The 60,409-nt window shown below is 41.8% G+C and overlaps 1 protein-coding gene and 1 non-coding gene across 3 annotated transcripts; both read right to left on the bottom strand.

Annotated features, from left to right (window-relative positions):
* Window positions 1–30,796: 30,796 nt before the first annotated feature.
* MACC1 (MET transcriptional regulator MACC1) lies at window positions 30,797–58,192 on the bottom strand. 2 transcript variants are annotated; one of them, XM_061586870.1, is made up of 5 exons: window positions 58,129–58,192; window positions 43,736–43,843; window positions 40,673–42,723; window positions 34,737–34,925; window positions 30,797–32,475 (listed from the first exon to the last, which is right to left on the bottom strand). In XM_061586870.1, the coding sequence occupies exons 2-5, from the start codon at window positions 43,833–43,835 to the stop codon at window positions 32,263–32,265; spliced, it is 2,553 nt and encodes an 850-aa protein (XP_061442854.1). In that variant the 5' UTR covers window positions 43,836–43,843; window positions 58,129–58,192; the 3' UTR covers window positions 30,797–32,262. The 2 variants fall into 2 exon arrangements, with proteins under 2 accessions (XP_061442854.1, XP_061442852.1); XM_061586868.1 differs by lacking the exon at window positions 58,129–58,192 and adding an exon at window positions 58,006–58,118.
* On the bottom strand, window positions 36,172–36,246 carry TRNAA-CGC (transfer RNA alanine (anticodon CGC)). Its single transcript has one exon. It is a non-coding gene; the product is annotated as a tRNA-Ala (tRNA).
* Window positions 58,193–60,409: the final 2,217 nt, after the last annotated feature.

The raw sequence follows: 60,409 nt of genomic DNA, 5'->3' as shown, positions 1-60,409 counted from the left end.
TATTTTCACCTTTGTTTTCTATTTGCACAGTCCACAGTAAGGGCTCAATGCCAGCTGCAAACACGTTGTTTTCTATTCACATTGAGGGGAAGGATCAATCACGCAATTTCCTAATGACCACACCCTCTAATTTAACATTTCCACTCCCTCTGGTTCCTTGGCAACAGGGCATGCTCAGTTTGTTCTATCAGTAAGTTTCATTTAAAAAAGCAACAACCCAGAAATGTGATTATTTGTATTTTCACTGGTACAATACACCTGAAATACACATCTTTGTTTGACCAATGTTATGCTTTTGGGCACAAGTTAGGGGGGAAAATCCCATCAGACTCTTATTATATGACTATGGCTATGACAGCAAGATTATTATGGAATACTGATAATGGAAGATTGGACACTGAAATTACTGGACTTAACAGGACTATTGAAGATGGAAGATGGAATTAATATGGATAATGGAATAATGGCTATTGAAATTATTGGACCTAACAGATTTTGATGAGATGGATTAATCGATATGTTTATTTGGACTATGGTTATGACAATAAGATTATTATTATTATTAACGAGATGGATTAATCGACATGTTTATTTGGAGAAAAATTGATAGATATATTTCTTAAAGAATTGAAACCTCTCTTTGACTTTTTGTGGAAAGAATAAAGTAATGTTTATGAGATTTGATGATTAATTAAGATAACTACTGGAGGAAAGTGATTTTATAATATAATTTAAGAGACAGGATTGTTATATATTGTAGACCTATAACTGATTTGATCTGCGACAAATGGGAAGTCAACATTTTATTTTTTTGTTTAATCATTTTTGTTTTGTTTTGTTTTTTGTCTTTGAATGTTTTATGATTTTGTTTTGTATGTTTTATGAAAATTTGAATAAAAATTATTGTAAAAAAAAAACAAGTTAGGGGGGAAAATAAAATAAAGGGAGTGTTTGCAGCAACATAAAAATGCTAGCAGATCAGAGGACACCAGCAGGAAGTTGCTTCTCAGTCTTCAGGAAACTAAATGAATGAAGGGAGGAGGACAGAGTGGGTGTGGAGAGGAGAACAATTGACACACCCACCTAAAAGCATTGGAGCACAGCATCTGCAAGCACTAGAGACATGGAGTGAAGGCTTTTTTCCTTCCTTTTTTGTATTATCAGAGGATTGAGTTAGTACGGCTTTACAGGGGGGAAATTGTGTGACGGCTTCTGTTTGCCATCGTGTGAACCATTCTAATTAAAAGGGGATGTGAGCAGCACCAAACACACACTAAACCACTGTGTAGATGAGCCCTTTGTCTCATGCATTTCCCACAACAGGCTGTTCTACAGGTGTGAATCTGACACAAGACAGTGAAATATACAGGGCCACCTTAGCAAATACATGGCTGAGCTGGCATGATTTAACCCATATCCCTTAGTTCAAATCTAGCAACATGTTATGTGCATCCAAATTTTCTGAGAGGTAAGAGGTTCCAAAGGTATTTGCCCAGGTAATGGGTGCTATCCAGCTAAATACACATGCTAGTGCAAGAATTTCTATTTGTGCCGTAGAACTTCCCTTCCTTCTCCAATCCCCACAGGCCCCTCCCACTCCTCATATCTGCTCCGGAGGGTTGGGGGAAACCTAAGAACAAATTTAGGGGGGGACAGGGAGAGGAAGTTCCTTTGTGAAGTCAAACAGCCTTGCATTAGCAGTTCTGTTTGGCTGAATGCTTCCCTTTGTTTCCTTTTGAAGCCTCAGGAGGGGAGAGTGTTCTTGCACTCAGGTCCTGCTTGTGGGCTTCCCCCAGGCATCTGGTTGGCCACTGTGAGAACAGGATGCTGGACTAGATGAGCTACTGGCCTGATACAGCAGGCTCTTCTTATGTTCTTATAGGGTCGCCATAAGTCAAGATCGACTTGAAGGCAGTCCATTTCCATTTCAGGTTAGCACCAGCACCTTGATTTTAGCGTGAAAGCAAACAGGAAGGCAATGTCAAAGTACACAGCTGAGAACATTTCAACAGACTACCAAAGTCAACTGCTCCCACTTCAAATCTCTAGTAAGACTTGTATCAAGCACCCCCAAAGACTCTTCCAGGGCCCAAAGCTCAACACCCAAACTGCGGCCTATTCTTCACACTGGCTAGGAAGTAAGGACTGCGTGTTTCCTCTTCAGAAAATTCTCAAAATGACCTTGTATGAAGAAACAAATGGCTATCTATTTGCTTTTCATGGCATCATATCATTAAAATAATTTAACAAGTCCTAAGAGGCTGGCCAGGTATTGCCTCAGGCAGACTGCATGGATAGCCCTGCTCAGAGATCTGCTAGGACAGCCCATAACAATATCAGTTGAACTTGATAGGTATTCCAAAGATTCAAAAATGACCTATATTCAGAGGAGTGTCCCCCACATGTCTCTGCCCACGCCAGTCTTCTGGATGTGGGTTTGCGTAAATCACAGACTGGGCAGAATTACCATCCCCAAGCAGGGGTAAGTTAGAAAGAGGGGATGGGCCAAATAGCTCAGTGGCAGAGCACATGCTTTGTATGTAGAACGTTCCAGGTTCAGTCCCCAGCATCACAGTAAAAAAGGTAAGGTGGCAGGAGATGAGCAACCTCTGCCTGGAACCTTGGGGAGCCACTGCTAGTCCAGAGTAGCCCGTATCGTGCCAAGCAGACAGTAGCCTGATTCCAAATAAGGCAGGTTCATATGTTCATCATATTACTGACGACTAAAGCTGTCAATTATGTAACAGCTGACACTTTTATTCTGGCTCTTTGACAGTTATATCCAGCACTACATTCTCCATTTAGTATCAAAAAGGCAAGTGAGTGTCACCCAGACCCTGCCCAGCCACAATCCAGTTCATGTTCATGTGCAGATTTCAATTGAAGTTAAGTGTTCTTAATTATATGCTGGGGTGGACTTGGCCGGCACCTGGTTTGGGGTGCACTCTCCAAATATATAAAACAGCCCATCAGATCTTATAGGGTGCTGCTGGCAACTTATTGTTCAACTATTTAATTTATTCCCCTCTCCTTGCTGTCTTTTCCCCATGTGAAGTTGGCTTTGTGCCTCATAAACGATGTTTACAAAGTGATGGAGACACCATCTTGCGAGGAGTCAGTTTTGTTTGTTTGTTTGTATATATCTCTATATAGATATATATCTATATGGATATAGATATATATCCTGCCCTTCTTCCCAGTAGGAGCCCAGAAATGAGTAGCAGAAGTGAGAAACAAAATGGATGAAGCATCGGAGGAGATGCTGCATTGGAATAGATGGGGGCAGATTCCCACATGACCATTGTAAACAAGAATTAGAAGTAGTGTACGCTTGAGGGTCACATCTTAAAGTGTGCTCTTAAGAATCACATATGAAAAATATTCTAGAAGGTTTTGTGACTTACCCTGTGTATGTCTGTAGTTCAGTCAAACTCTACTAATTATAGTTTTTGAGGTGCTTAGGGAAAGGCAAGCCTAGTGTCGGCACCGGACATCCCATGGCATTTGCTGGGGCCTCATTGCCTAAGCAGGCACACCAGCACAGACACCTGCCCAAGGCCCTCCATGCTGGTTGGCTGGGCCTGCGAGCCTCCATTTTAATTTTCCACAATGCCCTGGAGTCAGGTGCTCCAGAGCATTGTAAACAATTAAAAAGGCAGCTCCTGGCCACTCTTTGCCCCCATTTGTAACAGTCCCTGGAGGCCCAAATCTCATATACCCAGTAGAGGGATAATGTCATCGAACTGTGCTAACTGCTAACCATTTCTGCCACTATTACATTTTGTTGGGAATTTTAGCATAAAACATCTGGCATGCACCAGGTTGTCGAAGGCTGTTATACAGTATATTTTTAACTGCATTCTGGTTTTGATAGGAGGATATGTCCACCCTGAACAGTCAAAACACTTTGGGACTTTCCTGTCCAAGGTAACTAGAGGGCAGTTATATGTGTTGGTTGGTTGCACTGCCTTCAAATAGATCCCGACTTATGGCGACCCTATGAATAGGGTTTTCATGGTAAGCGGTATTCAGAGGGGTTTACCATTGCCTTCCTCTGAGGCTGAGAGGCAGTGACTGGCCCAAGGTCACCCAGTGAGCTTCATGGCTGTGTGAGGATTCAAACCCTGGTTCCCCAGGTCATAGTCCAACACCTTAACCACTACACTGCACTGGCTGTCCAGTTATATGTGTATCTACTCAGAAATAAATCCCATGGTGTTCAGTGGGGTTTACTCCTGAGTAAGTGGATATAGGCTAAAAAGCAGAAAGTAGAACAGAAAATCAACAATAGCCCAGGAAATGGCCTTGGGCAAAACTTGGCCCTGTCAGTGGAGCTGTTTTTACATTCCATCAAGAGACACTGATTTGGCACGCTAAATCCTAGTTCCACACACACACAAAGAAAAGAAATAAAAATGAGCTTCTGTGGAAGAATGGGTCTGTGGCACCTCAGCATTGCTTAATTTTTTTCAAAAAAAAGGCACAGTCCCTCCCATTCTTTCGTGACCTTTCAGAAATCTGGTTTATGGGTATAATAGTCCCACATGACTGGGAAAGTTAATATGTTTTAGATTAGAGTCAAGTTATAAATAGTATCACAAAAAGCCTCTGTTTAAAAGTGGAAACAATCCTAGGCATTCCAGACAAGATGCCAATTTCACAAGATTTTTTTTGTTTTAATGCAGGTGAAACATCCAGTTTAAGCAGGGGTCACCAACCTTTCTGGGCCAGTGGACACGTATGGAAGGTTAAGAAAGGGCTATGGGCACCAATTACAAAATGGCTGCTGTGAGGGATGTAGCACAACACAAAATGCTGTGGAAGTCTGGCATAACAGAAAATGGCTTCTACAGCTAAAAGAGTAGAAAAAGAGACAGGACCACTAAAGGTGAAAGCAAGTGCCCCATCATCCCCACACCACTCAATGGGAAAAAAGGCAGGTACTGTACATCAGCCACCACTGCACCCTTCACTGAGAAGCTCTATATACCTCTTCTCTCTTCAGAGTGGAAGCGGGTGTCCAGTCCTGACATCTTATTAAATGTGGGCATGTCTGAAGGGGCATGTTCTGTGGATGAGAGGCCAAGCCAATGCAAACAGGAGCTGAGCAGGAAGAGCAAACTGTCAGCCATGCATTGCGGATTTTTGAAGGGATATATACTGAGATCTTTTGTGGGTGCCATAGGAGGTACTGGTGGGCACACCGATGACTCTGGACACCACATTGGCAGCACCATGTTACAGACAATTGTATGGTTCTTAAACAGAACTCTGTTTTTGATACAATAACCTGAAACATTTGTATAGTGACATGATTCACATGTAGCACTAAGCCAAGCCATGGCTTAGCATGAATAAGCAAGTGTGCAGGTTTCCAGAAGAAAGACTGCAGCCACTGCACTCCTCTTCCAGTCCTGCTGCTGTTGCACTATCCAAAGCTAAGCCATCGTCTAGTTTAGAGATGTCAAAACTAAGACAAATCACAAGGCAGGGTTTGGATATAATGCTCAGTCTACCCACGGCCTAGTCCCAGATAGAATAACAGTAGCAGGACTGATGGAGGAACATAGTGGTCATAATCTTTGCTCTGAGAAGCCAAACATTTGATCATTTGTGCTAACCCATAGTTTGGCTTAGCATTACATGAAAACTGAGCCAGCATGAGATACACTGCCTGCTTCATGCTGCTTCCACATACAAAGATGATCATGTGCTGGCATTTAACATGGCCAGCTGGTTCAAATGTGTAGAAGCTTGCTATTTGGAATAAACCCAGTTTTATTTTCTCCATGCCGATGTCACCAGTTTGTCCACACTCCATGTCACTAAAGTGATTGTCAGAAAAGATACTAGTAGCCAATGTTTTCTAAACTTCTGATAGCTGAGGCACATTATCTAGGATTCCTTCTTCCCATATAAGCATGACTGAGAATTCCATTCCATTATGGAGGCTTTCTTCTTCCATGTTCCCTTGCCATCTGTAGTGTGGTGGGCAGGCCTGAAAGAGGAAGTCTCCTCAGTAGTGCTCAGACTATTGAACAGCTAACCTAAAGAGGTGCACCTGAACCTTTCACTACCTGCTTTCATTCATCTGGATGCTTTTACTATCTATATTTTATTGTTACATTTTATTGTTTCCACTTGGTTGCCTGTATCTCACTATGGATTCCTTCCACATAAGTGGGTGATGCCATAAATTAGCTAGAGAATGAAGATGGAAACTGACATGCCAAGTTCTGACTGGAGCCAAACTGGTAGTCCCAAAACTGAAATTGAGCAGATTTGTTTATGGATCAGGTTCCAAAGATATCAATGTGGACCACATTTCTTTGGGCAGCAATAGCCTGGATTTAGCAGGCCACCCAGAACCTGGACTGATTCTGCTGAACATCACTCTACTCCATTGACAATATCCAGAATCCTACAGCTCAAAATGTTATGGTGCTGAGATATGTTCTAGGCTAAAGTGTGCATCCATAGGAATTGGCAAGATCTCTGACATTTTGTGCTGAGTTTTTTCCACTGTGATGGGAAATAATTTGAAAGGACAGGTTTTCCATTATCAGCTTCAGTGCACATTGAAAACGACAGAAAGGGCATGTGCTTGCCTTTCAGAAGTAAATCCAAGGAAATGGCACATAAGACTCCAGCCCTAAGTGCTCATCACAAAACAGTGAGAGGTGAGATATATGATCTCTGCTATGTCAGATGTGCTTGGTGTGCAGTCAGTAACCAGCACCAGCTAAGACAGAGCAATACTTTCCACCACATGCCATTAATGAGTCAGTAATAAAGATGACAAATCAGGAAACAGGAGCATCCATGGAACAGAAGCTTGTATGCCAAGGGCCATCTTCACAGTCCTATGATTGAATCATGTTCTCTGTGTCACCAAGCAACATAATACAAATAAAGGACAAACTGAAGAACACCACCACCACTATGAGATCATTGTGGCTTCAAGGTTGTCGCTATTATATCATAACAACAATAGTAATGGGTAAAATAGTCTCCCCCAATTGCTGGTAGTGAATATTAATCACTGATGACATTGAATGTTCAGGTATCTCCAGATGCATCAACGAAAGGTCTAGGAGCCACTGGGAGGCTAGAGCTACTGTCTCCCAATAAGAACACCACCATGTGAAAATCAGCCTAGCCCCATCCATTAGCTAGAGAAGGAGTAGCTGCAGGGAACCTGCTTCATCTCTCTTCCTCTCTCCCATCCCCATCCCATGACAGAATTTTTTTTCTGGAAACGGCCAGTTGCCCTGGGGGTTCAGAACTGAGGAAAAACACACTCTGTGGACCCTTCCATCAGTGAGAAGACTGCTGGGCTTTGTATGCTTGCACACGTGTGTGTACAACTTAGGGATGAGTGACTATTTGTTTCTCATTTTTCCATTCAGCCTTCCACTTCAGTTTTCAATTATTATTAGTTTTTTAAAAAATCCTCCTGAAAATTCATCAACATTTTAGTGCGAATTTCTCCTAATTTATAAGTTTTTGTATGCAGTTTTGTTTAAAAAGTGATAGCAGTGTTTCACACAGATAGCAAAACAAGATTACTTTTAAACTACACGTCAAATCTGAGCCTCCAGAAAGACTTTGAAAGCCTAAAATTCAGGGGTAGCCAACATGGTGTCCTCCAGATATTGTTGGACTCCAACTCCCCTCAGCTCCAGCCAGCATGGCCTATGGCCAGGGATGATGGGAGATATAGTCCTGCAACATATGGAGGACCCGCATTAATTTTCTCTGCTTTGTTGCCTCATCCCTTGGGTGCTTATAGATACTGCTGTCTTTTAATTTGCTTTTGTATTATGTTTGACTGGCTTAGACGTCACTTTGGAGCTCCTTTGGGAGAAGATGGATTCACTCTTCCTTCAAAGTATTCCCAGGAGTCCCTAGGAACATGTAGGTAAACTTCTTGGTTGGAAGTGGAGGTGCCCGCTTGGGAGAGGCAGGAGTGGCAGTGGCGGTGGAGACAGGGGTCTTTCCTTTTCCCAAAAGCATCGGTGGTGGTGGATGGTATAGGGCGGCAGGCGGGGCGGCATCTGCGGTGGTATTGGTGGCGGGGGAAGGCACCCCAGACACTGCTCCCGAGAGCACAGCCAGAGCCGCCTCGGCACATGTTGAGCCCCAGCTCTCCCAAGGGGATCAGGGAGGGGAGTCAGCTGAGCCACAGCCTCCTCAGATACAGCAGGGGGAAGAATCAGAGGTAGATGAGACTTTCAAGGACAATGAAGGATTAGTAGTAGTTGACAGCCTGCCAGTTCCCACAGACAGTTCTACTGCCGAAACAGACTTCGCTCCACCTACAGACGCCTCAACAAAGCCATTGGGGGATGACCAGGTGGGCGCGCCAACTCCACCTGCCCAGGATTCCCCGCCTGGCACTTCAAATGCTTTCCCGCCTCCTGAGGCATCTATCGAGCCTGTTCTGTCAGATGAGCCGGCGGAGGCTCGCCCCCCTTTGCCCCACACAAGACGGCGCGAGAAGGTGGGACTTTGAAGGAGTCAGAGATTGCTGGTGAAGACTTCCCTACTTAAGGCGTCGCCCCCCTGACCTGGTTGCTGAGTCAACTTTCTTCACACGCTGCAGAGTATGCCTAAGTAGCTTAGTAAGGGACTGTAGTGAGTTAGCATAACTAAGTCTATGAAACGCATCGCCTTTGATGTTACTCTAATAAAACAGGAATTAATTCTAGTCTCGCCTCCGTTTCGTGACTCGCACTCTGGGCAGGACAGCACAGTTTGATCGACAGCTGAGGAGGTCCTGCATCACTTTGGCGTGCAGGAGAGCTGCAGCCTCAGCATGGAGCAAGTGCAGCGGCTCCGGGAGAAGTACGGAGCCAACGGAAATGATCACCTGCAAAAGCCGCATTGAAGCAAGCGTCTCTTCTCCACCCCCACACCTTTAACAGTGGTATTAAAAAGGGTGTTGAGGTTGCAATTTTATCAACATGGGAAGTTCTCTGGAAGATGATGGGACTTGTCTGAGCTACCGTGCATAGAATCATGAACGCGGTGTTTCCAGCTACCCCACTACCTCCGGCCTTTGGAGGGCTTGCAAGAAGTGGCTGCAGGAGTGAGACTGCGAGTAACATCATGGGTGGGGTGTTTCTAGGAGCAAAGCTGAAACAGTCTTAATTTCCTTTTATTTTTGCCATATTGCCAAGAGGTGTAATGTGGCCTGCTAAAGAATGTAATGTTATACTTATAGTATTGAAAAGGGGTTTGTGTTTGCTGTGACATTTGTTATTGTTTTATTACTGCTGTTGTATTATTTTATTATGAAATTTATTATTTATTATGAAATTGTTTTTGTAATTGTTTGCTTTTTTTGTAAGCAACTTTGAGCACAATTTTTGTAAGTCGCTTTGAGTTCCGTTTTGGAAAAAAGCGACTAATATAGGGGTCCCTGTGAGAGAGGTGACCCTGGAAGGGGTCCCTGTGAGAGAGGAGACCCCGGAGATTGGAACAAACGTGGAACAGGAAAAAGATTTGGAGTCTATGGACTTTAGAAACAAAATCTATTGTTTGGAGACACAGGAGATTAAAGGGGTCCCTGTGAGAGAGGAGACCCTGGAGACTGGAACAGGGGTCCCTGTGAGAGAGGAGATCCCGGAGATTGGAACAAACGTGGAACAGGAACAAGATTTGGAGTCTATGGACTTTAGAAATAAAATCAATTGTTTGGAACTCAATGTTATCTCTGAAGAAATTAATGAAGATTCTAGAGATAAAGTTATCAATGGCATGGATAATCTTCTGGACTGGAATGATGTGATGGAGCCCAATATAGAGAAAATCTATGGAATTAACTGCAGCCATGTGACAATGGAAAAACTTTCAAGAGATGACCCAGTGTATTTTGAAAAAAAGAACAGAGATATGATTTTACAGCAGTATTTCAGCAACCTATTCAGAATGGATGGCAAGAAAATATTTGGGATAGAGGTAATTCCCATCAGACTCTTACTATATGACTATGGCTTTGACAGCAAGATTATTATGGAATACTGATAATGGAAGATTGGATACTGAAATTACTGGACTTAACAAGACTACTGAAGATGGAAGATGGAAAATGGAACTAATAGGGATAATAGAACAATGGCTACTGAAATTACTGAACCTAACAGATTCTGATGTGATGGATTAATTGAAATGTTTATTTTGACTATGGTTATGACAATAAGATTATCATAATTAGTAATGAGATGGATTAATCGATATGCTTATCTGGAAAAAAAAATTGATAGATATATTTCTTAAAGAATTGAAACCTCTCTTTGACTTTTTGTGGAAAGAATAAAGTAATGTTTATGAGATTTGATGATTGAGTAAGATAACTACTGGAGGAAAGTGATTTTATAATATGACTTAAGAGACAGGATTGTTATATATTATAGACTTATAACTGATTTGATCTTTGACAAATGGGAAGTCAATATTTTACTCTTTATTTTTTATTTTTGTTTTTTTTTTCTTTTTTTCTTTTTGTTTAACTATTTTTGATTTTGTTTTTTGTCTTTGAATGTTTTATGATTTCGTCTTGTATGTTTTATGAAAATCTGAATAAAAATTATTGAAAAAGAAAAAGAAAAAAGCGACTAATAAACATCATAAATAAAAAAATAAATAATAAGTGGAAGAGCAGGGAGGAGGGGATTCAAGTTGGGAGGAATTGCTGGCTTTGAGTGAAAGGAGAGACCTGCAAGGAGTGTCATCTGATCGAGGGGATCTTTAAAACATCCCTTAACAAAAGCAACTGTAAAATAGGCAAAATATTTCAAACCTTTTTATCATGATCAGCTGCTCATCAAATTCCCAAGCCTTATACTCCTCTCCTTATTTTGGAGTATTTTACAACTGGAATCTCCCATTATTATAACCTGGGGGAGCTATGGACTCTCTCAGTAAACCAATGCGTTCAAGATAGTTATCTTCATTTTTTAAGTGGTATCGTCTTAAAAATAAAAAAAAATCTGCTTCAAGAATCAACCTGGTTGAGAGACTGCCTCTCCTCTGCTGCCTGAAACATGGAGAAAAGAAAGGAAAGGATATCAGCAAGATACCATTCCTAAGAAATGGGAACTGCTTCCAGGCCAATGGGAGAGGGGTCCAATTGATATCTCCAAATTAACTGGCAGAGCGTTGCCATCTGGATTGTTTAACATGGACTGAGACAGACCATCAGTATTTACAGTGACTGGTAGTGGCTTTCATACCAGGATTCTCTCCCAGCTCTACTTGGAGATGCTGGAGATTGAATTTGGGACTATCTACAAGCAAAATATGTGCCCTAACACTTTCCCCTTAAGATCCCATTGACGTTATTCTGTGCTTCATTTCAGAGAAGAGCTAAAGGAACCTTTAGAACACTTTCACCTTGCACAGGGCTGGCTGCGGGTTTGAGAAGGCCTGGGCAAAGTATCCTCGGGTGGGTCCCCTTCTCTGACAGTGGGGCCTAGGGTTGCCATGTCTCCGGTTTTCTGCTGGAGTCTCCGGCAAAAGGGGGCCGTCTCCGGCCTCCGGCAATACTTTGTTTAAACTGGATGATCTCCGGCTTTTCATTGGCCCCCTCAGCCACGCATGCGTGATTGACACACATGTGTGACAGGTGTGGCTGGCCGCCTTCCCGCCCTTTGTCATTGAGGCAGGGAGAGCTGGTGCCGCCGGGGCCGGGCTCTGTCTTCTCGGGCGGCGAGGCCAAGACACTCTGCATGCACCCAGAGACGCCCTGCAGCTGAGGCCAGAGGTGCAGCCTGTCTTGGGCAGGGGTGGGTGGGAGTGGCAATGAGGGGCTGGCCCCGGGCGCACAAGGCGGGTGCTGCTTAAAATGCCGGTCAGGCAAGCACGGTGCTGTCATTCTCCCTCCTGCTGTGGGCGCCGCTGGGCGGGAGTGGCCGCGATGGAGCTCGGCAGTGGCGGCTGCGGTGGCGGCTGCAGCGTCTCTGGCTGGGGGGGCCATCGTGGCTGCTGCCGTCCAGCGGCGCCCATAGCAGGAGGGGTAAAGCGGCCGGGTGTCCTCAGGGCTAAGAAGGAGCTGGCCCCGTCCGGCGTCCAATGCTGCTGTGGGTGGCAGGCTGGAGAGAGAGAGAGAAAGAAAGAGAGGCTAGAGAGAGAGAGAGAGAGAGAGAGAGAGATGCTGGAGAAAGAGAGAGATGCTGAAGAGAGAGAGAGAAAGAGAGAGATGCTGGAGAAAGAGAGAGAGAGAGATGCTGGAGAAAGAGAGAGATGCTGGAGAAAGAGAGAGATGCTGGAGAGAGAGAGAGAAAGAGAGAGATGCTGGAGAAAGAGAGAGTAAGAGAGAGTAAGAGAGAGCCTGGAGAGAGCCAAGCGCCCTCCCCCCTTCTGGAGCCTCCCAGTATGGGAAGAAAGAAATGCCCAGAAAGAGTGGGTCACACTTTAGGTAAAAGGGGGGTTGATAGCAAGCCCAGCTGAATGCATGAGCCTGAGGTTGGATGGTGTCCTGGCTAGGGTTTTTTGAAAGACTGGTTTTACGAAGGATATTTCCCTGTGATCCAAAAGACACATTTGAAAGTTGCAAGGGCAGGTGATCCTTCATTGCCACCCACCCACTCTCTTCTTTCTAAAAACCACACACCCTTCCAAAGCCCACAAAGTGGGCACCAGGACAGCTCCTTAAACCCAGAGCCAGAATTTGGGCAGATAAAGAGAGAGAGAGTATGGAGAGCTCTGAGTAAGAGTGCCTGTGACTTGGTTACTCTAACAATTTAGACATATTTGTTTGCAGCTAAATGAAGCCTTTCTGCTATGGGGGGAGGAAGGGAGCCCGAATCCCACGCCGTATACCCCATTCAGCCTTTTGCACAACACTGTGTGTATGAATTAAATTGATTTTTGTTTGACTCTCTGTGTGTGTGAGAGAGAGAGTGAGTGAGTGACTCTTGTCATGCTGAGGTGCCGCCCTGTGCCCCTTTCTGATGGGTGACCAAGAGCTGCTTTGCACCCCCAACTGTAAAGCTAACACATAATAGTTCTCCTGTTTTCTTCATTCACTTCCATTTCATTGCAAAATCTTCCTGGATAGCTCACCCCGCACCAGAGGCACATGCCAGCACAGAAGGAAGACGTGCGTGTGTCCCAGTTTAAAGGTGGCTCCTTTTGGAGGAAGGGTGGGATATAATATCAATCAAAATAAAGTGCTGTCCCCCATTGGATTTGTCAGGGGAGAAGGCAGGAAGATCAACAGTAGATGGACCCAGAGCCCCGGCAGGCAGAGGTGTCTCCTGTTTGGTTGTAAGTAAGGGGGCAGGCAGGGAGGCTGAGGGAGGAGGGCCCCCTTTGGCCTCATGGACCAGCTGCCACACCATATGGAAATGGACATGGACTACCTTCAAGTTGCTCCTGACTTAATGGCTACCCTGTGAATTGGGTGTTCATGGTAAGCGGCATTCATAGGGGTTTTCCACCCCTATGAGGCTCCCTCTGAGGCTGAGAGGCAGTGACTGGCCCAAGGTCACCCAGAGAGCTTTGTGGCTGTGTGAGAATTTGAACCCTGGTCTCCCAGGTTGTAGCCCAACACCTTAACCACTACACCACACTGGCTCTGTACACCACACCATATACTTACCCAAAATTAACTCCCATCAGCTCCAGTTGTAGTTCAGTGACATCTGGAGGGCTCCCACAGGTTTGCCTCTCCATCAGAGTCCCTGCTCCTTGAGCCCCTGCCAAGTGACGTGAGGCAGGGAGTGGCCTTCTTAATGGTGGCACCCCTGTTTTGGAATAGCCTCCCCAGAGAGGCCCACCCAGGCTTTTTAAATAACTCTCATTGTTTGTTATGTGTTTGTATAATATTCTGTCATCTGAGCTGCAAGTAGTTTTTGTTTTCCTCTATTAGGAAGGGAAATGTATGGTGCATTTTATTGTTTGTTGTACTTTTAACTATTGTGTTGCCATATTTTTAACTTTTGCATTTTATTCTTTATTCTGTGAGTCACTCAGTTGTTGTTATGTTCAAGTCGATTTCAACTTATGGCGACCCTATGAATCAGCGACCTCCAAGAGCGTCATGAGCCACCCTGTTCAGATCTTTCAAGTTCAGGTGTGTGGCTTCCTTTATGGAATTAATCCATCTCTTGTTTGGCCTTCCTCTTTTTCTACTCCCTTCTGTTTTTCCCAGCATTATTGTCTTTTCTAGTGAATCACGTCTTCTCATGATGTGTCCAAAGTATGATAACCTCAGTTTCATTATTTTAGCTTCTAGTGATAGTTCTGGTTTAATTTGTTCTGACACCCAATTATTTGTCTGTTTTGCCTAGAATGCCCTCCCTTGTCCTTAACACGGCTGCAACCATATCTACTCAGAAGTAACTCCTATTGAGTTCTATGGGGCTTAGTTCCTTAATAAGCATGTTTAGAGTTGCTGCCTTCAGGGTCATCCATCTGTGCTCCCATCTAACATCTCTGCAACACTGAGCTCCTTTCTTCCAATAATGGCCTGGCCTGAGGGCATGTAAACCCTTCTTGCCAGAAGCAAGTAAGCTATATTAAATGTTCCCTAAATGTGTTGAACTGTGACCTGGCAGACCAGGGTTTGAATCCCCACACAGCCATGAAGCTCACTGGGTGACCTTGGGCCAGTCACTGCCTCTCAGACTCAGAGGAAGGCAATAGTAAACCACCTCTGTCTGAATACTGCTTACCATGAAGACCCTATCTGGGATCAACTTGAAGGCAGTCCATTTCCATTTTGCATCACCCTAAGCTTGTGAGAAAGAATGACCTTGTCACTTCAGATGGACCTAGGAACACCCTATTTTAGGTAAGATTTCTATTTTAATCTCCAGAGAATTTTTTTTGAATGGTATGCTCCAAGCAACTGTGGTTGATACAATGTACCACATTTAATGACCTCACTAGGGCCCACCCCATGATGTCACTAGGGCCCGCCCCATGACATCACTAGGGCCCGCCCCCATTTTCTCAGGTTTTTGAATGGTTCCGACCTGGCAACCCTAGTGGGGCCTGGCCTGGTGGACTTTTACCTGGCTGTCTTGGCAACATTCCAAGCATTAAATAAATTAAATAAATACATTAATAAATTAAGTTTATTAAATAAATGCACGCTAAAAGTAACTTCCATTTAAAAAAAAAACTGGGCCTAGCCACCCTTTACATTTACTCACAATTCCTCAGAGTGACACTGGTTGGGGGCATTGTGAGAAATTATAAAGGGTGCTAGAGACTCAAGTGCCTTGAAGCTGCTCAGAGTGCCAGGCAAGAATTTAAAAAAATTAGGAGGCAAGCATCAACAGAGGGCCCTGCCAGATGCACAAAGGTACCAGGTACTGACACTGGCCCCAAGCTGGAAAGTGAGAGTCCTGTCTGGGATGGGGGGAAAGATTCTACTAAACCTCTGCTGCCACCTATACCTCTCCTGTTTGTGCAAACCCCAATTTGCTAAATGTACACACACACACACACACACACACACAGAGGTCTGTGAACAGAGTGGCAGTAGAATGTTGGTGCCCCAAGATTCTTGACAAGAGAGTTCAAATTCAGAAGTTGACAATTTAACCTATGTACAGATTTTTCATTGCCTCTAATAAAAACGAGAAGCTCATATGAAATAAAAATGCAAAAACTTGATAATTCATATTTTATTTTATTTTATTTACAAAAACATCAATACACAAGAGAGAGTGCACTTAGTGTGTGGCAGTGTCCGTCGCTGGGTAATAACCACCAGAGAGATTTGATCACGGGATGAGAAAATGGGGTTTCCATTTCTGTGAGTGAAACATGGGTATGAGGAGAACTTTTTCCTGGAGAGAGATTTAGCCCATAGATGCAAAATAGCCATCAAGACAGAGGTTGAATCACTCTGTACATGATGCTAATGACAGCAAGCAAAAAACACAGGAAGGTGTCTTATGCAGAGTCAGAACATTGGTCCATCCTTCTCTTACACTGACAGGCAGTGGCCCTCCAGGGTTTCAGGCTGGGAACATTTACTGTCTTACCTGGAGAAGCTGGGGATTGAACCTGGGACCTTTTGCTTCACCACTGAGCTGTGGCCCTTCATGCAAGCCCAGAAGTTTGAAATGCACCGGGCACAGTGCAGACATATATAGCATGATGACAGTGCAGAGTCACTTTCTCCACACTCTATTCTAGGCTGAGAAAGCCTTGGAGACTCTGCCACTGCTACAGAAAGTGCAGGATCAATCCTCTGGCCCATAAAGTTCAGGAAGAAGAGTTCCATCGCCAGTCTCTAATTGAGAGACTCAGTGCCTTGACTTATGGAGCCAGCACTTCAGCTGAGGAGATGCCCAAGGGTAGGATCAAAGGAATTGTTGAGAGGGCACAGAGATAGTTTGGCTAATTGGTCAGGATGAAGACATGTCTGGAGGTCCAGCTCTTTGATTCAAGAAGCCTTCAAATACCAATTTGTCCTTGCATTTTCAGTTATGTCTTTTCCCACTATTTCATCAACAAAACTGCATTCTTCCAGACAACTGCCGTCACTTCAGTCACAGAGGGATATTTCACTGGATGTTAAAACCATCACAGAGATTATGGAACAAACTAAAGCTGGAAATAAGATACATCTATCACTTTCTCTCTGTTCTTGAAGTGACATCCCTTTTACCCTGAACCTCTCCAGTACAGTCCAGGGCAATTTGCATCACTCTTGTTTGCCTACAGGATTCCAGAATGCATAATTTTGAGCCCATCGCTGCTCAAGTTCCATAATCTCTCAATATCCCAACAGATCTCACATGGGGCAACATGGAGGTTTTACTTGTCCCCAAAAAGGTTTATTGTGAGGTTGGCTTCAATTGCTTAGGGCTTCTCTCAGGAGTGTGGAGCTTTCTGAGAATTTTCAGAACATAAGTTCCTCTGATAAGAACATCAGTTTTCAGAACAAATGAGGAGCATTAAAAGGCCAACCCTAAAGACGGGCACTCCTCCATTCCATAGCCCCCCTCCTGCTGTGCTCCCTGTGTCTCTGAACCCGTGAAGTGTGGTAGGAGGCATCTAGTTCCTCAGGCTCAAGGGAAAACATCTATGAGGATCCATGCTCTGGCCCTACTGGCCTTGGTGGTTCAGGTGGGCCTTCTGGGAGTTCTTGTCTGGCAGCCTCAGGTCGAGTGATCTCCTCTGCAGCCTCTGACTCTGTGTCTGGATTGATGCTGGATTCAGGGTCCTGACATCCTACTTCAGCTATCAACCAGATGCCTATGAGAAGCCCATGTGGAAAGCAGGGTGAGACCCCAATTGCACTGTCATGTTTTCAAGCCACCAATGTGTAATGGAGATAAAATACATTATTTATTTATTTGATTTCTAACCTGCCCTTTCTCACAGTAGGAGTCCAGGGCGGCAATATAGCCACCATAAGCCACTGATAGGCTCCACAAGTCCATATGTTCTCCCCAAGAGCTCCAACTTCAGGCACTGCAATCTTGCTTCATCCACCTGGTATCTGAAATGCTGCCTTGGGCTCCTACTGGGAGAAAGGCCAGGAGGAGGAGGATGCCCATTATCCCCTTGGTTAGGTGGGAGTTAACTCTGATCCCCAAATCCTGGTTTGCCCTCAAAACCAGAATCAAACTGTTGTGCCACCACCTACAGGGATGCACCCGACATACCCAGTTGTGGCTCCTGGTTAACAAACCAACCCCCAGCATTGATGTATCCTCATAAAACTTTGGCCAAAGTTTGCTGCTTTCTCAGATTTAAGGGCCCAATATGTTACAGTCGGGTTCTTGTGCTGGGTGATGCCGTTCATTGCCAGTAAGGTTCAGGGCTCTATTCCAGCAGTGCGACTCTTACACTGAGTCCTGGATCTCCTTGGTAGCTATATTGTGAACAGCTGGGGGCGAGGGGGCATCTGGAAGAAGGCGGTGGTGCTAAATATTCATATTAATGCTACTTTCTTTTTATATAGGGGAAAGGTCACAGTTCAGTGGTAGAGCCTCTCCTTTGCCTGCAGAAGGTCCCAGGTTTAATCCCTAGAATCTCTAGGTAGGGCTGGAAGGGAACCTTGCCTGAAATCTGGAGAGCTGCTACCAGCCACTATAGGCAATGGTGAGCTAGATGGACCAACAGCATGACTCAGTATGAAGCAGCTTTCTATGTTTCAGTATACCCAGGCTGTGAAAAAGAAGAAATGGAAGCGGCTCTACTGTATAGCTTTTAACAGTGTACAACAAAGAGATGTACCAGAAGTGGTTAACTGTTCTTTTGCTAGCATCGATGTGAAAAAGATTCAGGAGAGACAAAAGAAAGTGCTTCTTTACCCAGTGCATATGGAATCCACTCCCACAAGAGTTAGTGATGGCTATCAGCTTGGATTGCTTTAAAGATTAGAGAAATCCATATAGGAGAAGGCTCTCAGTGGCTCCTAGCCATGATGCCTATGTTCTTCTACCTCCCCAGTATGCCTCTTCCATGGAACTTAAGGCAGGTAAAGTGTGGTTCCAGGTGATTTCCTATCCCAACACCAGTCAGATGTGCAAAGCTTCAGCAAGATTACTGCATCCTGTGTCTGGATCTATATTCTTGTTCACTATTGTTGTGGAAGGTTTAGAGGGAGTTGTTTCCCCCGAACGAGAACAGAACAGGAACAGGCAACTCCTGACTCTGCCCAGATACAATTAAGTCTAGTGCTACCTAGTGAATCAACAATGTAATTACACTATCCACTGAATGATGCAATTGCTGCACTGTTACACAAGCAACCAAGTAAATAGTTAAGGCAGCTTTCTGACAGCTTCACGCTCTTTGAGAAGAGTTCCAATGTTTGAGCATATGATTAATTTCACTAACACTGAAAAGTCATTTAAATGTATTTTTTTCTCCAGATATCTCTATTGTTTTAACAGAAGTTGGGCTTGGGAATATTCCTTAGGGCTCCTCTATTCTAGCTGTCTAGTACTATGAAGCTCAACCTATTCTCAGTTTTATGAAGTTCAGCTAATTATGGCAAGCCTGCTGAGAAGCTTCTGGCATTTTGTGGAAAATGTCAGCAATCATTCTGAAAAGCTGAGATGTGTAATAACCCTGCCGGTATACTATTTATATAATGCTTCACTTTCATCAATATTAAATCAGTCCAATTCCTATTTTAAAGCTATTTGGAAGCTGAGGAACAATGTGCTCTATCATACTGGTAATCTCATTTTCCTCCTTTGTATAGACATGAAGTATACTTAGATTCCATAAATACTGAACATTCATGGAGCGAGGGGGAAATAATTTTTTTTTGCAAATGTGCAGCTGAGTCAAAAACTTCTTAATGCCATTAGAAACAGTGTTAGAAACCGTCCTTCACACATACTAGCTTTAATATCTGCAGAGAGTGCTGAATCATGCCATCATTCACTTGCATTCTGAAATGGTCTGCACCATGTGATTTCTCTAAATGTACAGATTGACTATTAGCTGTGAATTGAAGGGTAAAGGTAGGGATGGAAGGGTCACCCTTATTCAGCTCCATGCAACTTTCGCATGCATTCAGTTGTAAGGCACATTTGCTGTGGATTTGTTGTTGTTTGTAAGTAAAAATTCTGCATTTATATTATATGCCTATTATAGCTAATATGTGTGTTTTGGGGCACTGCCTCCTAAAATATGACTCTGCTGCCCAAAGGCTGTTGCTGCAAATTTGCCCCACTGGATGAGCCAGTCCTAGTTACTTGTTCATATTGAGCTGTTTTGGGGGTACACTGTTCCAATCTTCTTAGGGAAGAACTAGATATAAATGATTTTAAATCATCATCATCTGACCGCAAAGGGGAGCAGAAAGCTAGACCAGATGGAACTTTGGTCTTAGCTACACACTCAAAAAAGCTAGCCAACAGCCCACCATAATTACATGATGGAGATGACAAGATATAGGAATCATAGAATAGTAGAGTTGGAAGGGTCCTATAAGGCCATCAAGTCCAGCCCCCTGCTCAATGCAGGAATCCAACTTTGGAGGTGGAGAGTAGGTTCCCTGCAGGTCAGCGGTGGGCAAAGAAAAGGAAGTACTTCCTAACTGTTAGAGCAATACACCAATGGAACCAATGACCTGGGAAAATGGTGGACTCTCCAACACTGGAGGCATTCAAGAGGCAGCTGGACAGCCACCTGTCAGGTATGCTTTAACTTGGATTCCTGCATTCAGCAGGGGGTTGGACTTGATGGTTTTATAGGCCCCTTCCAACTCTACTATGCTATGATTCTAGCCCATAATTAAACTATGGGATTTACTGCCGCAAGATGGCCACCAATTTGGACAGCTTTAAAAGGGGGTAAGACAAATTTGCAAGAAAAGACTGTCCATGGCTACTAGTCATGATGGCTACATTGCCTTGAGTATTAGAGACAGCATGCCTCTGAATACCAGTTGCTAGGATCACGAGCAGGAAAGTGTTCTTGTACTGCTTGTGAGTTTCCTATATGCAAATGGTAAGTCAATGTGTGAACAGAAGCTGGACTAGATAGACTTTTGGTCTGACCCACCAGGATTTGTCTTATGCAGAAAGGTGCTTAAAAAACAACTAACATAAGACAACTTTTTAAAGTGAGCCAAGGCATCTGCTATAGGGTGTAGAATACACTAAACATTGGGGTGGGGGAGAGAGAGAGAATCTTATTGTATATTTGTATTCAGTAGTTTTAAAAGCCTCTTAGAACCATGAACAATAAATAGTCCCTGCAATATTCTGGCTTTCTTCTGGATAATATCTGCAGGGTGCACAGAACCCTCCCCACATTCTGAATTAGGAGATAACTGTTAATTAGGCCTGGAGGGATACCTGCAATTCACCCTCACGTAGCCCTTTTTTACTTCAAGATCTTTTCATTTCTCCTTAATAATAAACTTTGTGTTAAGCCTTGTTTGCCATCATCTTCCTTAGGTATTAAATACAATTCAGGGAAAATATATAGAGTATAGGGATAGAAAGTGAAGGACTGAAAGAGCCCAGCTGTGAACTTCACTCCTTTGGCAGTGAGTAAGAGACTGGTTAATGGCTCTTCTCAACACACCCTTACGAAAATAAAGCTGACACCTTAAGATGAACAGTGCCTGGCACAAAGAGAAATAGGGGGTTATTGGCAAAGAAAATAATCTTGGCGATGCATGAAAGCTCAACAGGCTACCTAAGAGAATACTATTTGAACGCATGATTGGTAACGATTTTGTGCCACTCAGGCCTATCATGCCAAATGGAAGAGTTGGCACTCAGCTGGTGACATGAAACAAGAGGGTTTTTTGCAGCCCAAAGCCTCGCCTGTGTCAATGCTGTTTTGTGTTCCAAGGCTGTCTAACCACGCAAAAATTAAGTTAGCAAAACCAACAAGCCATATATAATGGGGCAATGAATACCTGCTGGCTTCTGTAATCAAGTCCCAGTCCCAGTCCCAGCCTCCAAGGCGGCAGCGCTGCTACAGAGAGCCAGATCATTCTCTTCATGTGCTGATTACAATATAAGCACAAACTGGGCTAATGTTTATTAAAGACAGAATATGTATGCTTTCTTTCCATAAAAGTATGCAAAAAAAGAGAGAGTAGTAAGTAATATTTTAAACTATAAATAACATGTCTGGTCAGTTATATAACTTTGTGTCTTGCCTCTTGATTAACTGGGACCCAGGCACTCTCGTCTCCAATGACGTCAACACCCTTAAGGCCATTTACACCTGCTCAGGATTTCACCTGGTGTTTCTCTAAAGCTCTGGGAAGTAGCATAGTGAAAATGTTGTGCTAAGAAGTACCATTTTTTAAAGCGATTTCTGGTCTAGACTTAGCCTAAATATAATTCCAGCTTCAGAACTAAGCTCTGAGTTAGTTCCAAACTCTTATTTATTTGGCATATGCAGAGTTCTACTATGCAAAAAAGCTTGCCTAGGGCACAGATGGAGCTGCCCCTAATACAACACTGAATGAAGAACTCTTAAAGTGTCTTTAGTTCTCTATTTCTGGAAAGATTGACAGTGTGGGACATATTTGCAATCTGTGCTCCTTGTGAAAGATGTAGATAGCTGTCACAATAACCTGATATGGCACATCATCCTCAATGGATCCTAGAGATCATGGTGAGACAGAAGTCAGTAATTATACTGTTAACTTACATTTTGTAGTACTAATAATTTAAATAACAAAAAGAACAATTAAGAATATAAAGCAGGGGTGGGAAGCCTTAGACCTGGAAGGTCAAATGTGGCCCTCCAAACCTCTCTATTTGGCCCCCGGGACCCTCCTGAGTGTCCTAAAGGAAAAATGTGTATTCATTTCTTTCACCACTTTTGCCTCTGGCTCCATCCACCCACCACTGGCATGGGGCTCTTGGAAGGGTGCCCAAAAGGAAATCTGGCTCTTGGGCTGAAAAATGTTCCCCACCCCTGAGATAAGAAGTCTTTGCATTGTAGGCCTTTCCAGTCCCAGTGTAAAGACAAGGGGCAAGTTTTAAGGGTAAAGCCATAGAAAAATAGCTTTCGTTTTTATTGGCCTTAGTTAGGGTTCTGCTGAAATCTAATCTTTTGGGCTACCAATCTAGAAGACAACTAGAATTGTTGTAACAAAATAATTACGGCAAACCCAAGAAAGAAGTCTCTTGTCTGTTCATAGATGGATGGGTGTTGGAACATGAGAAATGCAGTGAGCTCATTTTCCAATTATTTGATTTTATATCAGCATAGAATCATAGAATAGTAGTTGGAAGGGGCCTATAAGGCTATCAAGTCCAACCCCCTGCTCAATACAGGAATCCAAATCAAAGCATTCCCGACAGATGGCTGTCCAGCTGCCTCTTGAATGCCTCCAGTGTCGGACAGCCCACTACCTCTCTAGGTAATTAATTCCATTGTCGTATGGCTCTAACAGTTAGGAAGTTTTTCCTGATGTCCAGTTGAAATCTGGCTTCCTGCAACTTGAGCCCACTATTCCATGTCCTGCACTCTGGGATGACTGAGAAGAGATTGCGGCCCTCCTCTGTGTGACAACCTTTCATGTACTTGAAGAGTGCTATCATATCTCCCCTCAGTCTTCTCTTCGCAAAAGTAAAATAAGCTGTACCAATATTTAAATTGTGCCTCAGGCAGCCTAAGAGCATTTAGAGTGATTGGTTCTTGCTGCCCCTATAGTCACATTATCTACAGAATCATGTGGACTAGCAAAAATGTTTCAAATGAAATCTGAGGTTCTGTAGCACGGCTCTGTGGTAAAACATGAATTCTCTGTATATGGAGCTCTGGCCACCATCCTTCCCTCCTATGTCAGGAAGAGATTAGCAAGTTTAGGGGGGATAATCCTTTGGTGGTGAGATCAACCTGGTTCTGTGACACTGGAGAGTTTTCCAGAGAGAGAAAAAACTTGCCAGATTGTCAGTCAACTGAAGCTGCATGAGGCATGCCAGAAACCTCAACTCCGCAGACTCAGGATCAGGTAGCTGTTGCAGTGCGTAGACGCCAAATGACAGGTCTCATAGACATGACCAAATATTTAGTGGGTTATGGAAGACAACTGCTGGCCTGCATTTTTTTTAACCTTTTGTATTCCAGCAAAACTTAAGCCCATGTTAAGCATCTCAGTACAGAAACATGAATTTCTCATCTGATTTCTTATCTGAGGGGGATAAAACATTATTATTATTAATTACATTTGTATACCGCCCCATAGCCAAAGCTCTCTAAAACATTGCAAGTATCCAGATAAAGTGACCTCCATACTACGTTTGTCTAGTACAGAAAGCTGTATATTTCTGCTGGCTTGGTGAGTCAGTACAACCTTGGGTGGGCAGAGAATGAACCCATATGCCACTTATCTCAGCACTTGTTCATACTAAAAATGCAGGCACCAAACATTCTTATTAAGGAAAAGCTAAAATGCAGGCAGCGTTTCAGTAGTTATTCGCTTGTTATGTGTCCAGGAGCTTCAAGGAAGCCTTAATTAAATTTCAAGACTAAACACATTTATTTCAGTGGTACTTACTTCCACTTGATGTTCAGGATGAAAAACAGTGTATTAATAGCTTCACTGCCTCACTTAGATTCACATAAGTGAGCCAAGGCATATGCTGTCAGGGAAAGTACACATTGAAAATTCTGAAAAATCTAAGATCTTATTGCATATTTGTAGTCAGTGGTATTCAAAACCTACCAATGCCATTAACCACAGCTATTTCTTAAAGTGTTCTGACCTATATTCTCTGGCTTGCTAGCTTTAGTATCTTACGGAGCACTGATCCCTCACCTGCATGCTCAAATAGATGGTAGCTACTGCTAATTAGACCTAGAGGGAAATCTGTGATTCACCAATCACATAGACACCCTCTCCCTTCATTTCTGGAATTCTCCTAATGTAGATTCACATGAAGCATTGGTGACTGAGAAGGAAACTCAAGACAATTTCTAGATCCATATGAAGGAAACTCAATATTTCACTATCCAAGTGTCTGCAGATTCAACCCCATTTACCTTTCACATAAAATCAGAGAGTTGGAAGGGACCTCAAAAGGGTCCAAGCCCACTAGTACAGAATCAGTAAGTGACCACCCAATCACTGCTTTAAAATAAAATAAAACTTCAAATTCAAATCTCATTCAGTTTGGATAGTGCTATTTGTCCCCTGCTGCCAAATTTTCTTGCTGTGCTGCTGGTAAACAATCTAGTGGTTTAGGGGGGAAATGCAAACTCTCTTCTACCTTTAAACCCATGGGTGCAGTTCAACTCACCTCATTAATAAATCTTAATTTCACGATGACAGAATTTATGAAATACTTTGTTGCATCATTAACAGTGCAACTTTATGCATGTTGTTTACTTAGAACACTATGTTCAATAAGAACTGCTTTCAATTAAGTGTGCACAGGATTGCAACTTTATATTTTAGCACTAACACAAGCTTAAAATAAGTACTGCAAGTGTCAAGTAAGGTCCAGTAGCAGTGATTATATCAGTATGCCCAGAATCAGAATTAGATGAGTCAGTTTAATCAAAATACACAATGTGTTTTTTTAAAAAGTATTAAAGCAAGGTATCAAAACTACATTAAAACATCAGTTCGAAAAATAGCACTTTTAACATGAATACAATGTGGGATGGAGGTCAGTCAAAGCTGCCTTCACAGAGGATTGCTCATCCCTCCTTTCCCGGCTTAAGGGTGTCACTGACTAGACCAAATCGACCAAGAATCTGGAACATTACAGTTGGAATCCCTTCCACAGAAGCAAAATGTTGACATTTGACTTTCTAATACACATTTGAACTACCATTATAGGACTTTCACAGTTGGAACAAACTGTTTAACAAGCTGGATAAGTCTGACAATTTTGTTCCCAGATTGATAAATAATGATTAATTTCCCAAACTCATGGTCTTTCCTAACATGATTTTCTCTTTAAGAGTCCAGTCATTATCCTAAATATTAATATTAGGTGTGTGCATCAGATCAAGATGAAACCCAAATCCAGAACCAAAAAGGCCCAGTTTAGACAGATTTTAATCTTTCTGAGCCAAGGTAAGATCTCCCTAAAGGACCCTAAACTTAAATGAGGGTCTCTGAAGTGATTTGGGGAAATTCAGAGATTTAGACATTTACAAATTGTGTACATAGTTTGTCTGCAAAAATTGAAACATGTTTTCCCCAAATATACCATATAAGGAAAAAACCTGGGTGGGGAGAGTGGGAGAGCTCTTTTGTGACTGACAGGTCTAGCTTTTAAATCAGAGGAAATGATTTTACCAGAGTTCTCCAAAGAATGTTGAAGTAACACACTCATTGCTCTTCTCTGCTCTTCGCTAGTCTTGGTAGCTTGTAGCAACTCTATTGGTATGCCATCTATTCCTGGTGATTTGTTTCTTCCAAGTATTTTAAGAGCAGCTTTCACCTTGCATTCTAAAATTTCTGGTTCTTCATCATACGGTTCCTCCGTGAATGAATCTGTCATCCTGGCATCTCTTTTATAGAGTTCTTCAGTGTATTGCTTCCATCTTCCTTTTATTTCATCTTGGTTAGTCAGTGTGTTCCCCTGTTGATTATTCAACATCCCTACTCTTGGTTTAAATTTCCCTTTCATTTCTCTAATCTTTGGAATAGGACTCTTGTTCTTCCCTCTTTGTTGTCCTCTTCTATTTCTATACAGTAACTATAGTAATAGTTCTTTGTCCCTACGTACTAGTCGCTGTATTGTTGCATTTAAGGTTCTAACCGTGTTTCTATCTCCTTTTGCTTTTGCTTTCCTTCTCTCTTTAACCATTTGAAGAGTTTCTTCAGTCACCATTGAGGTCTTTCTCTCTTTTTAACTAGAGGTATTTGTCTTTTTGCATTCTTCCCTGATAACGTCTCTGACTTCAATCCATAGTTCTTCTGGTTTTCTGTCAACTAAGTTTAAAGCCTCAAACCTGTTCCTTATTTGATCGTTATACGCTTCTGGGATGTTATTTAAATTGTATTTTGGCATTATGATTGCTTTGTTGTTGTTCTTTAGCTTTACGCTGATTTTTGATATGACCAGTTCATGATCTGTACCACAGTCTGCTCCTGGTCTTGTTTTTGCAGAAAGTATGGAACTTCTCGGGACTTCCGGGAAGGGTGACTTAGCCTGTGCCTGCTTTTGAGACGGGCTCCTGCCTCAAAAGAAGCTTATTCAGATATATCAGTCAGTTTTTTCTTTTTTTTTGACTGATTAAACTTCTCCCGGGTAGGGAGAAACGAAGAGATTAACCTCAAAGCCTATTTTTGTTGGGACGACCAGATCTCATTAATTTATGGGACGAGGTCCAGCCGACGAAGGTGGGACGGATTTTTAACAGCAAGCTCTATCTGATAAAGCGAACGTTCACCTTATCTTCTAAGAGAGAACGCACTAACAGGCAAGCACCCTTCTTTCTATATTTTTCTTTTACTTGACTTAAATTGTTGCTGTTTAAAAGAGATTTGCCAGATTGATCAGTTTTTGACATCTCACTGGGGAGCCGTAACTTCTCTCTGCTACGCACTAATTAATAGCTTATCTCTGTTTTTGTTGCAAAAAGCGGTCCTGGATTTGCATTCTAAAGATATACACAGAAGAGGGATTTCTATTCCAGATTTTTATTTTGAAAAATATTATACTGTTTTGAGACTACTCTCTTTTTGGTCTATTTTATTTTGACGAATCTGTTTCTTGACGATTGCCATTAATTGTTTCGATCCTGGGAACTGCATTTTGTTTACTTAACTATTGGAGAGATAAGGCTGTCTGCTCTGTTTATACTGTGATGTCACCAAGTTTGGAGTATTAACCCAATTGTTGCTGAAATAAGAAGTGGTTTTCCTATATTTTTCTTTTAAAATGGCAATTAAGAAAGTGGTTGAAAATCTGGAAATAACTATGTTTCAGAAAATAATGGATGAGATTGAGATAATGAAAATTGAATTGAGTAAAATGAAGCAGGAGATTAAAGATATAAGGGTCCCTGTGAGAGAGGTGACCCTGGAAGGGGTCCCTGTGAGAGAGGAGACCCCGGAGATTGGAACAGGGGTCCCTGTGAGAGAGGTGACCCTGGAGACTGGAATAGGGGTCCCTGTGAGAGAGGAGATCCCGGAGATTGGAACCAACGTGGAACAGGAACAAGATTTGGAGTCTATGGACTTTAGAAATAAAATCTATTGTTTGGAACTCAATGTTATCTCTGAAGAAATGAATGAAGATTCTAGAGATAAAGTTATCAATGGCATGGATAATCTTCTGGACTGGAATGATGTGATGGAGCCCAATATAGAGAAAATCTATGGAATTAACTGCAGCCATGTGACAATGGAAAAACTTTTAAGAGATGACCCAGTGTATTTTGAAAAAAAGAACAGAGATATGATTTTACAGCAGTATTTCAGCAACCTATTCAGAATGGATGGCAAGAAAATATTTGGGATAGAGGTAATCCCCATCAGACTCTTACTATATGACTATGGCTTTGACAGCAAGATTATTATGGAATACTGATAATGGAAGATTGGATATTGAAATTACTGGACTTAACAAGACTACTGAAGATGGAAGATGGAAAATGGAACTAATAGAGATAATAGAACAATGGCTACTGAAATTATTGAACCTAACAGATTCTGATGTGATGGATTAATTGAAATGTTTATTTTGACTATGGTTATGACAATAAGATTATCATAATTAGTAATGAGATGGATTAATCGATATGCTTATCTGGAAAAAAAAATTGATAGATATATTTCTTAAAGAATTGAAACCTCTCTTTGACTTTTTGTGGAAAGAATAAAGTAATGTTTATGAGATTTGATGATTAAGTAAGATAACTACTGGAGGAAAGTGATTTTATAATATGACTTAAGAGACAGGATTGTTATATATTATAGACTTATAACTGATTTGATCTTTGACAAATGGGAAGTCAATATTTTACTCTTTATTTTTTATTTTTGTTTTTTTTTTTTTTTTCTTTTTGTTTAACTATTTTTGATTTTGTTTTTTGTCTTTGAATGTTTTATGATTTTGTCTTGTATGTTTTATGAAAATCTGAATAAAAATTATTGAAAAAAAAAAAAGAAAGTATGGAACTTCTCCATCTTCTGCTACCAATTATATAATCAATTTGATTCCTATATTGACCATTTGGTGATGTCCATGTGTACAGTCGTCTTTTCGGTTGCTCAAAAAATGTGTTCGCAAGGAACAAATAATTGGCTTCACAGAATTCAATAAGTCTTTCTCCTGCTTCATTTCTGTCTCCTAGGCCCCATTTCCCCACAATTCCTAATTCTTCTCTGTTCCCTATTTTTGCATTCCAGTCCCCCATGATTATCAGCACATCTTGTTTTGGTGTGTGATCAATTTCTTCCTTTACTTCTGCACAAAATCTCTCCAATTCCTCTTCTTCTGTTTGCCGTTGGAGCATACACTTGGATGATGGTTATATGTTGATAGGTTTCCCGTTTAATCTCATTGATATAGCTCGCGAAGACCTTGCGTTGTAGCTCCTAATTGCTCTTGCTACATCACTTCTCACTATTAAAGCAACCCCATTTCTTCTTAATTTCACTATTCCTGCATAAAATATTTTGTAGTTGCCTGATTGAATATGTCCCATTCCCGTCCATTTTAGTTCGCTCACACCAAGTATTGTAATGTTGATGCGTTTCATTTCTTGCTTGAAATTTCTAACTTTACCTGGTTCATGCTTCTCACATTCCATGTTCCTATTGTGTGCGTCGTACAACTCCAGACTAGCCTGTCTTTAGTGAAAATGAAACTCAGCCCCTTTTAGGATAATGATTATTGCCAAACTCTGTCCAGATTAAGATTGCAAGCCTATGTAGTTTACTTGGGAGTAAGACCAACTGTGTACATATACAGGAATGCATAGTAAATGCAGACGGAAGGTGAAAATAATCATCCTATTTTGCTTCCAAACTCCTCCTCCTATTCCTCAAGATGTTTGCTAGAAGTAGGTTGGAACAATAGCCTGTATTAAGTTTTTGCCAAGGCATAACCTTTTCTTCTGGCATTACCAAGTCCATTTCCAATGTCAGTTTAAGATACAAGAAAGTGTCACTTATGTCCAACTTCACAGATGGTCAAATTCATACATTGCCTCTCCTTTGTAGGAAATATACCTGCACCCTAAATGGAGATTAGTCTTCCACACAGAAATCTACTAACATGTGAGGGAGCCCACGTAAGATGCCCAGCCACAAACCTACACCTATTTTATTGTCAAGAACCTAGCTATCTAGATTCTGAGAGCTTCATGAATGCGAGACACTGGATTTAAGTAACTGTGAATATAATCATACTCAATTCACACTAACCGTCTTCTTAATGGCTGAATTGTTCAGTTCCATGACCAAGTTCTGACATAACAACCTTGGGCGTATAATCATGGCTTATCAGCCTAAGAATGAGTAATAAGCCTATGCAATCCCTCATAGCCTCTTCATGCTCCTGTCTTTGGCATGGAAATCATTGCTTATTTAAACCACAGTTTCCAGTTATATCTGAACCAGGAAAATGTAGCTTAATCCCAGTTTACTAACCATGATAAAGCAGAGATTAAACCAGTATCTCCAGAATCAGATGCAGTTGGAAACTGTGGTTTAAACAAGCTGTGATCTTAGTGCCAAAGCCAAGAAAACAACAGGAAGGGAAATTCAAACGGCAACCACACAGGCACATTCTCATCCATGGGCTGATAAACCATGATTTATTGCCCTGAGATTGTTAGGTGAGAACTGGACCTATCCAGAGTTGGTTCTCCCCTACTCCCAATGAACTCTTGACACTACTTTTCTTTGTCTGTGCAGTTCTGAGTGTGACATATTAGAAATATTAGGTACACTTATTGCCACATTTCTTGCAACATTAATTCTTACAGATTTCTGTTGAGGGCATGGTAAGACTGTCAAGGCACAACTGGCACTTAGGTTTAGATCTTATTTATTTTTTTCAAGTCTCTTTTTATAGAAGTCAACAGATAGTAGGGCAAGTAATGACTGGCGATGGCATATTATACATACATTATCTCCAAACATAATTTTCCCAAACGCTCTCTCAGTGGTTCCCAAATTTTTCCCCCATGGACCATTTGAAAATTGCTGAGGCTCTTTGCAAACGACTTAATGTTTTTTTCTGCCTGTGATAGCTAATGTAATATGCTGTACTAGGTGCTGTATGATTTTTAATGGTATTTGTATTGCTTCTTTTATTTCTTATATATTGTATTTTATTGTTTTACCATTTGAATTCCATAGAATTCAATTTGTAATTCAATAAAATACAACATAAGAAATAAAAGAAGCAATAAAATACCATTAAAATCAGTATGAATATTTAATTTGATGCATGTGCCATCTTCTGTCTTCAACCACAAATCTATAGACACGTCACGGACCATCTGAATAAAGCTCACAAACCACTGATGGTCCACGAACCACAGTTTGGGAATCCCTGCTGTAACTACAGTGAAAGAGAAAGTTGAGCAGATATTTTTTTAAAATGCTATAGTTAAAAGTAGCAGATACATTTGGTCTCTAATGCCCTCCTGTGTATCTCTTGAATAATGACCCAAAGATGAGATAGTGGCTAACATTGCAGCCATTGATCCAGTAGCTGACAATGACCCTTATAAGCTGGGACAGCTTGACTTAGAGCCCTCACAAATAAAACACAGCAGGTAGAAAACACAGGAGCAAATTGTATCTGTACATTAAAATTGACACATGCAACGGTGCAAAAATGATATCCAGATGACAAGTTTATCAGTGTCTTTTGTCATCGCTGTTTTAAGGGAAATCAAGCAGAACTAGACAGTAGAAAATGGATCCTGGAGACACCATGCTATGGATACAAGTTCTGAAACTAGGATGGTAGCAGAGCCCATTGTACTGTGGGCAGCTTTCATAACAATCTTGCACCCACCATGTGTTTTACTTCGCATGAGGAGCAGAGGAAGAGTACAGCGCAGGCTCCAGGAACGTGTCACCACTATCACAGAAGGTCAGTCCTGGACCTGCACTATAGCCAAACAAGTAGGTAAGGCAGCCACAGTGAGATGGAGGCAGAACTCCAATAAGCTGGGAATTAGGGATGAATCTCATCCATGAGCTTATTGCTGGGGTAATGAGCATCACCAAATGACCAGAAAGGAGACAGCCCATCTTTTCATGAAGAAACATGGGCCAATAATAAAGATAGCTGACAGAGAGGCTTTCAGACAGGCTATTTCTGTTAGAATCCAAATACCCAGTGGCTACTACATTCATCAAGGATATATCTATCTTACACATGTAGTGAAGTAGCATTTCCAATTATTCTAGACTAGAGCAGCCATGAATACACATGAGTGCATGAAGTTTTCCTAACTGATTCTCTTATAAATGACAGTAGCAGCTGTATGCAACAATTTCTAGGGAAAATATCTGAATAAGTAGTGTAACTTTGCTGCCCAACTCATACTCCACCAGTGGTACAGTTCCAAAATACAATTGTGCAGTCCATCACAAGACTATTCAAATCGCAACTGCTGTGCATGAACACCTTTTGAGATATGCTGTTGTAGGTACATAAGTATAACAGAAAGTGGGGCAAAATTGGTCCTTCTTGAAAAATAAATGACTCCATTTTCTAAAAAAGGTTAAGTCCATAAAAGACATCTGCAATAAGCATAATTTTCACAGAGGAGCCAAATAGTCCTTGATAAAAATGCTTCCATTTAACTGCTTTGTGTTTCAGGAAGATAATTTCTGCAGCACCTTTCCAAATTAAATGACTCCTATTCTTCACCCGTCTTAGAGAAAGCATTCACCTGGAGAACCTCCATGCAGTTGACCAGAATCAGAGCTCCAGTTAATTCACGCCACTGTTTGGTCACAGGGTTTTTCATTTTATCCAGTGCAGATTGCAGATCTTGCAGCATATCTCTGTAACTATCTCCATAGTGAGCTCCCCAGGTGTACAGAAAATCGTATGCCGGTTTCCACATCATCTGCAATTGAAGACATATCAGGGATCAATGATTGATTGATTTATTATTTATTTAGAAGAGAGGGATGGGAAATCTCAAACCTGGGACCCACATGTGGCCCTCCATATCTCTTCCTAGGCCATGTCCCTCATTGACCATGCTCTGTGCCTTTCTAGTGCTTTTGCCTGACTGAAATGTGTCCCTTGCTCTTGGTTGCTTGGGTGGAGAGTTGTGGGTGAGTGCAGAAACCTCTGACCTTTGCATGGCTGGAATGTAGCTATAGGACAAAAGTAAAAGTCATAGCCATTGATCTGCCCAGTTTTGCCTCTACCCCTGGCATGTGGTCCCTTGAAGGTATCCGATGACAGAATTCAGCCCTCTGGCTGAAAAAGATTCCTTACATTTGCTTGCTTGCTTTATTTATTTATTTGTTATTTGATTTATATCCCACCCATCCTCCCAGCAGGAGCCCAGGGCGGCAAACAAAAGCACTAAAAACACTTTAAAACATCATAAAAACAGACTTTAACATACATTAAAACAACACAACTTTAAAAAAAAATTTTAAAACCTTTCAAGACATCTTAAAAAAGGTTAAAATTGTTTTTTAAAAAGGTTTAAAAACATATTAAAAAGCCATTCCAACACAGGCACAGACTGGGATAAGATCTCAACTTAAAAGGCTTGTTGAAAGAAGAAGGTCTTCAACAGGCGCCGAAAAGATAACAGAGATGGTGCCTGTCTAATATTTAAGGATAGGGAGTTCCACAGGATAGGTGCCGCCACACTAAAGGTCCACTTCCTATGTTGTGCAGAACGGACCTCCTGATAAGATGGTATCTGCAGGAGGCCCTCACCTGCAGAGTGCAGTGATCGACCGGGTATATAAGGGACAAGACAGTCTTTCAGGTATCCTGGTCTCAAGCTGTATATCTGATTTAAAGAGATTGATACTCCACTGTTGGGGGAAATCCTCCACAAGGGGGCTTACAATATTTTTAAATTTAAATCCTCTTCATAAAATCTTAACGCACATAGGCAGCAACAATAGCATTGAAATTATCAGCATAAAATAGTAATAGCTGAGCCATACCCCATTTAACTATCCTCATTCATACCCTCATGCAAGAATACTTGTTATTGTTGTAAATCTAAACATATCGTCAGATGTGCAATCATGTTTAGATTCATAACAATCCGATTTGAAACTTTGTAAAACGTTGTTTGTTGCTTTTGAAACACGCTGAAAGATTCCCATGGATTGACTTTTACCAAAATGATTAATGAAATCAGTAACCACAAGAAAAGAGGACTGCACAGACATGAATAGTTTCAAGAAATACAGGGAAGGATCTGGAATAAATTAGTCACAGCTAAGTGAAATCTCTCACTGATTTCAAGGGAAGCCAATAATGCAATCCTATCCACATTTACTCAGAAGTAAAACCCACTGTCTTCAATTGGATTTTCTCTCATATCAGCATGCTAAAGACTGCAATTTTAGTTCAACGAAGGTATGTACAGTGTTCTTAGTAATGCATATTGCAAGTTAAAATGTTATTTAATGGACCCACCATAAAAGTTTGAATCTCCAATATGATGTAACTTTAGATTTGGACAGAACAGGATTAGTAAATTATAAGAATGTATACAGATTTAGAAGAGTGTAAGAAAAAAAGAATGTGTAAACCAGCCTCAAGAACAACATTAAGGGGAAGGGAAATCAATCTCAAGAGTAGCCCGAGATTCCTTTGGGAAAGGTGCAGATTCCTGGACATAAAGAGTTATTTTTAAAGGAACTCGGTTGGTTGGATCAGGAAAGATAAAGGTGTTCCTGTGGCTTAGAGTTGGCCAACAACACTAACATCAACTTGATGAGCCATGTCTGCTTGGATGGGCTTTGAGCAATGGCTTTAATCAAGTTCAGAGCAATGTTATTTAAAGGCATACGCATAAGCAATCCCTGATTACAAGAACTATTAGAGATGAAAGTTTGGAAACAGAACACTAGGGTGGGAGGAGGTGCTATAGACTTTTTAAAAATAGACGTTTAAGACTGAAGACACTTTGAAAAAAGGTTACTACCCAGTGTGAACACTGATCCCACTTTCACAATATTTGACAAGTTTCATATCATTCCAAACACACAAATTGTGTGACCAGAGGCAACGGGGGACAAAATAAATGTGTGCATGCACATCCCATTGAAAACGATTCCCTTGTCTCCAGCCTAAACCATTTGTAGCAAAAGGAATACACAATGAAAGAGAGCACAGTCTCACCTCTGGAGAAACATCTCCATTTCTACCTCGGTGGGGAGTTTCATATGCTTCAATCTGTTGCTTTGTGAGTCGTGCTAATTTTTCTGCCAGCTCTCTCCAGCCTTTTCCAAGCTTTACAGCCGAAGTAAAAATGACAGTGTCCTGTGTGAGGCGTGCTAGTAATCCTTGACAGTCAAGCTTCAGCAGGGCCTGGAACCACAAGTTTGATGGTTACGTTCTCAAGCAACTTTAAGTAGCAATTAATTATAGCTGTCTAGTGTGACTATTTGAAAAATTAATAGTAAGGTAGAAAGTTACTATTTCTTCACATACTTGCTTTTCTGTGTAAGAATCTTTTTTTTTCCTACAGAAGAGCTATCTTAGAGATTAAACAATTAATTTAGCACGCTGGTGGCTGGCAGCTCCATGTCAGTGGAATCCACTCCGGGTTTTAGTCAAGCAGCTGTCCAAGGTAAAACCAGCCACTACTGATTTAGCAACACATTGCTTCACTAATTCAAATCTCGGTTAGGTCAGGTTTTGTTTCCTAGAAGGAAAAAATATTTTTCCAAGATTTGGGTCTTCAAATTTTGCTTTTAAAATATCCCATGAATTAAGAGAAATGAATGAATCAACATTACTATGTCATTGTTATATAGAGACAAAGAAAATTTCCATTGTAAATAGTTAGCAAATAGTCTGCTGCACCATAAAAATGTGATATTCTTTTAAAATAAGTTTACAACATTTTCAAATTCCAGAAGATTGCTATTTCTGTATTTTCCTATGTTATTAAGACTGCAGTCCTGTGCACATTTACCTGGAAGTAAGTTCTACTGAACATAGTGGGACTTACTTCTGAGAAGACATGCACAGGACACGCAAATAGAGATTACATTTATTTGTCACTTTCCTTTTCATAGCCCCTGGATGAATGCTGATAACCATGTAGCACATCATAACTTAATTCAGTATGCATGAAACAGTAGGACAATGCAGACAACCAAATTAAGTCTTGAAGAATATTGTATAACCCACCCCCTCTATTGATTTACTGTGATTTGGCAGCCAATAAGTAAACATCAAGTTTGCAGACATTTTCTTTAATTTTTGTAGAAGAATGTCACTAATGTGACATTTTAAACAATATATGCAGGAGAGGCCACACAAATCTTTAAAAGGCGATTCTGCAACCTCTTAGGTGTGGCAAGGCACATATAAGTTGGTTGTCATGTTTCTCTGCTCCTATCACATGTTGCTGAGCACTATGCAGAAATTATTTGGCAAAAATATTAATTCTGAAACTCACGTTTGATCTGTACATATAAGGAATGTAGGATCATAGGAAGCTACCTTATGATGAGTCAGACCAATGGTCAATCTAGCTCAGTATTGTCTACATTGACTGGCAGCAGCTCTCGAAGGTTTTAGACAGGGAGTCTCTCCCAGCCCTACCTGGAGATGCCAGGGATTGAACCTGGGACCTTCTGCATGCGAGGCAGACGCTCTACCACTGAGCTACAGGCCTTCCCCAATTCTTTTTTATTGATATGACTAATAAAAAGATAAGGAAACCAAAACATCATTAAACAGCCACAGCAAGTGAAAACTATTTTATTTCCTTACGCTTTGGCTTAAGTGACATTGTTTTTGCTTACTTGCTATGTTGTTTTTGATTATGTTCTATTTTTATATGGTGAATTTAATTATGATCTTATAATTCATTTGAACTTCTTCACTGAAATCTGGCTGGAGCAGCTTGGTGGAAAGAGATTGTAAGACAGGGGCACATGCATTTTAAAAATGTTACCTACGTTTTTCCAACCAATTTTTTCCCATTAGGTCTTTAACAGATCACTGGCTACCAGTTACAGCTCACTTTTTAGAGAAGAGTCCCAGGAATTGGGTTGTACTGATTTTGTCAAAAGGTAAGACCCAATGAAGTCAGTGGACTAAAGTTAGTCATGATTAACTTTAAGTCCATTGATTTCAGTGGGTCTTACTTTGAGTATGACTTAGACAGATACAGCCCTATAAATATATTTGTTTTATTTATTTAAATATTTATAAAACGCACTTTCACAGAAAATATAACAAGGCAGGATACAACATAAAACATAGCATTACAACAACAGTAAAAACAACGTATCAATAAAAACTGGCTGATAAATAATTCACACTCCAAAGACTTGTCAGAACAATGTAGTGTTTACAAAAACATCTAAAAGAAAGCAGGAATGACTCCTGCTAAATTTCTATTGTTCCACAGGACACGGCTTTACCACACTAAAGGCTTGGTCCCTGGTAAAGGCCAACTGAACCTGAGACACATGGGGGACCGCAAAGAGTGTCCCATCAGAAGATCCCAGCGATCAAGGTGGAGCATAAGAAATCAGATGGTCCTTAAAGTACTTTGGCCTGATTTGTTTAGGGCTTTGTGAATTAACAGAAGAACCTCAAGCCTGGCCAAGGAGCAAAATTATAGATATGACAGAACAATTATTATCTACTAAGGCATGAGAAATCTCCTTTGTAGCCATTCTCTTTCATGAGAACAGTTAATCTAGAAGCCCGATTTAAAAGGGAATCTAAGCTAATGAGTTTTTCCGCCTTTATCCCCATACTGTCAAAATTGGTATATTGTTCTCAGAAGGAGAGTAGTTTTATGTAAATCTCTGTTTGGGGACCACATAATCTACAGTAGAGTTTACTCATTATTCCTGATTACGGATATTAGGGCAGTACTGCCTATAGTCATTAACCAGCTGAAATTACTGAGAGTTCTATCCCGAGTAATTACTTTAGAACTAGATTGCAACAGAATAAAATTTGCTTAGAAAACAAAATATGTGTGTTTGTGTGTGTGGGGGGGTACTAAAGCCCAATTATATAATACTTTATGACAGCAGAAGAATCACAAAATGGTGACCTCTCCCTCTCAGTCTTTTTATTGAGCATCCTTTTAAATGTTCCCCAACACGGTCAGGTTTGTGTAAATGCATTTTTACTCTGCTAGTCCAAAACCCAACTAAACTAATGGTATTCTAGCTGAGATTCACCCCTTGACATTTTAATTTATGATATGTATATATCAGAGCTTGGAAAAGTTACTTTTTTGAACTACAACTCCCATCAGCCCCAGCCAGTATGGCCACTGGATTGGGCTGATGAGAGTTGTAGTTCAAAAAAGTAACTTTTCCAAGCTCTGGTATATATTTACCCTATAAAAAAGTTCTCAGGACAGTTTACAAACATACTATACAAGGTTTAGTGTGTCTATAGCAGGGATGAAGAGCCTCTGGCCCTCCAGATGTTGTTTCACTCCCATCAGCCCCAGCCAGCATGGCCAATGATCAAGAGGTGATGGGAGTCCAACAACATCTGGATGGCCAGTTTCCTGTACCTCATCTCTGGAAAGAATAGAAACAGCCAAAAATTGAATTCACACACACATAAAAACAACCCAGCAAGCAGACATTCTATAAGAGAAGTATGTAATAAATACTCTTTTGCCTCAGCTCATTATTTAGGGTACATTCCATTCTTCATAGAGTGGTAGGTACTGCCTGCTGCTCCACTGTCCTGGTAAATCTTACCAAGACAGAAGGCTTTCTGGAGGATACTTTGATCGAAATCACTTTTTAAAACCAGTTAATTCCCACAAAAACTAGCAAGTAGATTTTTTCCCACCGTTGTACAGAAACCCCTCCCCCCATTTCTTGAAACGTTCATTCTAAGAAGACTTCCTCTGTGGCCTCCATGCAGGCAGCCCTAATTCAGGAGCAAGCTGTTTTACCTCTGTATTTTGTCTTCCACTGTTGTCGACTTTCAGACTCTCAGAAGGTAGTTTTGTTTACCCTTGTTATCCCTACGGTGGTCCATATGCACCGGTGTGACTCTGCTCAGCTTTGTGTTGCTGTGCCTCTTACAGAGTAAGATAACTTACTACACTACGTTCAACATCGAAGGCCCTCCTCCGAGTTCCGACTCATAGGGAAGCTCGGAGGACGATAACAAGAACTAGGGCCTTCTCAGTGGTGGCCCCCAAACTGTGGAATAGTCTTCCCGATGAGGTGTGCTTGGCGCCGACGTTGTTATCTTTTCGGCGCCAAGTTAAAACCTTCCTCTTTTCTCAGGCATTTTAGTTTTTTAGTTTTAAATATGTTGTAATTGATCTTAGATTTGTGGATTTTTATATACATGTCCCTTACAATGATTTATTGGATTTTATTGTGTATATTTATATTTCTCTGTGGTACACCGCCCAGAGAGCTATGCTAGTCGGGCGGTATAGAAACTCAACAAATAAATAAATAAAATAAACTTTAGGCATCAAATAATCTCCCCTAAAGAAGTCAATGCAGAGTCCCGAACTGAGGCAGAAATGTGATGCCTCTAATGAGGTTATTTCAAGAAGAAACACAGATATGTAGGATTCACAGAAGAACTTTGGGAAGAACTATGGCCTACTCCAGTTTAAACATTGCTTTCCTCACAAGGAGGCCACCAAAAAGTGTTTTGTGCATGGGTGACACATTGCCACTGCACATACCAGCCATGACATCTAAAAGCTCCTCATCATGTGCTGGCTTGATTCTGGTTATAATTCAGTGTGTTATCAACCGTTACTTAGCCAATGGCTAGATAATGAGGAAGGATCTCTCTAGCTATTACAGTTTTCATTAAAAAGTACTATAAAATTAGCTGGAAACTGCAGTCCTGGAGACAAAACAGAAAGCACACACATGCCATTCGCTGACAGGATGTTAGCCATCCCACCATTGCCAGGCAAACATTTAAAACACCCTTTTTTGAAAACTGAACAGCTACAGTGACGATGCCTATTCTTCTACCTATTGAGTGGCTTCACTGAATGCAACTATAAGATGAAAATTGGAATCTGAGAGTTAGGAGAAATCATCATTATGAATTAAGTATGCTTGCGGGGAGAACACCCTCGAAACAACTTTCAGGGGGAAACATCAGCCTTTCTGGTGTAGTTGGACTACTGGTCATGCTGGATGGGGTGGATAGGAGCTCTAGGCCAGCAACACATGGAGGGCAACAGGTGAGATGTGGGAAGGACGTTAAGTCCAGCTGATAAGCCCTAGCAAATGCCAGCTGTGCTGAGAGTGATGATCACAGAGGCATGAGGATTAAGGACTCTGGAACATGACAAAGGGGTGATGTGCCTCATCCATCAAGATCCAGTGCCATCTTTAAAGTACCCCAAACTTGCTTAGTTCCATTCAGGCCTTTGAAGAACTATAATGGGAAAAAGCTGCCTTAGGAATGCAAGAAGTTGTTGGGCATTTATGTTTGTTAGAGATGGCACATGCTAAAAGCAGTCAACGTGGTGTCCTTCAGATGTTGCTGGATTCCAGTTCCCCTCAGCCCCAGCCATGATGGCCAATGGTTAGAGACAGTGGGAGTTGTAGTCTAACATCATCTGGGAAGCACCATGTTGGCTACCGCTGGCCCACGCCCTTCCGCTGACAAGCTTTTCTAAGGAACTGCGCAGGCTCTGGAAAACTCACCAAAAAGCTGCAGTGATCTCTGTTAACTGACTGCTGTTGTTTAGAGGAAGAGAACGAGAGAATCCACTGAGAAGCGGTGTTTCCCACCATCACTACCTCTGCATAATTGCAACATAACCGAACATTTTCACAGCCAGCTTTGTTTGAACATCTTGGTCATGATCCAACAAAAGGAGCATGTGGGAGAACCACCAACAGAGCCAGAAGCTTCTTTAAAAGTTTCCACTGCAGCTACTGCTCACATGGCTGACAGTGCAAACTTTCCATATTAAAATAGCTTTGTTGGATCCCAGCCTTGTCACCTGCCTACAAGCCTTGAGGTGAAGTAGAATAACCATAATCCCAACAAATTAGCCAAACCAATTATTACTAATTTGTGTCTCATATAAAATTAACAGGCCCCATCCAAGCAGTACTTACAACAGAGAGTTCATACAGGAAACGTCTTGCGCTTCTGTTAGCATGGCAAACTTCCTTGAGTTTCTTCAAAACATAGGCTACTTTTTCTGATTCTTTCTCAGTTTGTAGCTCACTGAAATCACTCGGTGACATATGTGAAAATCCAAGGGCATCAGCCAAAGCTTTCCAGTCATACATTTTCTCCGAGACCATGGATAAGATTGCTGAATAGATATAAGTCAGTTTTCTAAAAGGCAATGCAATTTGTTCAAGGAGGCTTTTGGTTGTGATTGTGCAATCCTTAATATCCATCACTTGGTCTTTAGCAATCACTTTGATATTTTTACAATGTACAAGGCCAACTTTCCTTCTTAGAATACCCACATACCATTCTTTTATTTTAGCCTGTCCAATGGCTTTTACCTTATCTTCACTGAGGAGCGCTATTGTATCACCTTTAAAATATTCCAGCAAATATTCGATTTTATTTTGACGTAACACCGTTTTCAAAGCTATACCATAGCTGGTAATGTTTAAAGCCTTATCTTGAAAAACTGGATATTTCATGGTTAACATTGACAGCAGTGGCATAGAGTTGAGCTCTTTGCGTTTTTCTAATCTGTTTGGCTTGTTAAACATTCCAGTTAATGGCTTTGGAGCTGGCTCAGGCGTCGTAATGTAGAACTGGCACACCACATTGTTGTTTGGGACTTTAACCTGAACACGGAAGACAAACAGATGCATTTTTCTTGTGCTGATTATAGAAAATAGAAAGTGTTGGTGTATCACTTTACCACCCCCTTTTAGCATACCTCCTTTAATTTCTTTCCTTTGATCTTCTTCCTTCACTTCAAAATCAGGGTCACAGGAGGCCACAAAAATGTTCAGGTCTTGCGGCTTCTCAAGGGCAAATGTGTGCTTTCCCCATAACTGGAAAACAACTGGGGGCACGCTCTTTCCACCCTTTTTAATGTCACATACTGTAAGTTTCTCTGGGACATAGCTGTGGCCAAACAGGGCAAAAACAACAGTGAAAGATGGATGGATATGTTTGGGTCCATAAATCCCAACTGAAAGTTTTCTGTGGATATATTCCCAAGCACTTGCAGGAGAATTAACTGCATTGGTTTGGGCTACAGCCACAATGTACATCAAGTGACTTAGGTCTGTCAGCTTAACTTGTATAGTATCTTTATAGATGTAACAGCTGTCTATTCTTTCAAATGGACCCTCTTTAGCAAAACCACACAGACATACAATCTCAGTCATAACCTGACTAAAAGGATCCTTCTTCACTTCAGCTGCAATTTTCATTTCTAGTAAAATGGCTTCCGTGGTATTGAGGTTACTTAATGTAAGTTCAATCAATGGGCTCACGGTGGTTGAAAACTCGTGGTTCAATGAGGATGGGGAGTCAAGGTTCGCCTGCAAGCCAACCTCTTGGAATTCTCCAAATGCCACATGGCCTTCAGGAAAATGAACAGCAATCTCTGAGTCAGGGAGCTGCACCGAGCCTCCTTCATGATTTACTTTACATACTATATGGGTTTCTACAGATTGAGTTTGGGCCCATCCTGGACTCTGATTTATCACATTCAAATCCAGGCAAGATCTGGCCAGCTGCCTTTGATTCAACCATGCTGTTTTATATGCTTCACGATCATTCTGAAGTGATTCACTATCTGGAAGTGGGATATGGTTGGATGGTGCCGTACTAGGAAGTTCAAATGTCTTAACCCCTACAATGTCCAAAAGATCTGAAACACTCCGAGACTTTGCAGATCTCCTTGAAGCTTTGCGAAGAAAAAGATAATCAATATTCAATTCGTCTCCAGACGAAGCAGCAGAATCTCTGTTATCTGAATCTCTAAAAAATAAAAAGGGGTCTTCTTTTAAGATAGATATACGCCCATCACTTTTTTCTCTGTTGCTTGACTGAGCTACATCGTCTAAAAAAGGATTGGATGCTGACAGTTCATTCCAAAAAGGATTTGTCTTAAATGCACCAGGGACACTTTGTTTAAATTCTCCAGACCAATAGGACTTTAGGTCCAATTCATTTTCTTTGTCATCTGTTAAAAAAAATGAAATAAGTATTTCCACTGTATATTTATTTATCCTCTTCTGCTTGGTATTCTGCATATGCCAAGGTACTTCAATTTCCCTTACATTAATTTAATTAAAGATGGCAGGTACAACATGAACGGAAAACACTGACATTTTTTTTAGTTTGCTCTTTTGTTAAACTGATGGCTTCAGCTCCCCTTACATTGTTCTGGGTTCCAATTAGATTTTAAGACACAAATACAAAAACACAGTGTTGTTACATTCATGTTTTATTTTTGGCAGAGTTTGTTACTGTTCATAAAAGGTAGCTGTGTACTAGCATTTGGCCAAACTTAAGCTGCAATCTTATGCACACTTTCCTGGGATTAAGCCCTCTTCAAACACAGTGGGACTTGCTTCAGAGGAAACATGCAAAGGATTGCACTGCTAAAATGTAATCCTATACCCACTAATCTAGGGAGGTTCCATTGTACTCAGTGGGACTTACTTCTGAGCAGATGTATGCAGGATCATGCTCTTTACTGAAGTTCTCCCAAGATTCAGATTCAATATCTAGGAAACCTCCCTTTGTTTACTCTACCCTCTCAAAGACCCTTGGAAAACTGTATTTGTCTATTCTTTAAGAAGGAAGAGGGCATTATAATACACAACTAATTTGGACTACATTTTTCCCCTCCTCTTTTGTTCTGCTCAAAAGAGCCATAACAAGCTCTTTCCTCTTCTTCCAGTGTGTTCTCCCCCCCTTTTCCCCCCAGTTTGCTAAGACCACCTCAATGCCACCACTTCTTGCATGGAACTTGTCACAGGCATGACACAGAGAAAAGAAAGAAACTTTACTCTCAGCCTCAGAGGGAGGCAATGGTAAACCCCCTCTGAATACCGCTTATCATTAAAACCCTATTAATAGCGCCACCATAAGTCAGGATCGACTTGAAGGCAGTCCTTTCCATTGCTATCACACACAAACACAGACGTAATAAAAACTCTGCTTTAGAAAATAGGATGCCAGCAATGTACCTGTCCAATCATTTTTTGCAGGGCTGCCATCATCCAAGTCAACCAGCGATCCCTCTGACCTGCTCCAAGAAAATTCCTTTATACGACAGGAAGTTGACATTGTCCTTCCTAATAGGTTTAAAATAGGTTGGTTTACAAACTGAGAAATGTTTAAAGCTATGTCACATCAATCATAATGCAGTACGGGGGTTTCAAAGGACTCCTCACACTAGCTTCACAATGGGGAGTCAACGACTTAAGGCGAGTCACCTATTTGAACAAGCCACCGGGGTTACTAAGGCTGCAATCCCACCCCACTTACCTGGGAGGAAGCCCCACTGAATTCAACATAACGTACTTCTGAGCAGACATAGCTAGGACTTCACTGTTAGTCACCTTGTGTGCGCTGTTTACATTTCTTCCATATGGACAGAGGGAGGAAGCACGATACCAGAAGCAGGTCCAACTTCCCTCCCACGTGACAGATTGTCCACTTGTACTGCTGAATGTGTGCACAGGGCTTGCTCTCTTAGGTGTGATTTTGTTGTCAGAAAGAAAGAAGCAAGAATTTGATTTGCCAATTCACTTTTAACATCCAAAGTGGAGATTACATTTAGAGTGACAGCATAGCGACAGCCCACATATGATTCTCTTGCATACAGCATGATCATAAAGTTTACAGAAACAAACAGACCATGCCGTTCCCCAAAATATTATATATGGAATTTTCAATACATTTCTGCTTGGACATTTAAACACTAGATTAGGCAAATATAATCCAGACTCTCCAGAGGGACACTCTTATAAAAGGGCTCCCTGAGACTTCAAAGCACTGAGATGGCCTTAATTCAAGTTTGAAATCATTCAAGGAGCTAATAAGTAAGCACCACATTCATATATTGATTTTTCCCTCCAAACACAGAGCTTAATCTCCATGCCAGAAAAACTGCATGTTTTTTAACAAGGCAGCAAGAAAGGCGACACAAGGGTGCTTTCTTCAATAGATATGCAGATTAGTAAACAGGAAAGGGACATAATTTGTTTTAGCTGACAAATCTGTATTGTGTAACACACACTGTAGGAAGCAGCCTTTTTTATGTGTGCACCTAGAATACAGATGAAACCGTTTCCACATACTGGTGTTTCAATATATTTATTTGGGGAGTAAAAATTAAAAATCATAAGCAATAAAACACAACAATTAGAAATACACTAGAATATTAAAACTACCAGTATTCTAAAAGTATGCACAAAGTGATTAAAAAGCCAGGGTACCTATAAGGCAACAAAGTTTTACCTGTTGTCTTACAATGTTGCTGATTTTACCTGGTATTTTGAGTGCTGGTATCTTACTATTTTTCTACTGTTTGCTTGAATTGTAAAATGCCTTGTGAGTAGTAGGGCTATTTATTTTATCTATTATGTACTTAGACAATTTATATATCGCTTATCTGCAATAGCCTAAATGTATTGACTGGATTAAGAAGGTGGGGCATTATTATTTATATTCTATAAATGACTCAAATAAATAAATTAAGTAGATGTGATGTTCATGCATAGCAGTCACCTGTATACTTCTATAAAATGACATTTGAGGGAAGTTGGTGGAGGACTGAAGAGCCAAGAGCCTGACGGGCTTTTGTGTGTGCACAAAGCACACACACACACACACCCCATTTCTCTCTGTGGCACAACTGTTTTCTCCTCATCTTTTTGTCATCTCCTCATGACACAGCAGTCAACGATTAGCTAGACCCTTTGTAGGAGAGACTGAGGTACATGCTTTATAAAAGTAATAAATGCCTATTTAAATTGCCTGTGGCTAGCAAAAAAATAGAGAGCGGCTTTTATACTATTCAAACATTTGAGTAGTGCACATCCTAAGGGCATTTCTTGGAGACTTGCTAGCATGACATTTAAAGAATTTACCTCAGGAAACTAAGCACTGCTTGGTTTGTTTTCTGGTCACTTGGGGGCCTTTTAAAATAGATAGCATTTTTAAATGCTCCATTCCACCATCCAGATTGATATATATGCACACACACTCCTTGGCCTAAGAGGACTTAAAGCAAAACTGACATCAATAGTTACAGACAACCATTCCTTGTGCTGACCCAGGATGGGAAGTGCTAAACTTTCCACTGGGTTGACTAGTTTGCTATAAAGCCCAGGGAAGAGGGGAAAATATTGCCTCATAGTGAGTGATATTTCACATCTAAACAGTGCAGCTAGAGACCCTCTGCCAGCCTGTCCCTCTGCACTGTTGTCAAAGCCATGCAATCTGTTAGTGCCATAGGCTCCACCACCATGGCTGTAAAATCCCCCAGGGCATTACAAAATAATCTATTTTTCGCTCAGCAACAGCATAATATGCTACTACAGATTAAGTGTCCAGACCACAGGAGGTGGCTATACATGTCTGCTTTCATTGCTAAATTTATTTGGCAATCAACTTTTCTATTCTTAGGCATTCTCCTTTTGGAGGCTAGATAGCCTTTAGGCTTGTTCTAATTTCTGCAGCTGGCAACTTCCCTTAAGCTTCCTGTAACAGGATTTCTGATTTTGCCCACAATAGAAATGGATGGGTGTTGATGGGGCGAGGGGGGAAATTGACCACAAAGTGCATAAAACTATAGGATACCAACAAACAAAAGGCCCATTTAACCCTCCCTAATCACTCCAGATGACGTGCAAGAGAAGCCAATGCCAGTTTTCAAAATTGTCATACTATATACTAAATATGTTCAGGATTGAGTAGCCAGTACAAATATTGAACTTGGTAGATAGAGAAATGCTGTCTCTGCCAGTACTTTCCTAATAAAGACATTCCTTAAACATTTACAACTGACAGGCTATCAGCGGCTACCAGCCATGATGGCTATGCTCTCCATCCTTAGTCGGAGGCAGTATGCTTCTGAATACCAGTTGCTGGAAACCGCAGGAGGGGAGAGTGCTCTTTGCACTCGGGTCCTGCTTGCAGACTTCCTTTGAGCAACCAGTCAGCCACTGTGAGAACAGGATGTTGGACTAGATGAGCCTCTGGCCTGATCCATCAGGGCTCTTCTTATGTTCTTCTGACAGATTAGCATTTACAGCTGACAGATCCAAAGAAGGTATAGCAAATGCAGCCTTAAAATATAAGAGCCTTGAAGCAAGGAGACAGGTCAGTCCCAACCTCTGAAGAGGCTCCCGGTCTAAACAAAGAGCAGACTAATGTGGTAGGATTCTGTGGCCGTGGAGTGGACTGCAGCACTTCAGACTGCATGCAGGTGGAGGTGTGCTACTGTTAAAAACCCCAAACCCTGCGAGTAAAAACAAAACAGTACAATGGGGAGACTGGTCCTCCTCCAGTCCACTCTTTACAATACTAGCATTCCACTTGCCAGAAGTTCTTTTTATGTGCCTTCCCCAGCCTTGGGTGCCCAGATGTTGGTAGACTACAACTCCCATCATACCCACTCAGTATGGCCAAAGGTCAGGGATGATGGGAGCTACAGTCCAACATCATCTGGGGACCCAAGGCTGGGAAATGCAGTTGTTGGTCAGGGGAAGGTAGAGGTGTATAAGAGCTGGAGAAGAAGTAGATTTGGTCCTTTCCCATCATCCTTGTCTCATCTTCCCTTTCATCTCCCCTGAGCCAGCAATGAGGACACTAGGGCCCTCCATGTGTTGTTGGGACCCCAGCACCCATCATACCTGACCACTGACTATGCTGGCTAAGGCTAATGGGAGCTGAGAGTCCAACAACATCTGGAGGGCCAAAGGTACCCCATCCCTTCCCTAACCGGATGCAGTAATGCAGGCCATCCTGTTCCATCTGGGGCTGACTGGAGTGAAAGAGAGAAGCATATGAGCCCTTCTCTCACCATTTCCTACGGCTGCCAACTTTTTTGCTGGCTGGGCTCCCTTCAATCAAAACTATAACAGGTGCAGTTTTTCCTGGCATGGAGATAAAACTGTATTTGTTGCATTTTTTTGCCTGTCACACTGATTAAAGCACAGCAAACTTAACACTAAAAGAAAGGTGGAAACCCCACTTACTGAAAGCTCCTACCTCAGGGCTTATCCAAACGGAGCGGGATAATCCACGGTTTCCATATTTGGTTTGTCATCTGATAATCCTCACTTTGCCTTTTAGTTCGCTCTTTCCCAATTTTAAAAAATGCTTTTTTGCACCCTCACTCACAGCGGTAAGACCCCTACATTCTTTTCGCTTTTTCCAAGCTCCACCTCTAAAACCTCCCCCTATCAACCAATTGGTCAGCAAAAAAATTACGTATGCTCCTCTCCCCCTTTGCAAGGAAGCACAATGTGGCTGTAAAGAAGTTCTCGCCTCGGAAGGAAAGGCTGCTGGTCGGTTTCACGCCTGCCTTGTTTGTATCTACGATATTACACTTAATGTATGCTTTTCTGCCTTTATTGAGGAGATAGACATGCTGGCAATTGCACTTATTTCTCCAAAAAAACAAGAAACCTATCATCCTCCCTCCTTCTCCCTTTCCTTCCCATCGAGAATGAAATTAACAAAGCTTTCCGGAGCAGGCTTGAAACCAACCAGCAGCCCTTTTCTTGTTTGCATTTGCGATACTATACTTAAAGGAATGTATGCTTTTCTGATTTGAAGCAAAAACCCCAGCAAGTACAATGAAATTGACAAAGCTGTCGGGAGGCCGGCTGAAACCGACCACCCCCCCTTTTTCGCTTGCTGTGCATTGCAGATCTCACCCAGAGCGGCCGCCCAGTTTGCAGGCTGGCAAAAAATAAAATGCATCTGCACAGTAGTTGCAGAACCCCCCCCCAACACCCCATCATTGCGATGATTGGTTCAATTTTCCCGGGCTTATTCTTGCACATGCGCAAAAGTGCAGATACGTGATTGGCTGGAATGAGGAGAAGGGGCAAGGGGAAATGCCCAAGAACTGCCCATCAGCTGTAAAGTCCATGGTATTGCATCCTAACTCCTGAAGGCACAGTGGATGATTCCCGATATTAAACAGCAAATCGCATTTTTGCAGGTATTGCAAGGAGCAGATTTAACCAGTGAAAATGCGTAACAGCGCAAGACATTTGGATGACTGAAAAATAATGAACACACATAGCGGGCGTGTCACACATTTTGCAGTCGTCTGGATGAGCCCTCACTCTCCAGCCCTTTTTGTGAATTTCTTCCTCCCCAGTGATGTGGGATTTCCGGCAAGGGGGGGATTGAATGAGAAAATTTCCTGTCCAGCCTAACTTGCATTGGAAAATTTTCAGTTTGCATCAGGAAATTTTCTGATGCCCTACAGAGTTTGCCTCATATTGTATTTGCAATTGACATCCATTCATTCTTAATAATGAACTTACGAAATGAAAAAAATCCTGTAGGAAAAGTAAAGCCCCGGAAAAATTTCCATAGAAAATTCTACTAAGATTTTCCTTAAGAAAAGGTAATGATAAATACCATTGGTAAATATCACTTGTTGCCACATGGGGTGCAGTCATAACAAACATTCACGAGTTATCATCTTGCATTAATTTGACTACATAAAACAATCAGATGTGAATTGGTCATTATTTCATTAGGGGTAGGGCATGATGTCACCTTAGAACTGAACAGAAACTAGCAACAACTTTCTCAAGCAGCAAAGAATACCTTCATTGGGTAATCATCATACTAAGAGGTTTCCCACCAACTCCCAAAACTATGAAGAATTGCAACAGATTCAAGGAATCTACATGACGGCATACACAACTATTTGAAAGAGCTGAATCACACATCTGCCTTAGCACATGACTACCACCAGAAAACGCTCAACCAGTGCTGAAGGAGGTTATTCAAGTGCCCCCAACATATATACTAAGATCAGCACAAATAGATTTTTTTAAAAAACATGGCACCATGACTAGACTATCCATGAGGGGCTTAAAACATACTGGTGGCTCAATTCTGCCCACCCCTAAATGGGCTGCTAAGCTGGAAGTTGGTGCAGACTGAGTATTTTCTGGAGCAAGCCCTGTTCCAAGAGGGTTGTGTGACTTCGCCCAAAGAAGGTTTGTGTTACAAACAAGACTGAAAAATACACTATTAATAAATCAAAGTTTGAAAGGATGATGAGAAAAATCTAGAAAACCTGAGTGTAACATAGAAGCCAATTAAATTTGCTACAACTAAAATGCAGAACAGAGCAGTTAGGGAAGAAATAACTCAAATGCCAGGCAGACACTGAACAGCTGGGAATTAACTTAAGACTCTCTGAACATTCAAGCATCTTAATGGGCAATTTAATGAGGATGTCTATTCAGTGCAAAGCTCAGTCAGAGAAGTGAACAAAGTAGGGAATGGTTTTTAAATATGGAAGTTTTGCATCTATAAATTGATAATATAATCCCATTCCAGCCCTTTAATGTTGCTTACTATAGAACACTATTTTACAAGTAACTGGCAGGAGTAAAAGGATTACAGGAAAAGTGGAAAGCAGTAAGATTTCCAAATTGCTAACCAGAAAATCTATAAACGGGGGGGGGGGGGAGGGATGGGGCCATTTCTATTGGAAGTCAAAACTTGTCCATGCAAGAATTATGCTAGTTCTTGTAAATGTATTTTCCTCCCATTTCTTCCCTTAACAGCTTTTCTAGGGAAGATTAACAGCATATCCATCTGATCTTATAAAATATAGAAACATATCTTCAACAACAAGGCTAACACAGCATCTAATTAGTATTTTGAGCAACCCGCTACGGGACACTGTTGACTTAATTGAGCTAATGTAACTGAAGCCATCCATCCACTTTTAAATCACTGTAAGGTAAACTTGAAGGCCAGCCATCATTTTGCCTCAGGGCAAACCGTAGTTCTGCATAATTTCATGCACTAGCTCTAATGCAGTTTGAGTATCACAGTGAACAAAGACGTGCAGAAGTTCATCACAACCAGCCAACTGCATTCACACCATATATTCATTCCACTACTATTCCATTTTAAACAATCATGAAAGAATCCTGGGAAGGATAGTTTGTGAAAAGTACTGAGAGTTGTTAGGAGACCAGGAGTATCCTCACAGAGCTACAATTCCCAGAGTGGTTTAACAGTCAGTCCCTCTTCCCAGAGAACTCTGCAAATTGTAGCTCTGTGAGGGGAACAGGGGTCATAGAATCATAGAATAGTAGAGTTGGAAGGGGCCTATAAGGCCACAAAGTCCAACCCCCTGCTCAGTTCAGGAATCCAAATCAAAGCATTTCCGACAGATGGCTTTCCAGCTGCTTCTTGAATGCCTCCAGTGTCGGAGAGCCCACTACCTCTCTAGGTAATTGGTTCCATTGTCGTATGGCTCTAACAGTTAGGAAGATTTTCCTGATGTCCAGTCGAAATCTGGCTTCCTGCAACTTGAACCCATTATTCCGTGCCCTGCACTATGTGACAACCTTTCATGTACTTGAAGCGTGCTATCATATCTCCCTTCAGTCTTCTCTTCTCCAGGCTAAACATGCCCAGTTCTTTCAGTCCCTCCTCATAGGGCTTTGTCTCCAGTCCCCTGATCATCTTTGTTGCCCTCCTCTGAACCCATTCCAGTTTGTCTACATCCTTCTTGAAGCGCGGAGACCAGAACTGGACACAGTATTCAAGATGAGGCCTAACCAGTGCTGAATAGAGGGGAACTAGTACTTCACGCGATTTGGAAACTATACTTCTGTTAATGCAGCCTAATATAGCATTTGCCTTTTTTGCAGCCACATCACACTGTTGGCTCATATTCAGCTTGTGATCAACGACAATTCTGCTAACAACTCTCAGCACCCTTCTCAAGCTACACTTCCCAGGATTCTCTGGAGGAAGTCATGACTGTTGAAAGTGGAATAATAGTGGAATAAATATATGGTGTGAATGTGGCCTTAGATTCTATTGTCCCATCCCTCTCAAGTTCAGGGACTGTCCTACCATTAGGCAGGGTGATGTAGCTGGCCCTCTAGCCATTCCTTCTGGGCTCCCAAGCTATTCCCTTCTGTTGGATGACAGATCTGCATATTCTAAGCAGCTGTAGCAGACAGCAGGAAGAGGCAGCACCACGCACCTGACTTCTTGGCAGTGAAGCAGAGCATTAGGGCAAGTGGCGTACTGCCCTGCCAACCAATTATTTTTGGTGCCTCCTTAAAATGTTTCTGTTTAGGCAATCCTATCCGGACAAGTAGATGCTGATGTGCTTTAATCTCTTTTAGTCCACTGTTTTTAATAGTTTTTTAAAAAATGTTTTTAATTACATGTTTTTAATTGGTTTAATTGATATTTTAATGTTTTTTGTAAAATGCTTAGAGGTTTCCACAATCAAGTGGCACATACATTTTGTTAAATAATAAATAAACCTCCGTCTGCTCTCAGCCAGCCCCCACCTGCTTGTGTTCTTACTTACAACCAGTCCAAGGGGTGGCACTGCTTGCCAGTGTCCTCTTCCTTAGTTTCAGTATTGCCCTTCTAGAACTCAGCAGGAAGGAGGATAGGGACAAAACTAGAATTAGTTGGCTCTGCCTGTCATTGCCTCTGACTTTACCAACTGTTTGGGCCCCCTGCCTTCCACCTTACCAATCCCAGTGGGCATCAGCCACCACTGGAGAGGAGAGAAGCGGTAGGGCTGTTGACTCTGGCCACTTTCACATCATACATTTATTCCAGTATTATTCTACTTTAAACAGTCACAGCTTCCCCCAAAGAAGCCTGGGAACTATAGGTTCTGAAGGGTGTCGAGAGTTGTTAGGAGACTCCTCTTCTCCTCACAAAGCCACAGCTGCTTGAGTAGTTTAATAGTCAGTCCCTCTTCCCAGAGAACTCTGGGAATTGTAGCTGTGTGAGGGGAACAGGGGTCTCCTAACAACTCTCAGCATCCTTAACAAACTGCTCTTCTCGGGACTCTTTGGGGGAAGCCATGACTGTTTAAAGTGGAATAACAGTGGAATAAATGTATGATGTGAATGTGGCCTCTGTGCAGGCACACCAGTGGAAACAATCTAGCACCCCCGCTTGCACAACACTGACATCCTTGCCACCTCACCCCTCCCAGTAAGTGGCTGCAATCCCAGGTGCACGGTGGTGCTCTGCCCTGCCGGCTACTACTGCTGCCTAGCACATGTAGAACTGTCTTCCAAGAGGGGGGAATGGCGATGACCCTGCTTAACATGCATCATCAGCACTTCCGTTATCATGGCCTAGCATCTACAATACACTTACCAAGAAAGGCAAGGTTTAAACATTATTGTTCCCAAAGGGAGGCTTATCAAACCCAACAGGACTCAGGTGGGGTCTCCCCTGCATTGTTCCATCAGTTGTAAGATCCCGAGCCATTGTGGGCTGCTGCAGCTAACCAGCCAAACCTCACCCCAAGCCTGAGGGCCTACTGGAATCTTCACTGGCCAACTCTTTCACATGTGCTCACGCAGACCAAAATACACATAGCTACCAGCTGACGGGTTCACTTGCTGCTCATCTTCGTGACTCCAAGTAGCACCATATTTTCTGACCTTCTTTTATCCCCAGCCAAAAAAAAAAAAACAGGAAAAAGCCCAAATGTTGCTGTAGAAGACTGCCTTTATTTTTAGGAAATGGCCCAGTGCTCCCCCATATTACCCCAAGGCTCTTAAGCCCTGCCAGAAGTACCAGCAAGGATGGAAGAGAATTGTTCAATCCACATTTTTAAGCAAACTGACCTAATTTGCGCCTCCCAGACTAAGACATGGATCTAAACACAACAATATTTCCAATTTGGCACCTCTCTGAATTTGGTGACACACTTTTCGGCTCAAAAAATATACCAAAATGTATAAAAAGCAATAGGTTAAAATACATTTCAAATTGTATAAAAATGTAAATGTACTGCCTTCAAGTCGATTCCGACTTATGGCGACCCTATGAATAGGGTTTTCATGAGGCTGAGAGGCAGTGACTGGCCCAAGGTCACCCAGTGAGCTTCATGGCTATGTGGGGATTCGAACCTAGTCTCCCAGGTCGTAGTCCAACACCTTAACCACTACACCACACTGGCTCTCTTAAAAATGTATATATTGACATAAAATGTATATTTTGGACACATGCTTGGATACATTTCTTAATATGCATTTTCATATGGTTTTTTTTAAAAAAAGCATGGATTGATGTGAAAAGAGGGCAGAACAGACATATGAATGAACACAGGTGCAACTGGCATGGACTGGAAACAGACCGATCTGTCCATTCCTAAGTACTACAGGTAGAAGAATAGGACAGCAACTGTAGATCACAGTTGAAAATTTTATGGAATGGGACAAATGTATGCCAGAATCATCCCCTTTTGCATCAGACTGGAGTGGGTGGAGGGAACCTACCAGTCTGCACCTGCAGTGTGACAAAACTGTCACTCCACTTGCACAGAGCTCCCTGTTCTGCCTACATATGCAGGCAGGCAGAAGTACCACTGGCCGGATCCCAGCCAGCTGTAGTCCACAGAAAGACCCCAAATAGAGTGCACCTGGGTGTTGAGGGGCTCAGCCAGCCCACTCCCTTCCTCCCACCCCAGCCAGGTTGAGCAACAGGGCTGCAGATGCAGCGGTGGCTCTTCAGCCAGGCTTTAGACTGGAACACATACACCAACACTGAAGGCGATTGGAGGCGATGGACCCTTGGATGATAAGGGAGTCAAAGGTGTACTAAAGAACGATAAGGAGATTGCAGAGAAGCTAAATGAATTCTTTGCATCTGTCTTCACAGTGGAAGATATAGGGCAGATCCCTGAACCTGAACTAACATTTGCAGGAAGGGATTCTGAGGAACTGAGAAAAATAGTGGTAACGAGAGAGGAAGTTCTAGGCTTAATGGACAATATAAAAACTGACAAATCACCGGGCCCGGATGGCATCCACCCAAGAGTTCTCAAAGAACTCAAAGGTGAAATTGCTGATCTGCTAACTAAAATATGTAACTTGTCCCTGGGGTCCTCCTCCGTGCCTGAGGACTGGAAAGTGGCAAATGTAACGCCAATATTCAAAAAGGGATCCAGAGGGGATCCCGGAAATTACAGGCCAGTTAGCTTAACTTCTGTCCCTGGAAAACTGGTAGAAAGTATGATTAAAGCTAGATTAACTAAGCACATAGAAGAACAAGCCTTGCTGAAGCAGAGCCAGCATGGCTTCTGCAAGGGAAAGTCCTGTCTCAGTAACCTATTAGAATTCTTTGAGAGTGTCAACAAGCACATAGATAGAGGTGATCCAGTGGACATAGTGTACTTAGACTTTCAAAAAGCATTTGACAAGGTACCTCACCAAAGACTTCTGAGGAAGCTTAGCAGTCATGGAATAAGAGGAGAGGTCCTCTTGTGGATAAGGAATTGGTTAAGAAGCAGAAAGCAGAGAGTAAGAATAAATGGACAGTTCTCCCAATGGAGGGCTGTAGAAAGTGGAGTCCCTCAAGGATCGGTATTGGGACCTGTACTTTTCAACTTGTTCATTAATGACCTAGAATTAGGAGTGAGCAGTCAAGTGGCCAAGTTTGCTGACGACACTAAATTGTTCAGGGTTGTTAAAACAAAAAGGGATTGTGAAGAGCTCCAAAAAGATCTCTCCAAACTGAGTGAATGGGCGGAAAAATGGCAAATGCAATTCAATATAAACAAGTGTAAAATTATGCATATTGGAGCAAAAAATCTTAATTTCACATATACGCTCACGGGGTCTGAACTGGCAGTGACCGACCAGGAGAGAGACCTCGGGGTTGTAGTGGACAGCACGATGAAAATGTCGACCCAGTGTGCGGCAGCTGTGAAAAAGGCAAATTCCATGCTAGCGATAATTAGGAAAGGTATTGAAAATAAAACAGCCGATATCATAATGCCGTTGTATAAATCTATGGTGCGGCCGCATTTGGAATACTGTGTACAGTTCTGGTCGCCTCATCTCAAAAAGGATATTATAGAGTTGGAAACGGTTCAGAAGAGGGCAACCAGAATGATCAAGGGGATGGAGCGACTCCCTTATGAGGAAAGGTTGCAGCATTTGGGGCTTTTTAGTTTAGAGAAAAGGCGGGTCAGAGGAGACATGACAGAAGTGTATAAAATTATGCATGGCATTGAGAAAGTGGATAGAGAAAAGTTCTTCTCCCTCTCTCATAATACTAGAACTCGTGGACATTCAAAGAAGCTGAATGTTGGAAGATTCAGGACAGACAAAAGGAAGTACTTCTTTACTCAGCGCATAGTTAAACTATGGAATTTACTCCCACAAGATGCAGTAATGGCCACCAGCTTGGACGGCTTTAAAAGAAGATTAGACAAATTCATGGAGGACAGGGCTATCAATGGCTACTAGCCGTGATGGCTGTGCTGTGCCACCCTAGTCAGAGGCAGCATGCTTCTGAAAACCAGTTGCCGGAAGCCTCAGGAGGGGAGAGTGTTCTTGCACTCGGGTCCTGCTTGCGGGCTTCCCCCAGGCTCCTGGTTGGCCACTGTGAGAACAGGATGCTGGACTAGATGGGCCACTGGCCTGATCCAGCAGGCTCTTCTTATGTTCTTATGTTCTTATGTTGTATTTTACTCGGTTGGTTCCAAAGTGACTGAAGCACAAGGGAAAGGCACTTCCACTTGTGCAAGGAAGCTGCCACGTACTGACCAAGTCAGACACTGGTCTATATAATTCAGTAGTACTTACACCAATGTTCTTCATCCTTGGATCTTCAGATGTTGTTGGGACTACAACTCCCATCAACCCCAGCCAGCTTAGCCAATGGCCAAGCATGATGGAAGTTGTATTCCAACAACATCTGGGGACCCAAGGTTGAAGAACAGATGCCAGGAATTGAACTTGGGACTTTCTACATGCAAAGCAGATTCTCTGCCATTGAGCTATGGCCATTACCCAAGGGGAATCTCTTGATTTCTGCCTACCCCCTCCAGTGGCATCCCTTTACATTGCATCCCACAATTATCCCACAGGTCCCCCCAACAGGTAAGTGTGGCTTTTCATAACACATGGGGGGGCAGTGGGAAGAAGCTTGCAAGAAATGCCCATCTCACAAACTGAACTCGACTCACAGCTGTTCAGTCCCAATTCAATGGATCTCCAGTTTCAAGTTAGTCATCCTTTTCAAGATTTTGGCCAAGAAGTACAGCTGTTACAAACACACATTATCATACACCAAACAGACTTGGAGTTAGACCACTCCATACATAATTAAGAAGAAGAATTTAGGGCTGTAGCATAGATTTCAATTACATGAGATTCTCCCAATGTATTTTGCAGACTGATTAATCAGTGAAAGAATTAATTGGTACAGCTGAAAGTATAAATGCATACATTATTTTTTCAGACTAGCTTGATTGTGATGTGTAGTAGAAATGAAGAAGAAAGCTTTTAAAAAATGGGCTCTCTTAGTGATAGTTTTCCAGCACAATTGTAAGCATGTTTCCTTAGAAAAAGGTATCTCCAAGTTAAATGAAACTGATAGCACAATCTTATACATGTCTACTCAGAAGAAAGACCCATTGAGTTCAAGTCCCATTGCAGCCTAATGCCCTACTAAGTATGCTCAGAAGTCCTGCTTTCATTTGTTAAACTACACAATATCTTAAAAACTCCTGCATTGAGGTTTTAGTAATTATTTTATTTGGTTCATCAGCTGCCTTCTACCCAATTAACCAACCAACTCAAATTCTCTTATGGGTTGAAAGTCCTACTTTATTTCACTAATAACTTTTAGCAAAGAATCCCCCCCGCACACACACACACACTTTCTATATTTTATGCTATAGGCTTTATATAATGCACTACCATGACATTTGGGCTGAGTTGCATTCTGTGAAAGATATAAAAGGAAATAAGATGTATAACTGAATGTTTCCTTCTTTTGTGATATGAGGCAAATGATAACATATTTTATTTTGCTCAGGACTGAGCAATACTAATCCATATAGTTCATCCTTGGCTTTAAATACTCAATAATTCATATGACAGTAAGTTCATGGGTGGGGAAATACAGCCACAGGTAGGAATAGGGGAGATCTGTAGCCATAGGTAATGCTATCGCCTAATCAGCCCTTCTAACAAAATTTCTCATTTTTATTGTTAATTTATTTATTTCATTTGATAGACTGATAAACTGAGTTATCAATGCATTGTTTTGATCAAGCTTTCATTTAGCTAATCACTTTCAAACTCTTACTCTGACTCTGTGAGAAAGACTCCCATAGAGAAGGAAGCCTTCAAATATGCTGATCTATATATCCTTCTTCTCTTCCCCAACCCCTTTCTCATTCATTTCTCAATCATCTGAAGCTTGAAACTTTTTTTAAAAAGCATACCTTTTGTCTCCTTTTAAATCCGCAACAGCTACTTATAGCGAGGCATTGCTTTTGAGATGAAAGTGTGTTAAAGCATTCCTGAGGATTCCATGCTGGCTTTAAAAAAATGAACAGGTTACCTACCTAATTAGAAGACACACCTTCTATTTGTGGGTGGGAGGCAGCAGTGATTTCTGGGACTCTGAGTCCTACCGCTACTTCAAACGCCCAATGAATGAGGGACTTTAAAAAAGTCTGAACTACATTACCCATAAGCCCACTCGGTCCAGTTAGGCCTCCACCTGAAACTAGGCAAGCCGGTCTGGTTACTGTAGTTTCACCTTAGGGCGGGAGAGGGGTGGAGGAGTACATTCGGGTTTTGTAGTTTGTTTTCTTTGGCGTTTGTTTGATTTGGCCCTGCTGGAGCTCAGTGAGAGAGAGACTAGGTAGGAAACAACAACGCCGAGGAATGCTGGGGCTAATACTCTGCTTTTTAGTAGTTGAATGTCAAAGCTGTGAGTGTAAGAGGTTTAAAAATAACTTTAAAACCTGAAAGACCAGGTTCTGGATATGGGAAACTGAGCTGTCAGCAGATAGATAAGTTGGGGTGGCACAGATATTTTAGTTGTTGCCTGTGGAAGAAAGACAAATATTACAGGAGAGATGAAAATGGCCTATCAACCCCTGTTTTCTTAGAGGAGGGACAGGAGTGTTTGGGAACATCATCGGTGCTGCTACTTGCTGTATTCCTTTTATTTCATTCATTTTTAAAATTTATATCCCACCTTTTCTCCACGGAATTCAAAGTGGCACACGTGGTCCCGGGTCCCCCCATTTTATCTTCACAACAACCTTGAGATAGGTTAGGCTGAGAGACAGTTACCGCCCAACCTCACCCAGTGAGCTTTAGGGCTGAGTGGGGATTTGAAACCTGGCCTCCCAGATCCTAGTTTGTCCCTCTAACAACTACTCCCCACTACCCACCCAGCCCCTTCTTATTAACTTGCAGGTGTTAAGTGTCTTCCAGCCAGTTTTTATCCCAGCTGGGTTCTCAAGAGAAGAGGACAGTCCTAATCTTGACTATAACTATATGCACATACATCTCCTGAAGAACTCTGGATTTTTAAAGTAGCCTATTTTGGGTTTAGGTGTTTGTTTTTATTTGCACTGTGCTTTCTGTGTTTACCTGACTTCTGTCCTAGTTGCAGAGTTTATTCTAAGTAGTGGATGCCCCCCCCTCCAAATTTCTCACTCCTCTAGCTGTAATATATTAAGGTTCTATCTAGTATGCATGGATAATGAAATAGTTGGGACCCTAATAATGTAACTATTATTTCTGGAGCTGTTGCTACCTGGTGGTCCAAGAATCCAGGAGTAGAATTCCTGGGGTGGGACTCCGGCAGGCCCAGCCTATCTACTTATTTTAAAGGATGGGTCCAGCCTACCAAGTTGTTGTTATATTGGGGTCTTGTTATTTAATGGGTCACTTCTGTTAGCTTAACAGATAAGCTCACACCCATGAAATAGATTATAGCAGACTTCAGAACACCTTAATTTTAGCCTGGGTCTTGGCCCTGGGTGCTTGATGCTGACTGGTAGCCTGCAAGGAACCACAGTTTGACAATGGGACCTCCTGAACTACAGTACTTGCCATCAGAAATGCCTCCCTCATGCTGCTTAGCTTCCATTTAGGATGGTAAGATATGCAATGGATTCTCCAAAAAGGAGGAACCTGAGAACTACAGACCAGTCAGTCTGACATCAATCCATGGGAAAAGTCAGTCTGTAAACACCTTGAAAACAATGCAGTGATTACTAGAAGCCAAGATGGATTTGTTGTAGCACCGACACTTTGGAATTCTGTCTCCTATTAGACAGGCACTATCTCTGTTACCTTCTCAGTGCCTACTGAAGACCTTCCTCTTTCAACAAGCCTTTTAAGTAGAGACCTTATCCCAGTCTGCGTCTGTGTTGGAATTGCTTTGTAAGATGTTTTTAAAGCTGTTTTTTAAAATATGATTTTAAGATGTTTGTTTTAAGATGTTTTTAAAGATATTTTGTTTTAATATATTTTAAAGTGCTTTTAGTGTTTTTGTTTGCCGCCCTGAGCTGCTTCTGGGAGGAAGGGTGGGATATAAATTTAATAAATAAAAAAATAAGAACAAATCCTGCCAAACTAATCTTACGTCACTTTTTGATCAGGTAACCTCCCTGGTAGATTGTGGGAATGCTGTGGACATAATATATTTTAACTCCAGCAAAGCTTTTAACAAAGTGCCCCATGATATTCTGATTAGCAAGCTAGCTAAATGTAGGCTGGATGGAACAACTATCAGGTAGATCCACAGTTGACTACAGAATCAAACTCAAAGAGTGCTTATCAATAGTTCCTTCTCAAACTGGAGAGAGGTAACAAGTGGAGTAA

Source organism: Rhineura floridana, chromosome 10 (genome assembly GCF_030035675.1).
Source record: "Rhineura floridana isolate rRhiFlo1 chromosome 10, rRhiFlo1.hap2, whole genome shotgun sequence".
NCBI lineage: Eukaryota > Metazoa > Chordata > Lepidosauria > Squamata > Rhineuridae > Rhineura > Rhineura floridana.
The sequence above is the reverse complement of the archived record's forward strand: the minus strand, read 5'-3'. Positions and strand labels throughout refer to the sequence as shown.

Bases quoted from the DNA above. Each gene is read 5' to 3' on its own strand.
- MACC1 (XM_061586870.1), bottom strand. From the start codon at position 43,835: ATGTCAACTTCCTGTCGTATAAAGGAATTTTCTTGGAGCAGGTCAGAG. The intron at 34,926-40,672 runs GTAAGTACTGCT...TTGTGGTTCCAG, and splicing joins TCCTGTATGAACTCTCTGTT to GCCCTGCTGAAGCTTGACTG. The intron at 32,476-34,736 runs GTGAGACTGTGC...CTTCAATTGCAG, and splicing joins ATGGAGATGTTTCTCCAGAG to ATGATGTGGAAACCGGCATA.